The 59,697-nt window shown below is 40.4% G+C and overlaps 7 protein-coding genes across 14 annotated transcripts; 6 read left to right on the top strand and 1 right to left on the bottom strand.

Moving 5' to 3' along the window:
• Window positions 1–942: 942 nt before the first annotated feature.
• On the top strand, window positions 943–16,240 carry bdnf (brain-derived neurotrophic factor). 8 transcript variants are annotated; one of them, XM_084352719.1, is made up of 2 exons: window positions 943–1,193; window positions 15,189–16,240. In XM_084352719.1, exon 2 carries the CDS (start codon window positions 15,210–15,212, stop codon window positions 16,017–16,019), a length of 810 nt encoding a protein of 269 aa, XP_084208845.1. In that variant the 5' UTR covers window positions 943–1,193; window positions 15,189–15,209; the 3' UTR covers window positions 16,020–16,240. The 8 variants fall into 8 exon arrangements, with proteins under 8 accessions (XP_084208845.1, XP_084208841.1, XP_084208839.1 ...); XM_084352715.1 differs by lacking the exon at window positions 943–1,193 and adding an exon at window positions 1,566–1,931; XM_084352713.1 differs by lacking the exon at window positions 943–1,193 and adding an exon at window positions 2,020–2,186.
• Window positions 16,241–19,205: 2,965 nt separating this feature from the next.
• On the top strand, window positions 19,206–26,946 carry lin7c (lin-7 homolog C (C. elegans)). The gene is made up of 5 exons (XM_084365844.1): window positions 19,206–19,388; window positions 20,696–20,814; window positions 20,930–21,001; window positions 21,165–21,374; window positions 22,399–26,946. Exons 1-5 carry the CDS (start codon window positions 19,352–19,354, stop codon window positions 22,564–22,566), a joined length of 606 nt encoding a protein of 201 aa, XP_084221970.1. The 5' UTR covers window positions 19,206–19,351; the 3' UTR covers window positions 22,567–26,946.
• A 2,443-nt stretch (window positions 26,947–29,389) lies between these two features.
• On the top strand, window positions 29,390–32,286 carry LOC311255454 (uncharacterized protein). Its single transcript, XM_084349940.1, has 5 exons — window positions 29,390–29,499; window positions 30,551–30,674; window positions 30,761–30,809; window positions 31,671–31,760; window positions 32,173–32,286. Exons 2-5 carry the CDS (start codon window positions 30,552–30,554, stop codon window positions 32,247–32,249), a joined length of 339 nt encoding a protein of 112 aa, XP_084206066.1. The 5' UTR covers window positions 29,390–29,499; window position 30,551; the 3' UTR covers window positions 32,250–32,286.
• Window positions 32,287–35,764: 3,478 nt separating this feature from the next.
• On the top strand, window positions 35,765–40,121 carry fth1a (ferritin, heavy polypeptide 1a). The gene is made up of 5 exons (XM_084362709.1): window positions 35,765–36,075; window positions 37,259–37,364; window positions 38,333–38,479; window positions 38,801–38,926; window positions 39,646–40,121. The coding sequence occupies exons 2-5, from the start codon at window positions 37,263–37,265 to the stop codon at window positions 39,802–39,804; spliced, it is 534 nt and encodes a 177-aa protein (XP_084218835.1). The 5' UTR covers window positions 35,765–36,075; window positions 37,259–37,262; the 3' UTR covers window positions 39,805–40,121.
• Window positions 40,122–42,064: 1,943 nt separating this feature from the next.
• Window positions 42,065–44,445, bottom strand: mcee (methylmalonyl CoA epimerase). The gene is made up of 3 exons (XM_084362838.1): window positions 44,359–44,445; window positions 43,356–43,696; window positions 42,065–42,444 (listed from the first exon to the last, which is right to left on the bottom strand). The coding sequence occupies exons 1-3, from the start codon at window positions 44,384–44,386 to the stop codon at window positions 42,292–42,294; spliced, it is 522 nt and encodes a 173-aa protein (XP_084218964.1). The 5' UTR covers window positions 44,387–44,445; the 3' UTR covers window positions 42,065–42,291.
• On the top strand, window positions 44,434–50,109 carry mphosph10 (M-phase phosphoprotein 10 (U3 small nucleolar ribonucleoprotein)). Its single transcript, XM_084362593.1, has 11 exons — window positions 44,434–44,565; window positions 45,956–46,604; window positions 46,693–46,862; window positions 46,966–47,131; window positions 47,559–47,700; window positions 47,800–47,867; window positions 47,968–48,105; window positions 48,190–48,300; window positions 48,658–48,765; window positions 48,857–49,087; window positions 49,828–50,109. The coding sequence occupies exons 1-11, from the start codon at window positions 44,480–44,482 to the stop codon at window positions 49,972–49,974; spliced, it is 2,016 nt and encodes a 671-aa protein (XP_084218719.1). The 5' UTR covers window positions 44,434–44,479; the 3' UTR covers window positions 49,975–50,109.
• Window positions 50,110–51,487: 1,378 nt separating this feature from the next.
• Window positions 51,488–57,327, top strand: ist1 (IST1 factor associated with ESCRT-III). Its single transcript, XM_084361432.1, has 10 exons — window positions 51,488–51,598; window positions 52,208–52,308; window positions 52,433–52,613; window positions 52,752–52,839; window positions 52,930–53,013; window positions 53,122–53,232; window positions 53,357–53,536; window positions 53,927–54,028; window positions 54,556–54,601; window positions 55,344–57,327. The coding sequence occupies exons 2-10, from the start codon at window positions 52,221–52,223 to the stop codon at window positions 55,505–55,507; spliced, it is 1,044 nt and encodes a 347-aa protein (XP_084217558.1). The 5' UTR covers window positions 51,488–51,598; window positions 52,208–52,220; the 3' UTR covers window positions 55,508–57,327.
• The last annotated feature ends 2,370 nt before the right edge of the window (window positions 57,328–59,697 follow it).

The raw sequence follows: 59,697 nt of genomic DNA, 5'->3' as shown, positions 1-59,697 counted from the left end.
TGTTCATCCGCAGCATGCTGTCCACGTCGTGCCGATATGTGTTACCTCTCTCTGTACGTCACTCCCTTTTATTAGTAGCCTGTAATGAGTAGCCACCGTGTGAAAAGCCTACATTTAGAGAGAGGAGTGAGTTCAAAGATAATAAGTTCTGTCTGTGAGTCCGGCACTTGTTGCCTGTCTGTGTGGTACATGGCACATACTACTCGTGATTTTATAGGGGGGAAAGAAAACGATTCTAATTTTATCTGATTATGCCATCTTGTGTCTTCGAGACAGAAATGTATTGACACAGGCTGCAAAGAAATGAAGTTTGTTTTCTCTCTGTGCCACTGCCTCTGAAAGCAGGATGACAGAGTACATGCGTAGTCAGACCAAATTAGAATCAACTATGTTTGCCAAGAAAAGACTTTTTGAATGTGTCAGAAGTTTCTGGTGGTACAATATTGACAAGTGGCACTGAAAACACAGAAACTTGCATCTTTATCCCCCTTTAAAGCTGCAGATTTGGCCATTTTCAGTAGATTAACGCTGAGGAAGGTGTTGCCCCCCATCCTCCCAGCATCCTCCCTTTCTCTTGATTCACGTTTTGAGTTACCCCAAACACTCTGACGAGCAGCTTCTCTTTTGTTGTTGTTGTTGTTATTGTTGTTTAGTGAGAGAAGTCCATGGATGTGTCAGATGAGTTGGTGCTATTGTCTCCTCGCAGACGCACGCCTACAGGTTCCAATAACGCGCCACCCATGCGGCGTGATTTCCATAAAACGGTGACAAAAAGAAGTAATTTATACCACGAGAATGACACTTTTCTGACAAACACTCTCGAAAGTTTTTGGGCTCGCTGGCAAGGAGTCAGACAAACATCACCTATTACTCATGTTACTTCGTACATTTGGGGCTTCACTTGCAAACACAGCGCTTCGTCACTGCATAACAATCGATGGCTGAGTGTTGGCAGTGCAACTGATGGAATTTTACTGAAAACAGATTTCGCCTTTGAACTTCCAGATATTCCTGATATCGAAAAGTATCATACCTGGCTTTTTTATTTTCCCTCGCTCCTGGTCGCTGTCCCTCTCTGTGCCATTACGCCTCTGGAGGACGTGGATTTAAACTTTTTGGTTTCTGATTTCTCTCATACACCTGCCCGGGGGGGAAAACAGAAATAACGCAGCACTTTGACAGGATTTGACGATGTAAGTATTATCTGAGAGTGTTTGGTCCAGATGAGAAAACAAAAAAACAAAGCAGATGGAGGGGAGGGGGGGGGATCTTTTTGAGCAGCAACAAGTTCCTCAAGAACTTGACAGGCGGACGCAGGGGCGCTGTTAATGTGCTATTTGTTTAGTAAAAAAGCATCGTCCGCGTTACATGGATCTTTAAATGACCAGCTGTGCGTGCGCGTAATAGGCCTATGGCCCCTCGCCAAAGAGGGAGTCAGTGACAGTCTATAACACAAACACGTGAATGTGGATGTTTTATTTTTTTCATATAAGTTTGATGTCTCAGTCATTGTTGCCCGGTGCGGATTTAAAAGATGTGAGGCGGTGAGCGAGCGATCAGTCAGGAGGAACTAGTAGCCTATCCCCATAAACTTGGATTTGCCGTCGCTTATTTCAATCACGTAAGACCCCTAATGGCGTTGTCCGGGCGAGGGTGTTACGTATATCTGTACAAGCTTTTCTGACAAACCCACGGCTTGTTGATATTTGTCTTTACTGTAGAGCCACCAAGGTGTTGCCTAAGAGAGTTTAAGCACGCCGACATTGCAAAGGGTTATTAGATTCATAAGTCAGCGAAGTGGTGGGCGATCTACTGAGCACAGCAGAAGTTCTCATATGATGACTTCAAACAAGACACATTACCTACCAGCATCTGTTGGAGTGAGTGGATATTAAGACACTTCTATCTCCAGGACGGCGTAGGGGAAAATGGTAAGTAGGAATGGAAACACACAGCACATAAAGGATGATTACCAGTAAATAGTCGTGCTTGCTGTTTAGTGTGGCAGGCAGGCAGGCAGGCAGGCAGGCAGGCAACGCATTGCTGGAAGGGTTGGACTCAGTGGCTACTTGAGAAACTCTGTATCGAGACCCATGTCTGATGAGGCTGATGTTGACAAAAGGCTGTGTGAGAAAAGATTGTGTGGCATTTCTCGGCTCGGGATATGCCGGTACAGTGAGAGAGAGGTAAGGAAATATTACATTGTGTCTGCGCGCAATGATGTCGGCTGAGGACTGTCTTGTGTGCTGCCAGTGAGGGCTTAATATTTTATGCATGTATGTTCTTTTAGTGCGGGTGTCCGTGTTTCTTAACAAGAAGGGGGGCAGGAAAAAAAGCAACATGTGCCACTTTACCTGTGACACTTGCCTTAAAGCATGACATTAAGAACAATGGGGCTCAGTATCAGCGGTGCCAGTTGTAATTTGGCGTCAGTGTGGAGCCTCTCTCTTCTTTTTCTTTTTTTCTTCTTCTTTTTTCTGCTTCTTCTTCTTTGAGGCGACTGTAACACTGAATTTGAACCGGCGTTTGTGATATAGGTGCTGTTATCTGGAAGGAAATGTCCGACCAACATGTGATCAAATATTAACAGGACTGGTTTGGCAAGGGGGGAGGAAATACACGTGACAAGACGCGGGGAAGCAGCGGAGTAAAAAAAAGAAAAAAAAAAAAAAGAAGCAGCAGTTTAAAGTGGGCACTCAAACAAAAGTATATAGATATTTTCTTGGCCCCTCATAGTTCCCCCGGCTGTGTTATGCTTTCAGCACGTTGGACAGAGGCACCGGAGTCGTGCATGGACTAAAAAACGCCGAGTGGACGCCAACTCTCTTTCTCTCTTTCCCCAGCCCCCCCTTTGCCAAACCTGGGATTGTTTTTTCAACTTTTGGTAAGCTTATTCTGAGGGGAGCCTGTGGTCTGTACACGGAAAAATAAACGGGATTCTTTAAAAAAAAAAAAAAAAAAAAAAAAAAAAAAATCATCATCATCATCATAATAATACTGATAACAGGGGAAAAGACAGAGGAGAACAGAAAGAAAAGCGCCTGCCGTTACAAAAAAATAAGAGCCGGTGCTTTGGGATGCATTTGTGAAAGTTGAAATGTTAGGTCGTCTGCTCCTTTCGCACACCACCACATCATTCTCGGTACCTATAAGCCCCCCCACACTGCGTTAAACTTTGGGACATGCAAGTCTTGGTCGCGGAGATCTAACCACGCACATAGTGGTTGTCAGCCCTCGTAAAGGTAAGACCACAATCCATTGTTTTCATGTCACTCTTTTGTTCCTGTCGGCTTAATTCTGGCTTTTCTCAAATGAACTTCGGCTTTTTTTTATTTATTTATTTATTTATTTATTTTAAAACTACAGCATGCAGCCTTCGCCTTGGCAGTGTGTGGCTCATTGTGGGCATCAGTGACCGAAATAACTCCCGATATGAAATCCGATCCAGGTGAACCAACATCTCGTCTTTTTCTTTCTTCTTCTTCTTCTTCTTCTTCTACATGTGAACTTATATTCCTTAAAACACTGCTGCGTGCACCCTCGCATATGGACGCTTTGAGGCATGTGAGGCGTTTAAACATTGGGACTCGGTTTTTCTTTTCGTGCTTGGGGGATTTTATTTTGTGAATACAGAGCTGCTTTTTTTTTTTTTTTGCTTTTTTTTTTTGAAGCGTTTCTGGAGTTTCCGTACACCGCCTGCTGCAACACAATTTGCGTAATCGTTGCGTTGTGCCTAATCATGCTCCCAATATGGGACTTAAAGACGCTGCAGTGATCCTTCCAGCCTGCACGAACTGGAGTACTGATGCTGGTGCATGTCATAAAATTGTCTGGAAATGCATCTATCTATCTATCTGTCTATCTATCTATCTATCTGTCTATCTGTGCTTATTTCCCTTGTTTGGTCTGCTGCATTCATGTTTTGTCTTGATGTCAAACCCTCTGGATTTTGTTATCGACCAAAAATAGCCCTACTCTTTACCCCTCCACCCCCCTCCCTCCCTCCCTCCCTCCCTCCCTCCCTCCCCCCTCCGTCGCCCCCCCCTCCCGTCATCGCCATCAAATCACTTGTGTTTTTACTACGACCGCTCCACGGTTTCATTCATAAGGTGCTTTTCACTTCACCTGCTACCCTACCCCCCTCTTTTGTCCATACGCGGCTCTGTGTCGACCTGTCAAACGCCGGCAGCAGGCTGAATGATGTAAGAAAAAAAAAAAATCTTAAAAGGCAAAAAAGCAAAACAACAAAAAAAAAAAAAGAGGGAATGACAGATGAATTAATGTTTAATCGCTCCGGCTCGTGTGCCTCCCTTTACAGTACACACACATTGTTCTGTTATTCCTGTGTGAAATTACAATAAAGATGGGCGTGGTCAGAGCATCCACTGACAGATGTTATGGCTGAATGTGATGGAGAGATAAGATGCAATTGTTCGGGAGGCATCGATTTATTTCTTTCCCTTTCTTTCTCTTTCATTTTTTGTTGTTTCAGAATTAAGGCACGCGTAAAAAAAACAAACAAAAGCCGTCACGTGGGGGCTGTTAAGATTTAAGATTGAAAGATGATCGTCACACAACAAAACCGCCCTGGGATTTTATTTCTCTGCTCTCCTGAAGGACTTGTAGCCCTAAAAAAGAAAATTCGTTTCGCACCGATGCAGAAGCGGTGGATATCGTCTATTTCCTCTCTCCCTCTCTCCCTCTCTGTCTCTCTCTCTCTACAGCTCTCACTCCCTCTCTTTCCTCCTCTGGTCAAAGATTTAAGATTTCTGATCCAAGACGAAGCAATCGCATGGCACACACACACAAAAAATAAAAAAATAAAAACTGCAAGAGGAGAGAAAAGCCCCAACGCCCACTTGGCAGTGCTTGTTTTTTTGTTTTTTTCTTGATCAAGACTCCTCTTTGCAGGCACCGTTTGCAGATTAATACTCCAAAACGAAATGTATCCTGTCAATTCCCGATTGCATTTGAATTATCTGACTTCTCCGCTCGCGTTTTCGCTCATTTTTGCTCAGAAATGCGACGCGCGCCGGTCGGTTTCTGCACATCATCGCCTGTCAGCGCTCGTTTTCTGTGACAGTGAAACCCAAACAGGTCTTATTATTATTATCAGGCTGTCCGACATTCACACACACACAAAAAAAACAAAATAAACAAAACGCTCCTTTAATAAAGAGCTGCGTCGCAACGATTATAGCCACGTTTCGGGCTCATCGGCGCCACAGAACGGTTTAATGCACAATTTGTGATCATTTCATAATTAATCCAACGAAACGACACGCGCTTTAGTTGATGTAACATCGGGGAAATTGTGATACTTTAAGGAAACACTTGGCATTTTATTCCCAGATGCCTCCAGAGAGTTGGGACTCTTTTATTGCAGCATCCTTTCCGGTTGCACGCTGCTTGTAAATATAATCTTTTCCTTTTGCAGAATGCCTATTTTCTGGCCATGTAGCAGTATTTTTTTTATTATTATTATTATTATCATCATTATTATTATTTTCTACTGAGACGTGGGATTATGGTGTGGGCGTGGGCGTGTTGGGTGGAGGAGGAGGGATGAGCGGAGGCGGGTTAGGAGGGGTCTGTGGGGTGGCACGACACACTTTGTATGTATGAAGGTTTTTTTATAGCACTTTTCTGCAATGTACGTCAGCGGATCAGTCCATAAATGGGGCTGCGTGTGTTTGTGTGCGGGCGTGCGCCTGCGTGCGCTCGCAGCCGTGTGCGTGCGTCTCCGCGTGTGTTATCTTTACCGAGAATCTCCCCTCTCTCTCTCTCTCTCTCTCTCTCTCTCTCTCTCTCTGCACTCTCAGCTCTGCAGAGTTGGGGTGGGCGTCAATAACAAACCTGATGGTAGGTTTCATTGCAAAAAAAAAATATATCAGATGAAATTCTCTCTGTAGGCCTGTTTATTTAACGAATACATGAACAAACGCGCTGTGCAGAAATAAGGATTAATATCACGTTGCGTGTGTGTGTGTGTGTGTGTGTGTGTGTGCGGCTGTGAATGTTGGCCTTTGTGTGTCGCTTCTTTTTTTTCTTTCCCCCCGATCAATTCCTGCACTTTGAGGGCTAAACGGATTTGGGCGAAATCTGGTTTCCAATTAAGGACGCTCAATTTTTTTCTCTTTAATATAAATAAGCGCCGTGTCTCTCCCTGAATAAAGCCCGATGTCGGACTTTCCGCCACGTTTCTCATTCATGAAATGTCCCAACTTTCCTGCTCGTCCACGCTGACGCTGTGGTATAGATTATAAATAGGCTGTTGATTATTTTTGGGCGAACGGTGGCAGGAATCCGGACTCGGTGCTGGGCGGGCGTCACGATATATTTAGAGCGAAAATTAATCATCTTAATCATTATGGAAATGTAGGCTACATCGCCCGCCGCCACCGTCTCTGCTTGCTGCTGATGCTGCCGCTGCTTTAGTCACCACCACCACCACCACCATCATCTTCATCATCAACACCTTCATCCAATTAACAGGCTTGCTGAAACAAGTTCTGGCAGGAGGCAAAGCCATGCACCTTATTCGGAACCTTTAATTATCAGCTATTCGTCACAGTGGCACGATTTTTAACAGCGACGGAGCCCACGATCAGATATCATCAACGCACAGAGGATGCTCTGGCTGTAAAGACATCTTATATGTCGGACCACTGCGGGACTACAAGGATTCATGCGTGTGTGTGTGTGGAAATGTTCGATCCTTTTAAGTGTGTCTCTCAGCGTGTGAACATGCAGCACATCAGTGGATCCATGAAGCAACTTCCCGAAATAATATAAACACATTTTGTAGACTGAGACAAACTGAGCTGGGGGGGGGGAATGTAATTTCTGTCCCTGATTTGTTAAAAAAAGATGCATCTGCAGCTGGTGGCAGCGTCAGGATGTGTCATATCAAACCGAGCAGGAGGCAAATTCAAGCCACTGATTCAGTTACCTCGTTTGTGAAGCGTATGAAAAATGTTGGACCAAGTATTTCAGCATTTCCGAGTAATTTAGTGGCATGATTAGTGTGTTTTCCTTCAGCAGTGAACCATGCAAAGGTTATTGATGCTGTGGTGATATTGGATTGGGGTGGGGGGGAGGAAGAGGGAGAGGGAGGAGGGGGAGGAGGAGGAGGAGGAGGGGGGAGGCATAAGCCAAGAGAAGAGACAGACAGACAGAGACAGAGAGAGGCTTAATAGGCTATAGAGTGATTTGCAGCCACTATAGAAATAATGTATCAGCCTGTGTGAGGGTGTGGAGGGAGAGGAGTGGTATGTGCAGCTTAAAGGACTGCTCCTCTGTGTCTGCCTGATGATTACAATAAAGGTTATTGTCATCACAGGAGGGATGACATTAACTCCTCGCTCCAGCATGCGATTATAAAAAGGGCCCTCCGCACTCAGTTTACCTGTTTACCAGTCTGGAGTTTTCTCCAGCGCGCCCCTCGTCTCGTTTGACGTCATCTCAAACCTCATACGAAAGCGTTTTCTCAGCTGACGTGTTTCCTTCTCCTCCAAGGAGGAGGAGGAATGCAATTTCGCTTTGATCAGAATACCCTCGTCGCCTTCCTTTATCCCCGGCGAAAATGACATTTCACAAAATGTCATTTGGTCCGCGTTACGCGGGTTCCTCTCCCCGCACAAGGAGGCATAATTCGACTTGTTAAGTGAAGCTTTCAGGCGGTGCGGACCTGCCAGCAATCGTGCTGCATTTGGCGAGAGAAGCCTTGAAAGGTTACACAAGTGTGTCGTGTTGTCAGCTCCTGGCCGTTGTTTCTTCTGGTTTTGTGCTGCGCAAACGGGCGAAAAAGGTTGTGATCGGAGGACCGACCGTTCGGCCGTGACGTGGTGATTTAAACCTGTCGAAGTTTGCTAAAAGGTCTCGCCCCGACACCTCGGATAGTTTAAAGTCATTGTTGCTGGAAATGTTAAACGTGAAGACATCTTACACCTGATGAAAGGGCGCTTTAGCAGTTTTCAGAAAGACAGGCTGCCGCTGTCATGCCTCTGCTTGACCCTCAGTCGGATGAGTCAAACACTGCTCATGACTCCTTTTTGCTCCCAGTCATCAGACATTTTGTTCAGTTCATTCAGAAATCCAGCCCTTAAAGCTCCTGATACGCCACCCTCAGTTGTGTTGCGCTTGCAGAAACGAGAGAGAGAGAGACCATGTTGTTGTTTTTGCTCCTCTAATGAGATGCCAAGTGATTTATATATGAATTACTTGTTTGGAACAGCCCCCTTGTGCAGTGTGCATTTTTTCTATCCTCTTTGGAGTCATGTCGCTCAGTGATTGCTGATGCAACTCTTTGTCATCCAGAGTTTGCCCTCACCTCCTGTGAGCCTTTGGGGAGGGCTATATCTATCTTGGCATGTCCCTGGGTGTGTTGGAGGTGGGAGTGACTCATTAAGCAGGTGTGAGCATCCACTCCCATACTGCTGCATGCCAAACAAGAGCTTTCCAGCTCATAAGCTCGTGCAGGGAAGAATCATGATAGCAATAGAGCAAACACATCACAATAAATCTTTGCACTGGACCGGGGCCAAGTCGCAAGGATAATGAGCTGCTATTTCCCCATTATGCTCACTCTTGTATTCATCAGAGGTGGAGTTCTCCAAACGTTCATCACCCATTGAAAGGTCTCGGCTCCACTGACATTTTTATTTGAATCCCGCTTTATAAAAGGGAGTGAATCGCTCCCAGTTTGGTTCCACGATGAGGGGAAACGGAGCATCGGGACGCAGGGCGGCTCGGTTCTCCCGGTGAGCTCTGTGTGTGCAATTTAAACGCGTTTGTTTAGCTGACATTTGGTAATAATAACCTGTGAAAGCTGGTTACTACACTGCGGAGCACTTGCAGGGGAGTCATCCATCTGTTGTGGAGATGGCTCACTTTAAAAAAAGCAAGGAGAAGCAGAATTGTTTCCAATAAGTTCACATGTTTGTTAGCCTCCAGTGGCCACCCCAACACTCAGGGAAATGATACCCATCCTCTGAGCTGATGTATAAAAGAAATGACTCAAAAAAAAAGAGAAAAAAAGAAAAATCACACATTTCACAAAGCAGAGGACTGTGAGAGTCTTCTCGGGCTATATTGAGGATGTAGAAAATAGATTTAGGAGGACTCATGCTGCCTAAAAATGGATTCAGTGGTGAAAAAATACACACTTTTGACACAAATCCCCCCCTAGCCTCCTCGCTATCTGCAGACCAGAACAGGAAATGCTTATTTTTAATACTCTGAATATCTAATTTTACACAAATAGGCCATCTCTAAATGGCACGCGGTGGATCACGACTTGGTGGAGACGCGCTGTTACGCAAAACCTTCAAAAAACAAAAAAGAAAGAAAGAAAGAAAGAAAGAGGAAAAATACGCCACCTCTTTTGGTCTCTGAGCAAGATACGGAAGAGGAGAGGCTTGTGCTTTATATATATATATAAATATTAATATACACACACACACACACACACACACACAGCCAGACATTATGGTGTGTGGATGCGAGCTGCACGGTATGCGGACAAACAACAGCAGATAATGCACACTGAAAGCGCATTAATAGTTCCGCCTCGGGGCTGCTTAAACAGGAGTTTGGTGGCGAGCAGCCAGCCAGCGGCAGGTCACATGTTGCAGCGTCATTGTGTAGTAAAGTTACTGTAGTTGCAAAGAGGCTCCTCATTTCGGCTCCAGAGGTCTCTCATCCCGTGCTGCTGCTGCTGCTGCTGCTGCTGCCGCTGCCGCTGCGGCGTTTCCAGCATGCGACAACTTCACTTTCAGACGATCTCCACAGGAGCCGTGCAGCCATGGGAGTGCATTACCTCATCCATGCAATTTCCACCATCAATAATTTAATCTATTTGCTCCAAAGCTGAAGAGATATCCCCGAGAAGCTGTTTTTTTTTTTTTTGGCCGGGAGAGTGTACAGAGAGGGAAAATATCGCTTAAGTAGAATTACTCAGGGAAGTTGTCCCAAACATCCCAGATGACACTGCTGTCCTGTTGAATGGTCTGTTTTACGACTGGGCAGTAAAAGGTATGTCACGTTTTGTTTTTGTTTTATGTTTGTTTGTTTCTTATAAGTTGTTTTAAAGCACTTTAGCAGTTTGTGCTTTAAAACAACTTGGGGAGAGGGAGAGGGGGGGGGTCAGATGTGTGTGTGGTGTTTGGGGGGTGGAGGTGGAGGTGGAGGGGAGGGGGGGGTGTCTAAAAGTAGTCCGGTTATCCTGCGAACAGACAGCGCCGCGGCCCGAGAGAGGGGATATGTGTAACCTTATCCTCCCGTTCATTAATAAAAAACGGAGTTATTATGTTGATTGGGTTTCCAGTGGAGAGCACGAGCTCGGCAGATGTAATCTCGCGAAGAAGAAGAAGAAGAAGAAGAAGAAGCAGAAGAAGAAGAAGCTGTTGTTTGGTTATCAGTGCATCCTGAGAGCGATGTGGCTCCTTATTAGTGTTTTTCAAAGTGGAAACACTTCCAGAGGAACCAGCCACGTCTGAGCTCCGTGTTCACGAATAGCTCAATAAACCGCCTGTTCGGGGCTGTGTGTGGTCTGCATTTGCGCATATGAGCTTCTCAACTGTGATCAGAAACAAAAAAAACACCTCCAGACAGTTTTTGTTTTGTTGCTACGAAAGAGGGGGGGAAAAAAACTTTGATGAACTCATTAAGACTTTATAGGAAACCCGAGACCTAAACGCCCAGCCACGCCGGCCAACACACACTGTTGGGTCTACTTCTTCTTCTTCTTCTTCTTCTTCTTCTTCTTGGTGTGCTCGCACTGAATAACTTCACATTACCGCGCAGAATGAACGCGGATTAAAATAAAGTCCCATTTATGGCGCGGTGGAAAAGCTCGGCTCGCTTGTGACAGCTTCCCTGTGAAATACTGTCCAAGAAGTGATCCGCGGATCACAGCAGCAGCTCACAGGGGCTCGTTAGATGACGGTTTCATGATGAGTTAGAGGGGCACTTTCCAAAAAATGCAAATTAGGGCCACATTTCTGGTCAGAGCTGTGACTAAATACCATCTCAGTGAACTTTTATGGCCTGTTTGCAAACAATTACGCACAACCATAACAGCTTGTGCGTCCTGGAAAAAAACATGTTTTTTTTCTATCTATCTATCTATCTATCTGTCTATCTATCTATCTATCTATCTGAGAGATGGCAGGAAGGTGGAGGGAGGGAGAAAAGAGAAGGAGCTCTCTTTATTTCACGGTCTCACCCGCCATCTAGTGTTCACTGCGGAGAACTGCAGCGCTGTTAATGTGGTGCTATAATGTCTGTTGGTGTTATTTTACTGGTGAGGTTTTAGAGATGCTGATTCATGGGTTAACATGGATCATGGGATTTAATAACTGGAAACCAAAGTTCTGAGCACCTTAAACTAGACTCCTGCGCGTTTAAGGAGCTCTAAATCTGCCATTTCTGTTTTTTTCCACACTGTGTATGTTGTATTCTTTCAATTGTCCATTGATGCACGCAGCGTGGGAGGGAGGCGACGTCTCGTTTGGATAGCACAGATCACTCAGCAGCTATTTGAATGCCGGGCTTTCTGTGGCAGCGGCCGGGGTTGGCCTGGAGGCCAGGTATAATCCCTCAGTGATGCTCATCTATTACTAAACGTGCCCTGAAACTGTGTCAGATTGAAAACAGATCTCAAGGAAGCGAGCTTCCACATGTGTCAGCCATTACTGCAGACAAGTCTAATTGGCGTTTTTTTTAAGTGCTGCATTGTGGCACACAAGAGGGGGTCCTCCTCAGGTTGGAAATTTTGATATCACGCGCTGCAGGTTTTTCTCCTCCTTTCTCCGTGTGCTTCTTGTCGAACGTGACAAAACATGTTGCTAGGTAAATAAGCTCAGACCCACACGGTTCTTGAGGAATTGAACAAAGATGGATGCCCACAAGGGAGCAGTGGTGGCGGCAGAGAATAGGTTTTTTTTTTTTTTTTTACATTTCTATTCAAATGTGGCGGGCACGTTTCCCTCTTTCATCTCTCCTGTTTGATGTTTATTTTCTCCTGTAACGGTTCCTAAGATATCACGGTGGAGATGAAGCCATAAAGTGTGCTGACATGTAATAACAGTAGCCGTGCTAGTCCTTTCATGCTTTAGAGGAAACTTTTCAGCATCTGTCAAAGGAGGCATTTATCACTTTAATCCCCACCTGGCACGCAGAATAAATGCGAGGGTAAGTTACATATCCCTGCCCATACAGGCGTGCTCTCAAAGCAGATGAACAGGTGGTCATCTGGAGACAGAGACCACACACTCACCTGCTCCCATTGTTCTGGCCGTTTCACGCTCGGGGGTTGTGTTGTCGTGAATAAAGGCGTGTTTGAGCGACGGTTATTGCAGGTTTTCATCTCCCTCCACTCCAGTCAGAAAGAGCTGTCATACTCGGACGGCCGTGACACAGCTGGATTGGTGGGATGTACCTGGGTTTTGTGTGTTCGACCACTTCTGTGTGTGACATGTTCACCCTCAGCTCTCACGAAGCTGGTCCACGGGCTCCCAAAAAAAGAGTACATCTTATTCCAAACATTCCTCCATATAGCACTTCCTCCCTTGCTTTATTATTCATGCTTGTGGTGTTAACTCGCGAGCCGCCTTTTTCATTAACTGCGAAACCCAGCAGTGCACATAAAATGTTCCTTCCCTGGATGTATAAAACAAGAGCAAACCAATCAGTTGTCACATTTAGCCTCTAGTAGATATAAGCCAGAGATCCTCCGCCAGTCCCAGAGCAATTAAATGATTCATTGGCTTTATCGCATTTTAACAGGATGTTGATTGAGAGCATAAGCCATATTGATTGTCCTGATGGAAACAGGAAATCACAGAGATAGAAATAAAATCATTTGTTGTTCCCGGTGTGAGGATACCCGGGGGAACGGCATGCAATTGCACACCGTTGAGTGGCATTACCCCCAGCAACCTCCTCCCCTCCATTCTCTCCCCTATGGAGACCTGGAAGAGACGTCATCTGTGGTTGTTATGCTGCGAAATGACGCTGGCACTCTCTCCACCCCCTGCTACTGCAATATTACCCCTGTGGTCTGTTACGGAAGATGCAGCACTCTTCGTCTGCACCATTTCCAGCATGAAGTTTGACGCCTAACAGTAATCAGCCCTCTGCCTTCATTTCCTTCATGTGGAAGTGGAACCACTTGAGCGCGCTGCTGATAATAATATCAGCCTAAATGCATCCTACACATAAAGCTCGTGACTGGCCTCAATCCCGTAAAAACCTACATGATTTTCTGTGCTGGGAAGCCTCACGGAGAACTGGAAGCAAAACCTTAACGATACTGAGGGGTTATTAAGCTCCATTCTGCATGTTAAAACAGGCTGTTATTAGCAATATTTAATGGAAAATGGCTAATTAGCTCCTTATTCCTGGCTTTGTCCTCATTGTTGTTTTAATTGGTGAGAGGAAAAATCCCCCCCCCCCCCCCCCCTCCATATCCCCCTGCAAACACATACAAGCCAGCCCCTCCCCATGCCCTCCCTCTAACACACACACTCGCACACTCTGGAGGAGCAACGTCACTGAGCTCGGGGAATGAGTGGCTCATTAAGAAGAAGGATGTGATATTCTGAATAGAGACTGTGAGACTCCCAGCACGTCTATTTTTAGATGAGATATCTCCATGGCAGTCACCGCGGTGTTGGTTAATTGCAGCCGCGGCCCCAGATACCAATTAAGAATGAAACAAATGCTTTTAAGGTGGGGTCTCGCTCCTCCCCACTGCAAGGATCCTCGTGTCCGTCCTGAGTGGAGGCAGCGGCGTGTTTGCGCGCCGTGTTTTCCCTTATCAAGCCGGGACATGCAGAGTGCAGGCAAAGCCTCGGTCAGGCTATTTTTAAATGAGCCCCTGTGGAAGGCTAGATCTAGATTTTCTTTTCATTATGGTTGCTTTCATATGTCGGGATGTTGGATGTCAACCAATGCATTGATTTGCTTGTGAGCTCCTCAAAGGTAAGGGATGCATACGCGCTCACGGATGTATATGTGTACACCTGACTCGTTTCTTTCCCCCCACCCTGCCCGTGCTTTGCTTATCCTGTGACTTGCTCTCCAGATTGGTGCTGTGCAGTGCAGGGAGGATGACACATCTTTCTGTCATTCGGCTTCCTCATGACATCCTGTTAGTTCATCCCGCAAGCGCTGTCGCCGTCCACCTGCCGAAAACAAACAGGGTCCCTCAACCAGCTCCCGATTCCAGTTCATGAATGCGAGGCTTAGCATCAGACCGGTCTTACGGCACGGACCAGTTTTTGAAATAACAATAATAATACTGCAGCCGCAGTGTTTGTCAGAGCTGACACAACATTTCCCACACAGTCAGTCATCAGCGGTGGCTTTGTTCTGAGGTAATGTCGTAGGAAAAAGATAATACATGAGCTCTTCAAACACACAAAACAAACAAAACCATGTCCTTATGTAAACAGACACACAGCCTTTCTAAATTATGCCACTTCTCAGTTGACCCTCACATGGCTGGATCCCCAAATGCATCCACAAAATCTAACAACTACCTGCCCTGATAAACATGAAATTGAAGAGTATGACAAACCGGTTCGTCCTTTATAAAGTTTAAAAAATCGGGGAGGGTATGAGCTCTCAACAGTGACGACAGCGCAATGACTCAGTCGGCGAGGGATGATAACGGCTTTGATCGTTATAAAACTACACACATCCTCGCACGCTCTAGAAATAAACCGAACAGTTAACACGCCGGGACAAAAAAAAAAAAAAGCTCATTAATAATAGCAAGCCTGTAAGGATGTAGTGACATCTATTTGTGTAATCTTATCTTTTGTAATAAGCGATCCCTCTGATGCTCGGCACAGCTCTTGTGCGTCGCTGCCAACGAACAAAAACCGAAGCCAGACCTCACATAGGAGCAGAATGATTAGAGTTTGCAAACAATTTGAAAACACTGATGACACGGCGCCAAATATCAAAAACATTTTTGTGATTATTCCAAAGCTACTGGCTCCCTTTTTGGCTCGCAAAGAAAGAGCGGAGGGTGTGAATAAGAGGGAAGGCTTACATGGTGCATTATGGATCAAGAATAAGCTAACTTCATTGAAAATGCTCTTTGACTAACCGGCTTGTTCTCTCTCTCTCTCTCCCCCCTCCTCCCCTCTTGTTTTCTGTCTCTCTCCCCCCTTCAGTTCCACCAGGTTAGAAGAGTGATGACCATCCTGTTCCTTACTATGGTTATTTCATACTTCAGTTGCATGAGAGCTGCGCCCCTGAGAGACGCCCCGGGCATGCGGGGCCATCGGACGGAAGGCTACTTGGGCGCCGCTGCGACGGCCGCACGAGGCCATGGGACTCCACAGAGTGGTGGTGGGCCAGGCCAGCGCGGGGAACTGCCCTCACTCACAGACACGTTTGAGCAGGTGATAGAGGAGCTGCTGGAGGTGGAGGGAGAGGCGGCACAGCTGGGACAGGGGGCTGATAAGAGCCAGGGAGGTGGGGGCCCATCCTCTGTGGTCACCACAGAGACCAAGGATGTCGACCTGTACGACTCGCGGGTGATGATCAGCAACCAAGTGCCTTTGGAGCCGCCGTTGCTCTTTCTTCTGGAGGAATACAAAAACTATCTGGATGCCGCTAATATGTCCATGAGGGTGCGGCGACACTCCGATCCCTCGCGGCGCGGAGAGCTCAGTGTGTGTGACAGTATTAGCCAGTGGGTGACAGCTGTGGATAAAAAGACGGCAATAGACATGTCTGGGCAGACAGTTACCGTCATGGAAAAGGTCCCTGTCCCCAATGGCCAACTGAAGCAATACTTTTATGAGACCAAATGCAACCCCATGGGGTACACAAAGGAGGGCTGCAGAGGAATAGACAAGCGGCATTATAATTCCCAATGCAGGACAACCCAGTCCTACGTGCGAGCGCTTACCATGGATAGCAAAAAGAAGATCGGCTGGCGGTTTATAAGGATAGACACTTCATGTGTATGCACATTGACCATTAAAAGAGGGAGATAGTGTATAAAATGTATAGATTTTATTGAAGAGTTTAAAAAAGAGAATAAAGAGAAAATATCTATTTGTATATATACATAACAGGGTAAATTATTCCGTCAAATGAAAATTTTATGGACTGCATGTAAAAAAAGATGAAGTTTATACAGTAAAAGTGATACTACAGTCTATTTATTGAACATATTCATGACCTTGTAAACAATTAAAAAAAATCTGATCAGTCATTTGCGCCCAGTTTAAATTACTATATCACATTCCTCAAGACATTGTGATTTGTTTACGTTGCCAAGAATTAGAAAATGAAGGAAAAAAAAAAAAAAGAAAACAGGCAAGGAACGAGAGAGGACAGATCCATCTTCAAAAGCTTGCATGCTGCTTCAATTGTGAATCGAGAAATTCTCCACTTACAAAAAAGGATATGATGCTGACCAAAAAAACATCCCGTTTACATATTCAGCAGAAAACAACTTTCCTCTCAAGTAATTTATCTGTTTACTGTTCTAAACTTCTCAAGGTAATGTTGGAAATACATACTATGTCAAGGTGCTGTTGTCAAAGCTTTGCTGTTTATTTTTTTATCCCCACCAGAGGACAAGATATATATATTAAAAAAAAAAATCTATATATATATATATATATATAAAATTTATTCATTGACATGTTTCTGGGTTAATATTATTCATTTTGTATGTTGTGAAGTTGTTTGCAATATTAAACTGAAATATTTGAAGAAATAAAAATGACTATAGGCAACTGAAAAACCAAAATCAATGTCGATAAAGTTTTAACAGTGCATTTCCAGGCAGGATAAACTTTATTATACAGGCAGGCAGGGAGGAAGGCGGGTACACACACACACACACACACACACACACACACACACACACACACACACACACACACACATGCATATGCACAAACATTGCCAAAAAATCAAATAATGAACAACCAGGATCGACAGCAGTGAATGCAGTTAGTTAAACTTGTCAGGCTGCAAGAAGATGATCCATTTTCAGTTGCAGCAGATGGGTGATACATGGTGACAGTGTTACGGGTGGAGAGGAGGCATATTCGTCAGATTTTGGTGTGATCTAAACCACTTCCTTGCATTACTGGAACACAAACCTGCTGTCCGTCCTTCGATACTTTGGCATTTCTACACAGATCTTCACAGATTCACTCCAGCGTCACGCGTGATATTTCACAATAAAAGCGCCTACACATACAAAAGTAGACTAGCACAAGTAGGCTGTGGTCGTACATGAAGCATGCCTGAGTTTGACAGTGATGGATTCACCCACCCACACGTTTGTGTACATTAAAAATATACACACAACTTTTTCTTTTTAGTACACTGTAATCCCACCTTTAAATCTTTCACTTCTTCAAGCAGTCGCACATTCACTGTCATCAGAAGGAAGTTTTGGTGTCAACATTCCCTCCAGCAGACTTTAACTCAGTGCATTACACAGTGACAACACCTTGCTTGCCAAGTTTAGATGCCACAGTTTAAGGTCGTAGTAGGATCACAATAAAACATGTTCACGTTTTCATCTTAACATCATGGAACATTTGCAAATTTACCCATAATATAACATCTTTGAGAAAGAGAAGACACTTGCAGATATAAACCTTCATCGGAAGCGTCACTGATATCTCATATTTGTTCTACGCGTGATCCCAACCACCTCATTTTACTTCCTCGTCATCAACCTGAAGGTAAGTGTGACTTCAGAAGACAACCGGATGTGCCATTTTGAGATCTGGGGGGGACAAAACCAACAAATTGCTGAAAAGAGAAATCACATGAACAGAGGAAAGATGTTCCACTTTCTTCTCTACTCTTCAGAGGAGGCTGATGAAGATGCTGTAAGTTATTTTTCTTATACGGAAGAACAAATAGAGAGTCTTTAAGCCGCCGTCTGAGAGAGATGACAAGCAAACAAGAGGCAGCAAGGTTTCTTTTAAGAATTCAAGTTATTTCAGAATTCAGTCGTCCTATTATCCTATATGGGAAGAGAAGCAGTTGCTCTTTAAAGAAAATCCACCTTAAGAAAGAAGTGGTATGATACAGTAAAGTGTGTTCAACGTGTCTGAGCACTAACACATCCTCAGCACTTAGGACAATGAATCAAACCCTCTCTGATGGATTTGAGAGAAGGTATTCTGTGCTGCTCTATTTATCATGAGTGGAAGCTTCAGGCTATTTTTGTTTAACAAAGCACAAGTAATAGAAATCCACCAATCATTCAGTAATGCACAAAGTGGCTATGAAATCACCAGTTGTCTTCGAGCCAGGTTGATGTTTGCAGTAAAGGCCAGCCTACATTATCTTTTGTGATCATAAATCATGCATGCAAGCAGGTCTTACAGTACTGTAGGATTTCTATGAGTAAGATCTGTGGCTGAAGCTCGAAGACAAAAAGAAGAGGGGGGGGGATCAACAATTTTACACAATGAATCGTAGGAAAAAAGGACAAAATATGCTGCTTTGGGTCTTAAATTCAAGCCTGTTTTGCCTCTGGTCACGCCTCATTTTCGTGACGTCACAGCAGGTGTATTACATCAGCTGTCAGAGGCAGACGCTTTGTGTTTCATCACCAACTGGGGTGTGGTCAGAAATGAATCATGCTTGAAAGTTTCAGCCCGCAGAGAGCAGTGCAGCAGCAGTTTTCTGCAGACTTGTCTACTGGAGCCTCAACACGTGCTGCAGTTCACCAGTAGAGGGCAGCAGAGAGAGAGATCCTCCCCGAGTGTCAGCGAAGAAGTCAAAGAAGCTTCTGGCTGGTCCCTGGCTAGTTAAAGGTCCATGGTCCCTGGTCAGCAGCACACACGACGTTATTTGTATATGTGTAACAATCCCTTGAGCTATGAGCATCCATGAATGCGATCAGTGCAGCTGTTTAATGAATGAGACAGTAACTCACAGATGTGTGCTGATTCTGCTCGTTAAGTTATAATATGAGAATGGGAACATACATTACAGCGGGCACGTTTCAACAAAATACCTGATAACTTATGGGTTACTTGGAAATGTAGGATATATTAAGATTTAAAACACTGAATAGTTAGAGAAGAGGCCTTCACTGTTGCCCCACGATCATCCATTAACAACGGATTACAACACGCTCGGTGGTCGGTGGTTCTCCGCTTTACGAGGATCACGTGAACGCACTATGACACTGGCAGCTAGCCTAGCCGGCTAACTTGGCTAATCTGATTTATCGTCTCGGTTAAGCGCACGTAACGCTAGCCCCGGATTATCAAATTTAGTTTTCCATATCTAGCGTTTAACGCAGTTTCTATCTGACATTTAATAGCCGCTCATTTCAGGAATGGCATCGCTTGGGGAGCCTGTTCGGCTGGAAAGAGGTAAAGTTTATTGGCTAGCTAGGGTTAGCTTAGAAATATTTGTTGTGATACCAGGGAGACATTAACCTAGCTCAGCTAGCGTGAGCCAAACAGAGCTGCTGGTTATTTTTGACAGCATACTTTCTTGTCTAGCGGGCTAATATTGCATAAATGATATTTTGCGGATACCTAATGTTTACGGCTTTGACCCTTTGTCTTTATCCGTGGCACAGAGCTGAATTAACGATAGTTTTTACGTCTACATTGTTTTACTTTGGGCACAAGCTAACTAGCTAATATTACTAACAACACCCAGTGATGGGTAAATCCAGCTTGTTTGTCAAATGTTCACCGTATGTTTGCATCAAAAATGGAGGCTTCATTCACTTTGTAATACCGGCTTCATCACCCTTAGCACCAATGATGATACAGAGGAGATATTTGTTGACTACTTTAATTCGGGCTTTGCTTTCCTTTTAACAAGATGCTTAGCTCCTGCTGTGACTGCTAATACACAGTGGATATTACATAAGACCCATCTATGTAATGTTAATATGGGCAAGTAAATATAAACGAAACATTCTCTTCGCTATTGAGTTTACAGAAATGTTGAATGCCATTTAAAATCAGCTATAAGCAGCAATTAGCACAGATTAGCAGGACAGTGAGCCCTCCATGTAAGACTGGAATCAACTCAAAATGCAAAAACTGGAGGAAAATGGCTCACAATAGTTTTTACCATTTCCCACCAATTTCACTTGGTTATGTATTTTTGACATAACAGATAATGGTGGTGACAAAGGCAATTACACATAAAACATGAAGCTAATGATATGTTAACATTGAAATGTACTTTGTGAAGGTGAAGTATACGATTCAACACTATATCTTGCTCTGAAGTGTGCGATGGTGAAAGTTACCCCACTGATTTAGGTAGCTTCATATTTCTTTATGTTATGGGAGATAAACAGTGCAGTGAGCCAAGACAAGCATACCCACAGGGACAAAGTATTTATAATCAGAACAAGTCGAGGTAAATTAAATCTCAGACTAATAAATGTTAAATGGCAGAAATTCGATTACAATTTTAACAATTAGTTTGTCACTTAGACCTGTATTTAGTGGTAACACTAAGCATTTGTTAAGCTTATTCATAGATTCTTGATATCTAGTTCCAGATCGGCACCGATCGAGTACCGTCTTTCAAACAGAGAACAGTCATTGCTTATGTGAATGCTTCCAGTTGCAGCCATCAATAAAAATCTTGGTGATGTGTTTGTTCTGGTCGACAGATATTAATCTTGGTGATGTTTTGTTCTGGTTGACAGATATTAATCGTGCTGTTGAACTGCTTGATAAACTCCAGAGGACGGGGGAGGTGCCTCCGCAGAAGCTGCAGGCGCTGCAGAGGGTCTTACAGAGCGAGTTCTGTAACGCCGTCAGAGAAGTGAGACACTGTTCTTCTTAAAACACTTAAATGTGATATGGTGTTCGTACACTTTTCTGTTGTGTTTGATTATTTTGTAGTCATGACCAACTATTGTCTAACGATGTCTCTTCAGGTTTATGAACATGTCTATGAAACAGTGGACATCAACAGCAGTCCTGAGGTCAGGGCCAACGCCACAGCTAAGGTAGACCTCAAAGACCATCTAATACACAAGTATTTGACTTGTGCACATTTTTTTCTTTTCTCCGTTTTGGACCATTTGTTTTCTTGAAGTTGCTCTAGTTAAACACTTCACATTGCCTGTTAAATGCAGTAAATTCAATGTATTTGCACCACTTTATTTATAGGCTACTGTAGCAGCTTTTGCAGCGAGTGAGGGACACTCACATCCCCGCGTCGTGGAACTGCCCAAGACGGAAGAAGGTCTGGGTTTCAATATAATGGGTGGAAAGGAGCAAAACTCGCCGATATACATCTCACGGATCATCCCAGGAGGCATTGCTGATCGACACGGAGGCCTGAAGAGAGGCGACCAGCTCCTCTCTGTTAATGGAGTGGTACGTTCAATTTGCAGAATCTGTAAAACACTCTCCAGTCTGGTGGCGTGTATATATTTTGCTGTAAATGTATGCATTTCCATACAAAGCATAAAACCAGAGCTGGTCTTTATGTAAACTTAGCTTCATTAACCACCAGGTGATAAAATAAGTGCTTAAGGAAATAGGCCAGATAAACAATTTAAAACATCTCACGTTCACTTCTCATCAAGTCAGTTTTATTTATATAGCGAAATATTACAAATTTGAATCCTGTCATTCTGTTGTGTAGACAACACTCCAGATTTTCAAACAGTTCAAACTGAACAAATCAGGATTCAGAAGAACGACATCTTAAACGTACCTTGTGTTGTTTTTGTCCTCGATTTGTCAGAGAGAACACTCAAGCATGTAGAGAGCACATTCTTTGGTTTTAAGCTATTCCTTTAATAGTTGGTTGTTTTAGGATTGTCAACAAATAAATAAAGCAAAGCTAAGATAGAAGACGACTGCTGCCATGCAAATATGGATCTAAATAATAGAAAGGAATATCCGAAATCTGAATCTGAAAATGTTTAACAAGGAAAGAAGTGCGTTCAACACATTTATTAGACCTCAGGGATACATTATGTACAATATGTTTTGGTCAGAGTGGGGAGAGAGTGTAAACATACATTGTCTACTCCACAGGGTACCTTTTAAAGCCTCGTCACCATAGCTACAACATTCAGCAGTTGCTTGTTGTGCTTGACTTGAAATTCCAGGATCAGCCAAAGACAATCATCCAATTGACTTTCTCATTAAGATTTCCAAATTACAATCTTTTTTTATGGTAATTTGAACCACACTGCCAAAGCTTATGTTATGTTTATTGAAATCTCTTTAAAATACAGAGCTCATTGTTCCTCTCAGAGTTACTACATACCTTGTGCTTAACAGTATATTTCTTTTTTGGTTTATAAACCTATAAAAACGGTAGATTTAACAACAGTTGTAATTCCTTTTCGTGATAAAATCTTACAGTACGTTTCTTTGTTTTCCCCAGAGCGTGGAAGGTGAGCACCATGAGAAGGCTGTGGAACTCCTCAAAGCAGCTCAGGGCACCGTGAAGCTGGTGGTGAGGTACACCCCCAAAGTCCTAGAGGAAATGGAGTCACGCTTTGAGAAAATGAGGTCGGCGAAGCGCCGGCAACAGAACAACTATCCCCAGTAGGATTTTTCCATGTTGATGCCCAGCTCCCATATCTCTCCTCCCCGAGCCTTCTGGCCATTTATTCTGGTCTCTTTCTTATCTCCCTGCCCCCCCCTTCCCAGAAAAAGCATAACAAACACACTACAAGTTTAGCTTTAGTTCCTGCTCACACGTACTGTATATTGTGCTTCTTCCCTTTTCTGTAGCATTTTTATTATCTGCCATTGTTAGACTGGAGACAACAACTCTAGATGAACACTAGAATGATCATGATTGTCAGTGTAGGTGGTCACTCACACGTGTGCATTATTTTTGAATTGACAATTTGAATGCAAAGCTATTGAGACCAACTACACAATCCCTTAGACTGGAAAGGTAGTGTTTTTAATTGTTTTATCACAGCCCACTACCAAGTGCCTCAGGGCAACATGTTTATCTTATGTACTGTGTTCACCGTTCTTCTTCTCTCTTTTTTTAATAGTTTAAAGTCACGTCCTGGTAATTAAATGCTTGTGGCAGGAATTGCATCATGTTTTGCATCTATTGTTTTCATTTGATTTGATATAAATACATGCAAAACATATGTGAAACCCTTTAATTGTGCAAGCGTAAAGAAGACGCAGTTTTTATTTATATGTCAGAGTAATGAAGCTTTGGACGAGTTAATGACATTTTGAATCTATCAAAAAGAAAGCTGTATGTTTGATTATAAGGGAAACCACTGAACGGATACTTCAAAACAAAAGTGATGGATTATCTTAAAGGTTTTTCTGGGCTTACCCTTTGAGTTTTTTAACTCCATACCACACTATTAAAAGCTCAGCAGGTACAGTGAGTGATGTAATGGGGTCTCAGTAACTCTGATCTGAACTCAATTCCTGCCACCACAGAGACTCACATTTTTACTTTTATCCAAGTAATAAATCAGAAGCGTATCCCTACATGACGCGAGATGAAATCTGTTCAACCTCTGATTAATTTTGTCTTGTTAAATAGAAACTTTCTTCATGTCATGTTTTTCCTTTGCTAGATAAAATACTGATAAATAATGATGAAAAGTCAGTTACTTAACATTTGTCTTTGATCTTTGCATAAAACTGCCTGTTAGCATTGTTTGCATCATTCAGTGAAAATTCAAAATGAAGAAAAATAAGATATTCGCAATATGAAGCAATCTGATGAAAGTAAACAATCTCTTTAAGTCACAATAAGGCCTGATGTGAGCTGTCATCATTGATTTGATGAATGAACGGGCAGATGTTGATATCACACTTGCTGTTTATGGCTTCTACATATTCATCATTTAGAGGATTGTGCTTTAAATCTGTTGTATTGGCATATTGTTTTTATTTTACAGTGAATGAAACATTTCCTGATTTAAACTTTCTATTTATCCTGGTAATCACTGATAGGACTAAAGATAAAAGTTGACACTGGCTCGCTTGGATAAAATAACTATTTACTTTTATGATCGGTGTACTTCAAACACAAGAGTACACCCATATGTTCAATAATTTATCAGAGCGATTACTTTACACTTTCAGGCCTCTGTTCATACCGATTTCTTTGCGTACCTCAACATGTTTCTTTTATCATCACCAACACTTGTCTTTGTACATCATATACTGTAATATACAAACTGCACATCATGTTAAAATAATAATGATAATGGCACACATTTTATTACTCAATACTGCCAAACAGTCTTTGTTTGTTCTGATACGGGAGGTCAACAGGCTGATGTCAAAACAGTGTCAATAACCTCCAATATAATGTATATCTAGGCTCTCTTGCTGCGTTTACATATACAACACATATAAACACAGTTTTTATAGTTTTAAAATGTTTGCAGAATGCATGTTTAGCTATCACACTGATATTCCTCGTATCATGAGAAAACTTCTTACTTAAAAATCTGACAAGCCCAAATCCTGCCCTTATGCCTAGATGCAACATGTCAATCAAACTTATCTTTAGATCACTCTACTATTATATACATAAAAAAACAAAAGTGAGCATTCGGAGACTTTTCTTGCTTTCCCTGCAAAGGCAAACCCTCATCATCCAGTCGTTCAGGGTGTGCAACAGCAAAATATCCCCAGACCAAATTTCATTTCAGAGACTTATTCACAAAACTCTTACGTTTCCAATGTATATAAAGCATCATGTTAACACACCTTCATCCAGTCTCAGGATCAACACCTCACATAATTGAGACAGGAAGGTAGTAACGGTGATTTTAGATTTAGATGTAGAAATGAGATTGTGGATAAAGTAACAGACATACGGCAGTGTGTAAAAGCAGGAAAACCATCAGTGTAGCCTCAGTCTCTTTCTTGATGATGTCATACTAGTCCTCAACTGTTTGAACCGCTCCCCACGAATGAACTCCTTGAATGCAGTGTAGTTTAATCCAGTGGAGTGCCACTGTGCAGGTGTTTGCAGTCATAGCTGTACAGTATTTGCGACATCTGAAATCGGCTCACTGATGGCATCTATTTTCTTTTGTAGCAGCTTTTGTGATGTAGTTACTGCAGTGCTTTTCTTTTTTGCTGTTTTATCCATCATCTCTTAACACACAATTAGGTTAATTAATGACAACTGCCTATGACGTCAATTGCTCCACTCAATTGTAGATAGCTTTGAATTCTTTGAGTTGTTTTAGGCTTTCAAAAATATGTATTGTTTTCTCCAAAATATGCTTGGGCTTAAACATTTGTCCTTTAAAAAACACAACTTAGCATTTCTAATTGCACTGAAAATCATCACCGAGTGCTAAACATGCAACTATCACTGCAAGGTTGGGGAGAGATTGGATCAGCTGGTGATGATTTTTTTTTTAATATACACCTATGGAGCTAAAATTGCAGTTTGCTAAAGTAACATTAAGAGCTAAAACAGAAAATTCCCTTTGGTATCTTAGTGTTTTTTACTGTCACAGTCTCTGAGTGTGTCCATTATTACCCTCCACATCATTTCAAAGTCTGCTGTTCCTTTAAATTTGAACTTTACTTGTGGCTTCACGCAAGTCACCAGAAGGTGTCACTAACTTTTATTGAATTGTGTTACTTTAATATTCCTTGAAATAGTGCAAGATAAATTGTGATACATGAAGAGCACATTGCCCAGTTGTGTGGCTGTGCTTACTGTAACCCTTCACTCCGAATGAAAAATGCTGAATTTTGGGACAACGTAATACAATGAAACACACATTACTGCAAAAACTGAATGCAAATCAATAATCTATGCAAGGTTATTTAAAAAACTTTGGAAATATCTTGTAATGGTGCAAAAAACAAAAAAGGCTGTAATTTTACTGCAGAATGTTATTGAAAATTACTTCTTAAAAATTGTACGGAGACTTGTCTAATGTAACATGACATGCTCAACAATTTAAGAAGCGCTGCACTCAGACACATTGGAGTTTCTGATCTTATGACACATTTACAATGTTATTATCTCATAAAAGTAGCTGCAGTGAAAACCTCCATGTGATATTAGCCTTGCTATTTAATTAATGATTGTCAGGATGCGTACAGAAGAATAGGCGTATGTGAAAGCGCGGTTAGCAATAGCTCACTCCTGAGGCTACTTTGAACATACTGTACTTTTGTTCGAGGCAGAGAATTTAGCAGAAGAGTCGGGGTGTATATAGAAGTTGAAAGGTTTTAATATAATGTATAGTTTGTCACTTAATTGTGTTTTAGCCAACACTAGCTCGCTAGATTCACAGCGTTCACACATGTATAGTAAATCAGGAAAAAATGTAATGAGACTTGGTATTGATATTGCACAGTCACACACTCTCCACTGAATGTCACTGACCATCGTCGAACTTAGTTGCACCATTTTGTGAAATACCCTTCAACTTTCTACCTGTTTTCCTTGTCTATATAATGGAATGGTCAATAGAGTATTTTTTATAATACTTTTCTTTTGATATTTTTCTCAATTTTTATAAGTGATTTTTCCTAAAAACAAATACCGGGAATGATTGGTACTTCCATTTTGACTGTGTACCAGGGCCATATCAGCGAAGCCTCTCCGAGAAGCAGCACTGATGTCGGACGGTTGCGGAGATCTCTCGTCTGTATGAACTTACAGACTTCAGAGATGAACTGTCCGATATCTTCCCTGCTTTTCTGAGATCTCAGCTGATTTTCTTTTCTTTCTAGTACCAAGACCAAACTTGCAACATTTGTGAAAACTTTGATAATGTTTTAAAATGTTTTAGTCAGTGCTTGTTTAGGATTATTACCTGTAGATTGTGTTGTGTTATTTTTGTGTTCCCTGGTTTCTTACCTAATTTACTGTGTTACATTGATGTGGAATGTAAAATGTTGTGATGTAGAACATAATGATAATTGGACTGGAGCTAAATAAACTAAATATAAATAATCACTTTTGAAGGTCTTCTTGAACATCTTTTACACTCAGCATCTATTTTAGTTTTAGGCAACACACGTAACATCAGGAACAACCACCAAAGAGACGTCCTGATCAAAGCGATTAGATGCCTCTTATCATTTAGTTCAGGTTTTGTTTCGAACTGTGAGACTTCTTTTAGTAGTCTTTTCTCATTACAATAAGTGTGCCTGACACAGACATGTGTGATCGATGTTTCATGTAAAGTAAGAGCACTTTTTGATGTTGAGAAACGTAAATTATTTGCTGTCGTACAGTGTTGGGGGAAAGAACTTAAAAAGGAACTTGAATTCTCATTTAAGGTGAGTTTGTTTTCTGACAAGCCTGACGTTCCTATAGACGCGCACAGCAGCAGCAGCAGCTGCGTCAATAGATGCTCTCCCTCCCTCTTCAAAAGCTCCTCTTTCACCATCTTGCCTTAATTGTATGTAAAGCAGGAAACTACTTCAGAGATGGAAATAGACAACTAGTGACTGAGAGATCCTAAGCAGCAGAAATTACATACTGTCCGTTTAAAATAGAGCACTCTCGAACTCACTATTTCATAGCCATAAACCATGCGTCATAAGTAAGTGGAAACATTCAGGAACAGCTACAGGGATGCATTGAGTGGTTTCCCCCCTTTGGAAGCCAAGGACAAGCATTTCTCCCATTAGATGCAAGTTTAAAAAAAGTTTTTCTTTTATATTGACCACGAACTGGAGAGAAAGATAGGATATAACTGAATTGTGGTAACCTTGCCGGCATCAAAGCACTCATATATTTATATATTGTTTTCAAATGGATCCCATCCACAGACCTTTTTTCACAATAGATATTTTGACTTGTCATCGCAGGAAAAGCACAGGTGTTACTACTAACATTAGTGACGGAGCGGTGCTTTTGCAGTGCAGAAGTGATTAATGTGATCAGTTACAGAAAATAAATATTACAGTTATGAAACAACCACTCACCTACAAATAAGAAAAATTACTATATTATCTAATTAACTTTTCTTAACATGCATTTAAATCCTGCCTGCTGTATATAGACAGGACGCACACCCACACTGGATATAGTCTGTTTCAAAGGTGTTCACTCCATACGTTCTCTGAGAGGAGCTCTATACGAGGAGCTCTATACGAGGAGCTCAGTGGTAGATCAGTGGCTGGTTGCCTGGAACCAAACAGTGCATGTGACAGCGATTCATTAAAGCTGGTTGTTCACACTACAGCTTGAGACCAGAGCACAGCTGCTGGTTTCTCATGGTGTGGATCCAATCCATTGCAGAGTGTCATGTCACTTCGTCTTTTCTGGCAGTGGAAATCAATCACACCCAGGAGCAGGTCCAGCAGCAGCAGCAGGGGCTGAGGGCGAAGCAGGAGGCCCAACTGGACCAGGAGCCAAATCAGCATTATGAACAGACAGGAAGAAGAGATTGATGCATATTAATATACTGTACAGTAAAACACACATACACTTACACACAGAGATTGTTATGAGGAAACAGTTTGAAGATGGTACAGTGGTGAAAGCTGAGAAATGAGACAAAAGCACCAACCTTACAACAAAGTAGACAATTCCAAATAATGTAATGGCTCCTAATGTAAATAAACAAAAATATATTCTCTGATGTGAAGATTTAAAGATCCCTGTCCCACACATATATTGCTGCAGTAGAGGCTGCAAAGACCCAAATGACAGAGCTGCAGTCTAAAGAGAGATTAAACATGTCAAAGAAAACACAAAACCAGAATTCTGCAGCAGCCTGAATATCCGTGTTATAAAAGATATTGGTTTATATACAGTAAGTCTACTTTTGAATATTGTCTATTCCAAAATGAATAATAAGCATTTCTTTATTCTTTGTCTTTATTGTATCAAGCTCACTTTAATAGAACATGTGAATGGACACATCAAGACAACCATTTAATATTGTTGCATAGTTATAAACAAAAAAATTACATACATAATTTAAATCAATAGACCTGAATGCAATTTTTAAAAGATAAATACACTTAAGAGATATAACCTACATTTTCAGGAGGTAAACATCCTACATTTAAATAAATATCTCTTGCACATTCACTGCCTTTTGTATTTAGGTGAAATAAAATAAACTGTTGTTTTTTTTAGGTTTGACATATTATGTATTAATTCATTAATTAAATGTTTAGGCTGCAGTGTTATGACTGCACAGTGGCACATCCTGTGTGAATATATTCAGTTTTTCGCAGGTAAACATTCACAAAAAACACATTTATTAGGTTGAAATGGAGGCAGATTCTTTTAAAGCAGGTGGGTGAACCTATAAAGTATCCATAACTGTTGTTAAACTAAATTAATTCTACATAATAACTACATTTATGTTACTTGTGCAGTTTAGCGTTTACACTACTAACTCCGGTACAGCAGGGGGCGATTTACTTCCTCTCCGCCTTTTAATAGAGACGAAGAAGAAGAGAGGTTTCTTCCGCCTTCTTCCTGTGACGTAACTTCCTTTCTGTCCGTGCTAATCTCGAAGTGAACACGCGTTCGCCTGTCTAGCAAGTGAGTGTCTTTTTAAACTATCATAAATATGTTAAACACAGGCGTGAGCGAGCACATTATGCCAAGAAATAACTAAACTTCAAACCCCGCCAGCTGGGAAACCTTAAAAAGCGGCATTTTAGCGATATTAATGCATTTTTGTTCCACAGTGTCGGCGGTGGCTAAGTTAGCTAGCTAATGTTAGCGGTGCCGAAGAACGCGCCACCACATGGGTGTAAAAAATGTAGCTGTAGTTGATGTGTTGTCAGATGTTAAATGAATTTTCCGACTAAATCTAACTGGTATTAACTAAAGGGACTTGATGCCAAATATTTGTTAACATGGAGTCATCTGTTGGCTCACTGCAAGTCAATAGATGCTCAGATTTGGTGCCAGTCATGTCAACCACACAACTCTTAAAAAAAAAAAGAAGAAAGTGTTAACATTAAATTTTTTGCAAATGTATAGTTACTGTGATGCGCTAAAGCTTTATTATAAGTTGCAGCTTTGAGGTAAAGGAATAAAAGTTAACACCAACCTGAAAGTTAAAGGTGTTTGACAGCATCACTACACTTGTGACTGTTGGTGAAATTGTAAAGTCAAAGGCCACAGATACTTTAACTAACATTAGTAATGTAAGGTTAGTTCATCTAAATGACTGCTCATGTCATTTTTTTATGCATGTATATGCAATGTTAATTAAAACTGACACATGAAAGACTAGAGAAAAACTCAAAAGTAGAATTTTTAAGATAAGAAATGTCGGCAGCTGGGACCAGTTTATGCTTTTCGCCAAGAGTTGAGGGGAAGCAGTCTAAGGGCTGTTTAAGCCAAGTATGCCAAATAGATTGTTTTAATAAATGTCTGTGAATTTTAAATGGTGTTTTTAGAATTTAAGAAATGTGTTGTGTGTCATGTATGTTTTGTTTGACCTTATTCATTAAATGTGTTAAATGCTGGCCAAGCATGTGTATTAGCAAATAAGAGACATGTACAGGACATGTCTCTTATTTGCTAATACACATGCTCACAGTTTGAACCTTCCTGATAATTATACTTTTTTTATATTCAGGATGCGTTACGTTGCTGCTTACCTGCTCGCTGCCCTCAGTGGCACTGAGAGCCCTGAGGCCAAGGACATCAAGAAGATCCTGGAAAGTGTTGGTATCGAGGCCGACGACACACGTCTGGGAAAGGTACAGAGCAGTCTGCTCCTTTGTTGTGATGCTGTTATGGCAGTAGTTGTTGTCTTTGGGATCTTAACAAATTTATCTCTCAACAGGTCATTTCTGAGCTTGGTGGCAAGAACGTGAATGAAGTGATTGCTGCAGGTGAGTTTACCACCTATGTGCCACTTGTATTTTGATAAAATTTGGATTTTGCTGACATTGGTATGTCTGAAAGTCTGTTAATTGAAGCAGCAACATGTAGAATTTTAAGAATGACATTCCTGAGTTCGTCAAAAGACTCTTAATCGAGACTAACACAGGAAAGTGATATAGTTGGCTTGAATTTGTTTCAGGAGTTGGGTTATTGTGACGAGCAGTGAATTCCCGGAAAATCAAAATATTTGGAGAACCTGCAAAAATAAGAAACTGGACTCCATGTTAATAGTTTGACTGCCTGCCTTTAAAAACTACAGGTGCACAACATTTTGAGATTGGTTACATTTAAAAAATCCTAAAATGCAGTAAGCACAATTATTTTGGGCCATAAACATATTAAGCCATCGAGTGTTATATTAAAAACATGATCCTGTTACTCCACAAATACAAAATGACACATTCGCGGTCTGAAGCCTTTTTTTTTTTAAAATATCCTGTCTGTGGTGGTAGTTTCCACCTCGTTCAAGGTGGACAGAATCATATCACAACCTTTGACTCTTATTATTGGTACTTTTGTGCTTTTTTGCATTAACCATAAACTTTGACTACACTAACAGTCTTGGAGGCAAAATTCTTATTGCAGTTGGAGGTAATCAGTGTTTATCTCACTTAGCTAAAACTTCAAAATTGATTAAAAAGGCCTAGAAAAGACTGCATTAAAGCTACGTCAGACTGCACTTTACAACTTAATTGCCAGATTATATGTAACGATAACAAGATGGTGTTTCTGACCTCTATCTTGTTTCTGGCTGCTCAGTGTCGATGTTATCACTTGTGCTTTATGTGTGCCAACTCGTGTCTCCTCAGGTTACGGTAAGCTGGCCAGCATGCCAGCAGGCGGTGCTGTAGCAGCTGCCAGCTCTGCACCTGCTGGCGGAGCCGCAGCCCCTGCTGCAGGTGAGCATTACAGCTTAGCACCTTGTTTGTCAGCATCAATGACACTTGGCACATGGTGCCTGTGCCTTCACTTTGTATGTTAATATGATTACATGTGGCCAAATCAGTTTAGTCATCAGCAGTTACTTTTTCATGGAATTAAACATTGCAAATCTACATAATTTGAACCTGCCAGACTGCACCTGGTGGGTACAAGTTGTGTAATCTGTTTAAGTTTGGTCATTTTGGAGAATTGTCACAATTTGCATATTTATTTGTATTTACATATTTATAGGTAGTGACCTTACAGGAGACATAATAGTAGTTGACATGAATGTGAATGATTGCATGATGTTGACTTTGTAAGCATAGATTTTAAATATGTTGTAGTGATTATTGCATGAATCAATATCAAGTGATTCTTGTTTTACAGCTGAGGAGAAGAAGGAAGAGAAGAAGGAAGAGTCTGAGGAGTCCGAGGACGACATGGGATTCGGCCTGTTCGACTAAACTTCAAACAATGAATAAAGTTTTTATAAAACTCAAAGCTATTTACATGTCTTTTTCACTGAAGAACACATTTTTTTATTCAATTTAGCATGATAAGATGCAATGGGTGAAGACATATTAAAGCAGCCACTTGTATCCCAGGGTTTTTAGAAGTGTAAAAGAAAATACATGAGGTTACACGTTGCACAAAAATTTGTTAGGGGGCATTTGAGCAACATTTTATGAATTCTCAAACAAAACTGCCCATTTTAAAGGAAGCTCAGTGTCTGTGCCCAAACTGGTCTGTTCCTTGTGTTATAACAACTTTCAGCAGTAATAATGGTGTAGTATAACACCAGAGCAGCTACCTGACTGTTGCAGGTAGTCGACTTATGAATGATGTAATTGAGTCCAGTGACCTGCAGATAGCGCTGTTGAATTCTGCACCATAAATGGGAGTGAACGAGACAGTTTTTAAAACACTCTGAATTATACATGAGGATAAGTGATCCCTGCACCAGACTTTGGCCATGCTAGTACCTGCATTATTTACTGCTACGGTAGCAAAAAAGGTGCAGGTGACCCGCTGGCATGATAAGAGTTCATCATGTGAGAACTGACATCAGGTTAGCAATATGCAAACTGTAAACTCAACATAGAATAGTTTGTGAAAGAAAATTAAGTGTGTTTCACTATTAAAACCAAGGAGTAAAATAATTTTACAAGTTATAAAGTCATAGATAGTTACAAAGGTAGTCTTAAGCCCTTCCAGTCCCTGGGGAAAAAGATAGCTTTATATGCACTATTTCAATTTTGTCCAGTTGTGGAAGGAGTACTTTTATCTTTTAGTTATGTAGCAACACCACAGTGAAAAAAAATGTTTACTTAAGTAAAAGTACTAATGGCTACTGGCTAGTGGCATTAAAATTTACTTAAATTACCAAAAGTAAAAGTAATAATTATGCTGAATGGCCCATTTCAGAATATTTTTTATGACTCGACTATTGTGTTAAGCAACACAATTGTTAAAGCTGGTAGAGATGTGGCTAATGTTGAATTGCCCTGATGTTTGTAGTGTTTACATCAGTGAAAAATAGTGGGTGAAATTGATGAAGAGCAGACAAACCTTCACTCAGAGTAAGTTTTACTCAGGTCATCCGGTGTCACTAAATGTTTGTACTTCAAATTCCTGAATGTTAACAGGTCACAACAGCATCAACACTGATAAACAACACAGGCATGTAGTTACTTTATAACCTCTTCTGACTCAAATTTGTTTCTTCAAATCGAATCATTTTTATATATATATATAGCCCAAAATCACAATCACGTTGCCTCAGTGGGCTTTACAGTCTGCACAGTGAACCACATCCTCTGTCCTTAGACCCTCGATCTGAGTGAGGAAAAACTTGACTGTCATGTCAACAGTCAGTTTGTCAGCACCAGACCTCTGACCAAATAAACAGCTTTATTTTCTTTCTTTATTCCTCTTCACTGTAACAGATGATTATAATTTATGACACTGTTACAAAACGATTTCAACACCAAAAGAGGGTGACTGAAGTGTATAAACAGCTGTGTGTACGTACAGCTGCCATTACCCTGTGAGGAGATGCTCTAATCCAAAAATCCAAGATAAGCTTTTTTTGTTTTGTTTTGTTTTGTTTTGAGAACAGCACTTCTGCCTCTCATGAGGTGCTTTCCAATAGATATACTTTCATACTTTCTAGCTAACTTTGTCTCCCACCATTGACACTAAACCCACACTCATGTTCAGGTCCTTTAGAGCTGTTTGGTCGATAGTGACCTCTGAGTATTGGTAGAACAAGCTCAAACTATGAACTTTTATCATGGTAACTAATGCAGTACGTCTGAGTAAGCCAATTAGTCATGTCCTGGGGTGTGACAATAAGACTAACGCAATACCCAACTTTTTAAGTTTTGTAATGCCACTGAATGGAGCTGAGTCACATCACATGTTCAAAGCTGAGTCTTAAGATTATACATCTATGTGAGTGTCTTGTTTTTTGAGTTGAATGTCTTAGGAGAGACTGTTCGGTTCTGTACAGATTGTTGTCTTCTGTCCTGGTACTTGGTCCTTTTCTCACGCTCTAACGCTCCTAATCCTAAATATCCTGCCAAAAAAAGAGAGCCAGTTAACTCATTCACAGTTGTGGGACAGATATTACAGCTACATACAGGGTTGGAAGGGTTACTTTAAAAATATATTAAGACACAGTTACTTATTACCTACTAAAAAATGTAGTCAGAAACGTAATCCCAGTATCACAATATTAAAGTAATGTAACTTGATTACTTTCTGTTACTTCTGGATTACCTCAATAGCAAACAATATGCAAATAAAGAGAACATAAATATCAATAAGATTAATTTTATGTAATCTTAATAACATGTGTGTCACACTTGTGTATTCGGTTTCACTCAAGACCAGAGTGATGTTGTGTGAAGTGTATACATGTGTGTGCTTGGTTACAGACTAGTATATCAGTCTTTATTTCAAAATTATAATCCTGTTAGTATTCCCCTTTTTTGTTTAATGTATCTGTAATCTAATGATGAGAATAAAGTTAAATTTTTTGGTATCCTGCATCCTATCACATGTATTCTGTTACACCCCAAGCCTGGCTACAAAGCTGTATTTTGTTTGTAAAACCACAAACTTTTAATTTATTAAACTTCAATCTATTACTCATCACTTCTTAGACCCATTAGAAAATTAAATGCATCCTAAATTATTAAATTTATGGCAACCAATATTTTTTGTGCTTGCCAGTGCTGTTGATGAAGCCTTCGAACCATCAGCCTTCCTTGTCCTATTTGGTGTCGTAACACAAAATTTGTGTTTTTTATTTTACTAAATTAGTATTTTACATTATATGTTTGTGTGTTTATCTGTCTATTTACTTTCCTTGTGCAATCTAAGCTGTATATCATCTGAATGTTATCATGGGTGGGTGGGTTAGTTCAGACATGTTCATGCCATCATTCTTCAAAACTGTACTAACAAATTCAGAAATAAACTCTTTTTAAAAAAGACAATTCAATGCTAAATCCCTCTTTTACACATCAAGGTGTATTACCAGCAAAACATACTCAGAAGTAAAAACAGTCATTGTGCTCAAAAGCCTTCTTTCAGTGTTGTGTTATATATATAGGATTCTTCAGCAGGACAAGGTGGGCCTTATTTAACTGCTTTATGAAGCCTACTGATAGTGAAATCTATCATTTAGTAGTATATGTCATTCACTAATGTTTTCATTAAAAAATGTTAATGTCAGCAAGTAGCTTTGAGACAAATCGAGTTGAGTCAAAAGTTCACTATTTTCCTCTGAAATGAAGAGGAATGTAAGTGTGGTTATTTATATGTATAAAGTGCCATAAAGACGAAAGTATGACTATTGAGTTTTTTCCATCGCAGAGGGGAAAAAACCCTGTGAGCATGAAAACATGATGGTGCAGCCTCTATGCCCCGCCCTCTTACTGGCAGTGACGTCACGGCCCGTACCACTTCTTATTAGCGGGGGTTCAGGCCGAGACAGCTCACAGTCGATCCTCTCGTTAGCGGACAGTGAAGGTTACCTGCTTCAACAGTGCTTGAACGGCAACCTCTCAACTGTCTTCCAACAACCCCGGACGGGAATAATCACTTTGATCACTCATCCTATCATCGATAACAGCAAATCAAACTTTAATCACCTCGAAACTTCTGCTTGCCAGTTTATCATAAACACGTTTAGCTTTGCTAGCTAGCTATACCTGTTTTGCTAACGGTGACAGCCACTCCGACAGCTTTCCGACCTCCTGACGAGAAGACCAACCACATCTGGTAAGAATATTTATCTAAGCTTTCCTTTCATCGTATATATGCGCTACGTAAATGTTTTAAGATGTTCAGCAGGGTAAATGTGTGCTAACGTTGGCACTGGCGCGGTTGTTTATCTGGTTGCCGCCGCCGTAAGTGTGGCCTTGACGCAGTTAGCTTTGCAGCCTTGAGCTGTCTTCAGTGCCAGGTGTGTGCCACAACAACAATGGAGCTGGTAAACTGAACAATCCTGTGTTTTGGTAACTAATCTGCTGTATGTTCGCGCAAATTTAAAGGTGCACTGTGTAGTTTTGGGGAAGAAATTTTAATCAGAAGTGAAAGATCTGCATTGCCTATTTTTTTCTATGCCTAAATAAACAAACTCTTTGTTGTCATGATTGAATAAACTGAATAAACAAACTGACCTTAAAGAACAACATAATTTAATACTGTTTTACTGTTTACATGTGGCGGACCCTGCCACCTTTCTAGCTTCAAACAGTGTTTGGGGACCTTATTTTCCTCGAAGAACAGCTTGTTTATTCAGTTGTGAAAAAATAAATATTTCTGATTTTGTATTATTACCTCATTATTATTATAAATATTAAAATTCTGAGTGTGAAGTTTTTCTCTTAAGTTACATAGTGCCCCTTTAAGATCACTCTAATTCGTACTTCCATGCAATGTTTGACGTAACTGTTACATCATGAAAAGTTAATATGACCCCTGAACTATGACTTGCCTGATATGATTTGGCTGTACTTCACAAAATATAGTCCTGCCAAACTGCTGGTATTGAAATAATAATCAGGTCTGGTGCAATATACTGTGCCATGTGTTGAAATGAGGGCTCATCGATGTGATAAGATCATTTCAGTAAATATTTTGTTGAGGTCTGAGTATTGCCTCACAGCCACAGAGGCTTGCCATTGTAGACGGTAAAAATGGCATATTTCATCAATCACTTTAGTCCAATGTTGGATTAAAAAAAACATGTCAGTCGACATTTAATTTCTAATTAAATTTTGTGAAGCGTCTTTGAGTATCATGAAAATTTCTATACAAATAAAATGTATTGTCATTAAAATGCTGCTTCTTTATCTATTGGACTTGTGATACATACTGTAAATTTATGCCACACATGTAAGATGTACAATCTTGAGTCATGTATGTGTGTTTAGTAAGACGTTTGTTTACGGTGTTTCAGAACCATGAGTTCCCAAGTGAGACAGAACTTCCACCAGGACTGCGAGGCTGCAATCAACAGGCAGATCAACCTGGAGCTGTACGCCTCCTACGTCTACCTGTCTATGGTGAGAGTTCAATAGGTGTACAGAGAAAAGTAGCTGAGTGAGTAGAAATGAGTGTATAACCCAGGGTTGAACTGCGGATGATAATACAGGTAGTACGCGTCAGCATAAGGGGAACAGTTACGCTGATGCCTGTTATTATCGAGAAGTGATTCTTATTCCTTAACTAGACTGTTGTGGTTGTGCAACAGCTGTGCTGAGTGGGCTCGTGTCACGTACCCGCCAAGTGTGGCCAGTGTGCCGACAGCCTTCTAGATAGATGGGAAAAGACAGGTGGGATGTTTGGATAATGAAAGTCAGGCAGGCGCAGCCTTGATCATTAAAAGTCACCATCAGCAGCGTTTTCATTTAAAAAATAACTTGTGAAACACGTGAGTGAGTATTTCGGTGTACATTTGATATCTCATGTTTGAACTGAGGGAAAATAAGTCCTAAGTCAAAGGTTGAAGTTCCCTTTGAGATTATGTACAAAGAACAGGGCAGAGAGTGCATCGGCTGCCCGTTAAAAAAAAAAAAAAATTTCCCTCTAAGCGCTGTTTTCAGTCCCACGCACAGCTGTGTGTTTAAAGCGGTTTATATATCTTATGTGTGTCAAATTTTAATTGTAAAACATACTTTCTGCTTTGTTTTAGAACTGATTTACCAGGTTTATGTTAAATAAATATAAAAGTCATGTTTAATTAGGATGTTTTAGAAAATTCTGTTTATGATTTTCTTGCCTCTTATGGGCTCAAATGTTGTTAACCACCAGCAATGTGTAACAAATAAAACCTTATCAATGGAAGCACATAGTTCTTAACAGTTCAGTTTTTCTTTTATCACTGAATTTGTCTAGTTTTAGCTTTATGTAATAATCTTGGCAGCTAGGTAGTTATGTGGTATGTTTGGACACATTTGAGAACTTTTTTGCTTCACCTGAAGGAAATGGCTGTTTGTAAGAACACCTACATTACCCTCTTTTCTCCACACAGGCATACTACTTCGACCGGGATGACCAGGCATTGAACAACTTTGCCAAGTTCTTCCGTAATCAGTCACATGAGGAGCGGGAGCATGCCGAGAAGCTAATGAAAATGCAGAACCAGAGGGGGGGAAGGATTTTCCTACAAGATGTCAGGGTATGAGCTCATATTTGATCTGATACATTCTTCAGTTGTATGTGTGTTTTAACATAAGCACTGGGTGTGAGATTTCTTGTTCTGGGCTATCATACGGCCCATGACGGGAGGGTAACTTAAGACCAAAAAGATAGTGAGGGCGTGAGTGTACTATGCTGCTTATCTTTTACTGACACACAAACACAACCCTTTTAACGTCTGAGTTAAACGTTAAACGGCAAACCCACTCTCAAATACACAGAAAGCCTTCTGTCCGGGGTTGGGTCATTGGCCTCATTTAATGAGTGTCTCACTCTTTTTCTGCCATGCTTTGTGTTGCAGAAGCCAGAGAGGGATGAGTGGGGCAGTGGTGTTGAGGCCCTGGAATGTGCCCTGCAGCTTGAGAAAAGCGTGAATCAGTCCCTGCTGGACTTGCACAAGCTCTGCTCTGATCACACCGACCCACATGTGAGTATAAAATCAGGGCTTGACAGTTCTGCAGCAAAGCAAACTATTTTTTTCTTCTTCTCTATCACATTTCAGTTTTTGGAGAAAGATCAATCCCATATTCTCAAAATACATATAAAGATATTTAAGAAGCATACTAGATAAACCAGATACTTTGATCTGAGCATGAGCATGTAACACTGTACAACACACTGGTTGTACACCTGCACCTCAGAAATAGATTTGCTCCGGCCGCAGGTTAACAGTTTCGTTTTGTGCAAGATGTGAAAATATCTGTTCAACTTTGATCCGGCATTCACACAGTACAGCTGAGGTATTCCAAGCAAATACTATTTTTAGTGCTATGCAGCGGATTGCTGACTTTATTTTTAGTTTTTTACCAATAATCTGTTCGAGTTTATTTGTTAAACCCCGTGGATTAGGCAGAGCTGTAACTCACTGAACAATACTAGCATAAGAATAGACTTCTCAAAAAATGTTGCGTGACGTTATAGAGAACTGAAACTGCCAGAAATATCTGAATGAATAAATGGCTCAATAAATAAAGATCATTTTATATTCCTCTTTTAAATTGCTTTTATTCAGTATTTATTTGTGTAGTTATTTATGTATTTTCTTGCAAAACGTAATAGTCAACAGCAAACAGCCATTCTAGTCATTATTTCTGTTAAATTTAGTGTGTGTTTCCTCTAATGTGATTGAACTCTCTCTTCGTTCAGATGTGCGATTTCATCGAGACACACTTCCTGGACGAGCAGGTCAAATCCATCAAAGAACTGGCAGACTGGGTGACCAACCTGCGCCGCATGGGTGCTCCTCAGAATGGCATGGCAGAGTACCTGTTTGACAAACACACCCTGGGCAAAGACAGCAGCTAAATTCCCTCCAGATCACATTCACAAAAGCTTTCTATATATGTATATTTGTATCTTGCTTTTCAAAATATGAAACCATCTGCATGATACCGGCTAATCATTTAAACGTCTTATATTATTCATGTCGTTATTGCCATTCCTCCTAATTACACTTACTTCTATAACCCCCCTGTTCCGAGAGCTGTGGGCAACTACATTCAAAGCCCACTGTTGTATCTTGCACTTCCCTCTGCTGTCGATGCCTGCGTCATTACTATGTATTTGCTGTGTTTTATGCGAAGACCTGTCTAAACAAATAAAACGAACCCTCTGGATTCTGATTAGTCTCATTTTTAATGTGGTTTTAAAAAGGGGGGTAGGGCAGCGGGCAGCAAAACTCCCCAGTTGACAAAAACAGGAAGTTATGGTACTGGTGATCTGTTTCACTTCCAGTGCTAGACAAAAACAGAACTAGGCTGCCAGCATTTAGTAAAATATCACCCATGAGTCGTGCCTCAGTAATCTCTAATAACTTTTACAAAGGCTCCATTGTCGGGTCTGTTTTTATATCTACGCAAATTAAATGTTTTAAAAGATCTGGCTCTTGTACTTTAAACAAATTTTTGGTAGTTGAAGGAGACTCCAAACACACGTAATCAGGACAATAATCACTATGTTTATCTGAATGTGAACAACTTAACTACTGTTTTCCTCAGAGCCCGTGGTTTCCAGAAAATATACACCAAAAATCCAAAATGAGCAGCTTGATGTGAAACTAATTATGATCATCTGTGTCTCAAGGCATTAGCAAATTGCCACTGGTCTCTCGAGTGTCTGAGTAGTCCTGGTTAGATCTCCTGAAATGTATTTGTACCGTTTAAAGCAGGGAGGGCCAAACCTGAAACTTAATGGCAGACCAAAGGCCAAAAGCAAACAACTATTGTGTTAAGATGCAAAATGACACTATACTGAGAGGCAACTGAGAACAAATAATTCTGGTGATCTATTTTCTAGGTTTGATCTGAATTGTTTTCTCCCCTGTGTCTATGATTGAAGAAATACATGATAAGATGTTTTATGAGGATAGTCCTTCAAAGTTTCTTGTGTTTTTTTCACTTGGCTCTCAGGGACTCAGTTGTATTACGATCCCTGAATTGACAAACGTCCTACACAAAGTCTCTCCCGTCATGCTCAGATTATAAAAAATAATTAACAGTTAAGGGGCCTACATATGTAAAGAGCATTTTTACCTCACAAAAAATAAAACGGCATAAACTGATTCAGATTAGAATTTGTTGTGTTATGGGTTTTATTTTTTTTCACTTGAAACATCTTGTGGGCCAAATCAAACCTTACGGTAGCGGGTTGGACCCACTTTGGGCAGCCCTGGTTTAGAGGTCTAATAAAAAAGTGAAGTAGTCAGGGGATTTCCTACCAAAAAAACCTCTGAGTTTTCACAGGAAGCCTAAATGAAATGTTGGAGGGTAGACCTGCGTCATCATGAGTTCCTCTCCTTTTGTAATCACAGACATTTCTGTCTGGGATTACTGTTGGCACTATGGTTGATACTAGTGTCACGCCCTCTAGTGGTGACCTAATAATCACCATTAGTAATTACAAATATCTGTGTTTTGACGTGGCTTTAAATGATCGAATACATAATTATCAACTTCAATAAAGGAAAAGTTTTTATTTGTACAGTGTGCAGTGCATGCCAAAGAAATGTGTCTCAACATTAAATGAATGTCATCTGTGAATGATTTTGATTTCTAGCCAAGTAAAACTAAAGAATATTTCTTGTTTGGATTTTGCATAAAAACATTGAAGTGATTAATATTTCATATCTGCACTTTGAGTCCAAAAGCGTGACATCCTGTATTGAAACATGACCTTTATGTTAAAAATTCATTATTGAAAACGTAGATTTAAATTTCAATTCATACCTTTTAATTTTAGAATCGTCGTCAGCAGAGTGAAATTAAAACTGCAGTTTTCGATCATGTAAAAGTTCAATTTATCAGTTATATTATGGTTAAAAAAAAAATCCCCAAAATACAAATTCTATAATAAAATGACATCCAACACAATAGTACCATTTTATATATGACATGAACTCATCAGCTTGAATTGCATTCTGAACGCTCAAAATGTTTTTAAAAAAAAGCTTAAATCAGTTCCTCTGTGCAGCTTGTACTGGATCCTGCATGCAGTCATCCTACTACAGGAAAGTGAAGTGAACTGTGGACTCATGCAGATGGAGATTCATTGATCATTACATGTTAAGTCAAAGCACACACCACTTTTTAATTTCTCCCAACAAAACAGTGAAGTCAAAAACAGCACTGAAACCAAACTTTGAGGCACCTCACTGAAATGAGAAGATCAAAACCTAAGTGCAAAAAAAAACCCACGGTACAAAATGTTATAGAGATTTGCCAAACTGAAGGTGGGATATACTCCATAGATGTGAATTAACGGCTCCCACAATCCATGTTAGTCAGACTGAGACGTTCATGCTTCCTCCAGCTCCACCAGCACACCGTCACAGTCTTTAGGATGGAGAAACATCACCGGTTTCCCATGAGCACCTATTCGGGGCTCTGCTGACAGAGTTCTGATGTTCTTCGCTTTCAGGTCAACTATTGCAGCGTTAATGTCGTCCACCTGCAACCAAGAAGAAAACTGTTAATCATTAATCTGATAAACGCTCTATCATCCTGATAACCTTTCAATGCTCAGTCAAGGAACAGACTTTGAATGTCAACACACGTCACACTGAGCTGTGACTTTCAATAACAAAGTCAAGGACATTCTCAAATAGCAGAAGCAGAAGAAATCTTTGAATCTTCTACTAAAAAGGTAAATGCTGGTCTCCAGACTCCAGACCCAAAACTAAAACAATTTATTTATTATTTATTTTTTTTTATTTATTTTTGTGTAACTGTAAAATAGGACCATTCTTACGGCGGAAATTGTTTGACTCATCAAACACAGGTGTAACTAATGAATGAATAATGAAATCGTTACACTGAGGTGTGTCGGTGCCATCAGGGCTTCAGTGTTGGCCTCATTTACAGGAGACTTTTTGTCATATGGTAATTTTAAAAAAAAACACCTTACACACACCGTAGTGACAAGTGCTTTGTGTTCAAAAACTTGAAAAGATGCCGAACCATCACTTGAACTCACTTTATTAACCTCAGACCATCATCAGACAAAGTTCACACAGATCTGTCTCAGTAGGAAAAGCACAGGTTTATGTAATAAAATTAATCATGGCTGATTTTATTTAGATATTTCGGTTTCAGGGTTCTAGTGTCACTGTCACAGCTCACTGGACAGAGCCATCAATAATGTAACACCTGTGCTTTTCCAAGCAAATGAGAAAAAGCCTGTCGTGCATGCTTTATATGGAACTGCCCACATTCAGGGGACACAGCCTACATTGTTATTAGTCACACCTGTGCTTATTCTGTTATTAGATATAACAATCTTTGCAGTGTTAAAGTTTTATTCATATCTGAGAGTTGAAGTAGATATATACTGTCTGCATGTGCATGAAATCACTGTCTCACCTCAATACAAATGTGGTGCATCCCTCCAGACTTGTTCTTCTGTAAGAAGCCAGAGATCGGGCTTTTCTCGCCCAGAGGATGGAGCAGCTCCAGCTTGGTGTTGCCGAGCTCCACAAACACAGTGTAGACGCCGTGCTCGGGCAGGGGCACCTTGTCGCTCACCGTGGCCCCCAGCACGTCCCGATACAGAGCCGTGGCCTTCTCCATGTCAGGGACGGCAATGGCAATGTGGTTCAGCCTCCCCAGCTTCCACACCGATCCAGGGACGCCCTGGTGGAGGGGTGCTGTGGTTGAATGTGCTCTCATGAGTGTGAGACGGGAACATCTGGAAAGACCTGCCACTGGATAATAAGATTTAAACACAGTTGGAGCGTAAACTGTAGTTTTTACATGCAATTTTCTGCTCTTTTTCCTTCCAGAACCTTCAAGGTTGGAAAAATCATCTTGTTCCTCACTGTCTGACATCACATGTGGTATATAACACTTCAGCTTTATGATGTTTACACAGTGAAATGAAGCCATGTTCATTAAATGGCAACATTCTAGATGTGTTGTGCATTATTTTACACACATTGCCCCATAGTCAGCCCAACGATTGGTACCTTTGAAACTACCACTAGATTTCAAAATAAAGGTCTGTGAGTTTGAACCACGTTTGGCAGCACAGCATGAGTTTCATCGCTGATACACATACAGTGTGTTAAAACACTGATACAAGTCACAAATGTCTTCAACATTTCTGTTTTACGGTCTGTGAGAAGAAAACATCTGCTCATTGGTAAATATAAGAATGGATTGGTAGCATGCGAAGTAGCATGTACCCGCTGCAAGTACACAAACCGGTTTTGTAACGTTAACATGGGTTTAACTTCGACAGTAACTTAGTGTAACGAAGCTTGTTCGACGGTAAAGCAGAGGTCGAACATCCTGATATTTGCTAATGCAGAAGACAGCAGAGAAAAGCATGTGTCTGGTAGTTTGATAATTATTGACACAAACCAACCTGCAACCTTCAGCACGGCGGACGCCATGTTTGTATCTCGGAACTAAATAACAGCAGCGGAAGAGTTTCTCGGAGAGCCTGTTTACCTGCAACACACACGGTCACACATGTGGGGGGAACGATGGCAAGCGGCGATGTGTTGAGCGTGCTGGAGGAGTGTGTAAAGAAAATAAATGCCAACACAGCACAGCCAGAAAACTATCTGAGGCAAGTGTTTGCTGTCTGTTTGTAAGCTTTTGTTGTGAAGAAGCTGTTAAACGTCGTCGTGGACGCATGTTTGAAGAGAAGTGGCTCCGCTAGCTAACCGCTAGCTAAAGCTAATTGCATGAACTTCTAGCGTTAGCACCGTTAACTGTTGGCTAGCTGTCACAGTCAACCTCGTAAAAACTTAATAAGGGTTTGGCAGTATTTGTTAGCTATTTGTGGAGTCGCTCTGTTATTTTAGCCATTTAATGTTATGCTAACGAGGCTAGCTACATGTCCTTAATCGGATGACTTGTGAAGTAATGACAGTCGTCCCAGTCATCAAACAACCATAGAAAACTGAACTAGCATCTACACGTTGGCTTTCTGTTAGTTTACCATACTGTATTAATAAAGTTGTTTATTGATTAGTGGAAGAAACTAAGTAATCAGTACAGTACCATGCTGCACGTGATAAGGATGATGTGGCTAATAGCTAAAATGTATAGTTAATAATCTTAAATTAATATTTATTTCACTGTTAAAAAATAGTTAAATGCTTTATAAACTTTTCAAGGAATTGGGAATGTTTATAAACATCAGTTGCAACGTTCAAATCATGTTTATAGGTGAAGTACACAGCATTTATTAACATTTACAAAATATTAGAAACATCAGTAGCAATTTGACAATAAACTACCATCGGTTTTAAAATGGTTTATCAAGCATTTAATGTTTTTAACAGTGAAATAACTATTAACTAAAGTTTAATCAACTATATATTCACCATTTATTAATGATTGTTATTATAGAGTGTTTCCATGATGTGACTGTGATACATAATGTATTGCAGGAAGCCAGCTGTGGTGCATTCAAATATTACAGTATCTAAAGAGGAACTAACTTAAATGGCAAATTGCAAATAAGATGCAGCACCTAAGTCATATTCTTTATTTATTCATTCATTCACTACAAACCATTTATATAACACAGATTTAAGGGTGTAATGTTGGACAAGGCTGTTTAATACACCTGACAAAACACAGAACTGTCAGGAAACTGAATAGTTTTTGACACCATACACCGTAATAACTAACTCCATAATTCCAATGCCAAATGGTTGCAGTAATTCAGTGTAATAGTAGTTCTATCACAGATGAATGCATTACATTATGTTGTTGTGTTGAGACAATATTATGTTTAACCTGAGAGTATGCTATTGATTAAATGACCAAATCACAGCCAATTTGCCATGCCAATATCTAACATGTCCTCATACGTAAATGATTGAATAACTGTACCAACCCTTGCATTGAAGACCCAATTTCATACATGTCTTTTGTACAAATACAAATAATTCTTTTTTGTAATGCACCACAGTTGCCATGCTAATTGTGTGTTTCCCCCTTTTCAGCCTTCAGGATGGAGTGGCAGCAGACTTCACTTCCCTCACAAAGACCCTGTATGACCTCCAAAAAGCTCAGGAGCCTGCAGATTATAAAGGCAGCCCGTTGGCTTTGCTGGTGGTGGAAAACTTTGATGAAGAGCAGATCTGGCAGGAACTGGAGCTGCAGAACAATTCTCTACTGAAACACTTTGAAAATGCCACTGACGAGGCTTTGTCAGATGGGACATTAACGTTGCTGGCAGAGCAGGAGGAAGAGAACAGTGATGAGGATGATGAAAATATTGATGATGATGAAGAAGAGGAGGAGGAGGAGGAAACACCCAGACAGTCCAGGAAAATGGCTGCTGAGGCTGATGATTTCACAGATGAGGACTCTGATTTAGATTTTGACGTGGATGCTCTGGAGAAGCGAGAGAAAGAGAAGAAGCACATTGGAAGAAAAGGCTCCAAAACAAAAGTGGTCCCCTCTGAGGTTGACGATAAGTTCTTCAAACTGTCAGAGATGGAGTCATTTCTTGATGATATGGACAAACGAGAGGGAAAAGAGGATGGGGATGAAAATGACTTAGACTATTTCCAGGACCTGCCCTCTGATGATGATGACGATCTCGACCTAGAGGAAATACTTTCTTCCAAAAAGCAAAAGAAAAACACGGTATGTATTTTATCACTTATTCTCACTCTTAATGTGTGCTGATGGTTCAGAATACAGGAAATACATGAATTATTGTTTATATTTACAGGCAAAGAGCTCAAGGAATCTCAAGTACAAGGACTTCTTTGATGCTGTGGATGGTAAACCTGCTAAAGCAGATGACGAGTCAGATGGCGAGGATGAAAGCCAGGGTGAAGGTGAAGAAGAATTTGATGACGAGGAAGATGATTATGATGGTGAAGAGGAGGGTGATGATGAGTAAGTGTGATTAAAATTACGTGTGTGTATAATTATGTGTGGGAGAAGCACATTTGGTTGAGTATGAATCCATTCCAGCATGTTTTTGTCTACCTTTTGCCAGGGATGAAGATGGAAGTCAGTCCAAATCATCACATAAGAAAGTCACCTTTAACCTCTCTGGGGACGAGGACAGCGAGGGAGAGGACATGGCGGACATTTTTGGAGGGAAAAGTATGAGCACAGCGAAGTCTGAGGCAAAGTCATCATTTGAGAAACGGCAAGAAAAGGTAACCAGGTTTAAAATGTAGTTTGATCTGTCAGTCTGTGTGGCCTAAATGTCGTGCAGCAGTCATAATTAGTGTGTGTCACACACATTTCACTCTCTCTTCCTACGTGTTTAAACCTCTTGCTCGTGCAGCCTTTACGTGATGGCATTTAATCCAGACTTGTAGCGTGTGAAAATTTTACTAGATCTGAACTAGTAAGATTGCTGTCATTACTTTATTCTAAAAGGGACCAAAGAGCTTATTCAGATGGGAGACCGACATATTAGATAATGTTGCCATCAGATTGAAATAATTAGGGGCATGCCTGAAATTGTGTTATATTTCTCACTAGTACCTGAAGCAACACACCGACACCTCCCCTTGTGTTGTTTTAGTGCAATGCTGATTTCTGCCCGCTAATGGTGATTATGGTCGTTCTAACCTGCAGATGTCACAGAAGATTGAGGAGCTGGAGAAAACAGCTCTGGGAGAGAAGCCCTGGCAGTTGGCCGGAGAGGTGACTGCACAGACTCGTCCTGAGAACAGCATGCTGGAGGAAGATGTGGAGTTTGAACAGACATCTAGGATGGGTGAGTGACTCTGGTGTTGTGTTTATGTTGTTTGATGATTATAATGGCAAGAATTTCTTTCTGTGTGCTGTTTCAAAGACATTATCTTTGCTCTTTTAGCCCCTGTTGTCACCGAGGAAACCACACTACAGCTTGAAGACATTATAAAACAGAGAATCAAAGACCAGGTATGTCACAATAGCTTGTTTTATGGTATCTGAAGAAATAAGTTGTTGCTTTTGTGTTTCCTGATTATAACCCAGTGTCTTTGACTTGTGTTGCTGTAAGGCGTTTGATGATGTGGTCCGCAAGGAGAAACCCAAAGAGGAGGTGTTTGAGTATAAGAAGAGGCTAACGTTGGACCATGAGAAGAGTAAACAGAGTCTTGCAGAAATCTATGAGCAAGAATACCTCAAACAAAATCAGGTTAGACTTATTTTTTGTTCTCATCGCTACTCTGTCACACATAAACCTGTGCTGCATCCGATTATTGTATTTTTCTTATTTCAGACAAAGACAGAGGAGAAGGAGAACCCATCCCATGTAGAGATTCAAAAACTTATGGACACACTCTTCCTGAAGCTGGATGCTCTCTCCAACTTCCACTTCACACCTAAACCCGTAAGTTTTGCCTGCGATCACTGACTTTACTTGACCAAATATGCAAAAAATATTCAGATTTAATCGTTTTGCAAGACTCTGAAAGATGTAGAAGTGTGTGTGTCAGAAATCACTGGCTTATTTGGCAAAAACATATTTTCGTCTGCATTTCTTATGCATTTAAAGGTTTTTAGGCATAATAAATAAATAAATAAATAAATAAATATAAAACATGTCATCTTTAAAAGGGCAATTGCATAAAAATGGAAGTTTTAAAAAAGTTGTAGATTTAAAGTGATAATTTGAACAAAGCCTGATAAAATGATGTACTGCTAGGGGGTAGTAGGCCATTGTGTTGATGTTGCCTTTTGTCCACAGCCTGTTCCTGAGGTCAAAGTGGTTTCTAACCTGCCATCTATTGCCATGGAGGAAGTAGCTCCAGTCAGCGTTAGTGATGCTACGCTGCTCGCACCAGAAGAAGTCAAGGTTTGTTGTCAATCCATTTTTTAAACATTCATTTAGATCTTGTTATATTTAGTACCAAAGTGTGTCTAATAATACTCTCCTCTAACAAAAGGAAAAGAACAAAGCAGGAGATATTCTGGGTGATACTGAGAAGACATCAACAGACAAGAAGCGTGACAGACGTCACAAGAAGACGGTGAAGCGTCTGAAGATCAAGGAGAAAGAAAAGAGACAGAAACTTAAAGAGGCCAGTTCAACTGGGGAGAACAAGAAACTATCAAAGGCTGAAGTCACTGAAAACCTAAAGAAACTCACAAAAGGAGGCAAAGCCACGATGCTCAAGGTGAGTGGTTTCTGTCATGTTCTTTCTTACATTGCACAGATCAGTATGCCATTCAGTGCCTGTATTTGTCATAGAGTAGGAAATCTGTATTAGTCTGTCAAAAGATTTGGAGTAAGTCATGCCACTTAATGTTTCTACTTCTTAAATTTCAGAGGAAATATTGTACCTTATACTCTGTTGCATTAATTACACTTACTGTTAAGTTTTCACACACACAACTTCTGAGGACTTTAAAATAAGATACATTGTTACAGATGAAACTACCAACATTTATCTAAAATGGTTCACATTAGCAGCCTTTCAACCAGCCGCAACAGTAAAATGTTGTTTACATGTTCATGCACCAGTAATAGTAATCAAATCGTATTAAATGTCGTAATACTGTATAACACTGACGAGCCATTCTGAATAATAAATACTTTAACTTTTGAATACAGGACTAGTACTTTTGCATTGATGTATTATTGGTACTTTTAAAGTAAAGGATTAGAGTCCTTCTTCATCCCCTGACTGAATCAACAAAATGGTTAGATGAATAGTTGGAGCAGTCAATTGAACCAGTATTGTGTCCAGTATCAGCTCATGTGTTAGGTAGATATTGCAATCACAAACTGTTGTCGAACTGATGCTCAGTCTATAATCTACCTTTTTAATGCCAACACAGACTTAACATTAATTCTTAGATAATATTGTGTATGTTCCTGAGGAGACTCGACTAACATGGCGTTCCTCTTTTTCAGGACGAAGGAAAAGACAAGGCTCTGAAGTCCTCTCAAGCCTTCTTCTCTCAGCTGCAGGACCAGGTCAAAAGCCAGATCAAAGGTGCAAAGGATCAGTCTTCAAAGAAGAAACACAAAGAGGTTTCTGTCGGCAAACTCAAGTTATAATAACTGTGATGGTTTTTTGTGGAAGATCAACTTTTTATTGTACAGATTTTTTTTATGAGAAAGCTCCAATATATGAAAATCTGAAAGTCCTTGTTAAATGTTTCCATTTTCGTTAAAATAAAAATCAAGTGCCGAGATGCGTTTGTGTTTTCAACTTTATAATAAATGTTCATTCACATGAAAATATCAGAGCACTTTTTTGTGTGTAAAGATGGAACGCATCGTGCCTGTCAGAAGACCCCAAAGTTCAAAACCCAGGTGACATCTTTTTTTTTCCCATAAGTAAATCATGAAGAAAATACCTCCGCTAATGGGCTAGATTGGTGTGTACTAGGCTGCTCAAGAAAAGCCCTTTTAAGTGGCTCTAAATTTAAGCTAAGAGACTAAGAGACACCTTAATCTGGTGAAGTCGTGATTTCACACCCTCAGAGATTAAATCATTTGCCACATCCCAAATAGTAAAGGTATGAAACCAACACAATGCAATAATACTCCAGCAACATTTAAACATTTATGAAGTATAAGGTGCAGTAAAATATACTAAATGTGAAAATGAAAAGCACACATTGTAAAGAACTAACATTGTTATTAATGTTTTTGTTATACCACCGTTTATAAAAATCCACTACATGTCATACATTCAAAAAATACTCAAGTATAAGTAAATATGTATTGGTATATTGCTTATAATATTGGATTATTATTACAGATGAATTAACATGTAAGCAGCCTTTAATGTTGTAGCTGGAGGAGGTGAAGCTAATCTTGTGTTTGGTAGTTTAAAGGTGCAGTATGTAGTTTTGGGGAAGAAATTTTAATCAGAAGAGATTCATTGACTGATTTCTTTATGCCTAAGCAAACCCTCTTCATTTTAATGACTGAATAAACTGAGGAAAATCATCATACTGTTTAACTTTGTTTATATTTGGTGGACACTGCCACCTTTCTAGCTTCAAACAGTTTTCTGGGGACCTTATTTTCCTCTAAGAACAACTTGTTTATTCAGTTATGGAAAAATAAATATTTCTGTGTTTGTAATATTACCTCATTAATATTGTAAATTTTTAAATTCTGAGTTTGAATTTCTTCTCCAAACACTACATAGAGCCCTTTTAATCCATAACATCTTTGAGGCTGATGTGTTTTCATCTGAAACTGTGGCTGTCTGAGAAGGGAATATTTTCCTCTTGAATACAGTGAGGTACACTACTCCAGTGAGTGAAAGTTACTTTCTATCCCCGCTCACTAATTTAAATGTTTCTAGCCAATCAAACTCTAAAATGAATTTAATTTCATTAGCTTGTGCAATGTTTTGCATGTGGTCTAACCAGTACATGGAGGTAAAGAAATTGCTTTGTACGTCAGGAAGTGCCATATGTCTCTTTGAAACATAAAGCTGAAAAGGTAAAACATTTGAATACAATCAGTCATAATGGTGTGACAGTGTATGAGCAGGGTCACACCTGTGCTTGAGTCCTGTTTGACAGAAAGTATGCAGACCCCGCCCCCCGAGGTAAAATTCCCATGACGTCACTAAAGAGCATTACGGAAGTGAACCAGGCGACGAAACACAACAGACAGAAACTCAAATAAGTTGGGGTGTTCGCTTGACTACAACTGACAGGTAAGTTGCTGTAGCTTCATCGACTGTTAATCAATTGAAAATTATCCCGTTTTCCAAACTACCTAAGTGGGTTTGATTAGTTGGTTTTGATTTTGATAGCGTTTAGCGAGAGCTAGGGAAGTTAGCTAACTGTTAGCGCAAACGATGACAGAACAGAAGACGGCTAACAAAGCAAAGGCTTGGTAATAGCCAGGTTTGGCAGCACGTACAAATGTTTGGGTTTCTCAACCTGTATTTAATGGTATGGTTAAGTTATTATAATATAAGCTAGCTAGAGACAAGATGGCAACGTTTAAAGTAGCATACCGGTAGCCGCATTAGCTGTCCGTCGCGTCAGGCTAAAGCTAACGTCAACTGTTTTGAGCTGTTAAACGCTTATCGTGACGTAGTTTGGGTCAGCAAGCTCACCTAATGTTTACACGTGTGTTGTATTTGTTTGGAGTCAATCTGCGGAGTCATTCTGCTGTCATGGTTAGGTCATGCTCACATGATTCAGTGAGTCACTGGGTCAGAGGTGGGGGCGAGGTTAGGTGGACACTGTAGGTTGGTTTCGGTTGTATGTTATGCTTCCGTGTGGATTCTGCTCTTCTCATGCTCTCCTGTTCACAGATAGTCCATCATCATGCTGGGAGGAGGTTTCAAAGCAGAGAGGCTAAGAGTCAACCTCCGGCTGGTCATCAATCGACTCAAACTCCTTGAGAAAAAGAAAAGTAAGTCCTAGGAAATAATAAGATACTGGCCCTACTCTCCTGTCATTCATGTGGATTCAGTGGCTTCTTGTTTCACTCAGTATTAACATTTTTCCCCGCTCCTGTTTATCAATTTAAAATGAAGCTGAGCTGGCTCAAAAGGCAAGGAAGGAAATCGCAGATTACCTATCATCGGGAAAAGATGAGCGCGCACGGATCCGTGTGGAGCACATCATCAGAGAAGACTACCTGGTGGAAGCAATGGAGATCCTAGAGCTTTACTGTGACCTGCTGCTGGCTCGCTTTGGCCTCATTCAGTCCATGAAGTAAGTAACTTGGCCATCTAGGTGCACCAAGACCACTTTGGATGATCAGGGGAATGTGGGGGTTTCACTTCATAAACTTGCTCTCTGGTTGTCACTTGTAGTCTTTCTTGTTAAACCCTTTGGTGTTTCTCCAATTAGGGAGCTGGACCCAGGCCTGCAGGAGGCAGTGTCCACCCTCATCTGGGCAGCGCCTCGTCTCCAGTCAGAGGTGTCTGAACTAAAAATTGTAAGTGCTGGCAGAAGTGCTAACAATATTAAACAAGCTTTGTCCATTTATTGCTGTTAGGAGAGTCTTATCTCTAAATTCTTCTTTCAGGTATCAGACCAGCTATGTGCAAAATATAGTAAGGAGTATGGCAAGCTGTGCAGGACAAACCAGATCGGCACAGTCAACGATAGGGTAGGCTATTTTTTCCATTGACTGCTCATGAGTCTGTTCAAGAATGCATGAACCTTTTGTCTCGTATCTTTTTAGCAACAACTAATCATACATCTGTTATGTTCATAGCTGATGCACAAACTGAGTGTGGAGGCTCCTCCCAAGATCTTGGTGGAACGCTACCTGATAGAGATCGCCAAGAACTACAATGTGCCGTATGAACCTGACGCCATGGTCCGGGTGAGAGTTAAAGAATCAGTGATTATCATTCACAATGAAAGATGACGGCATGCGTAGTCGAGAGTAAACATATTCTGAAATCTGTGATGTGTTTATTTATTCATACCTCTTTGTCTCTCGACAGCCCGAGGTCAGTCCTGGAGAGGAGGCAGACCTGATTGATGTGGACATTGACAAGAAGCCTGGAGGAGGAGGTGGTGGTGGTGGCGGAGGTTTCACCGCTCCTGTTATGCCTATGGCCATGCCTATGCCCATGCCCATGCCTATGCCAACAGCTTTCAACTATCCACCTCCAAACGGAGCTGTAAGAGATTCCTTTTTAAAGACCCCATTCTTTATGGTTTTGTTGTGCGTTTCGGATTTGATGAATGGAAACTTTAGACTGCAATAGGCGTGAGTGACATGGATTAAATCTTTATTCACAGTGTTTTTGGTGCTCAAATCGTCCGAAAATTAACTTTCAACAACTCAACATGTGTTTTTTATAAACTTAGTCCTTAAAGTAGTGAACAGACATCACTGGGTTCAGTTCTTGGTATTTTTTTCTGAAACTGTTCCCATCCAACGCTGCCTGCAGAGAGTTCTGTGGACTATCTCCTACGATTTAATGTTCTTACTTTGGATGATTTTTAAATGATGAGAATAGAAAATGTACAGACTTACAGACTTGTACCTGACTGTTGTTTTCTTCCAGGAGCAGTTTAATGTTCCCGTTGGAACCTACAACAACTTCCAGCACCCCATGGGAGGAGGGCAGCCCCCTCAGCTGCCCACTTCTCCCCCCACATATGAGTCTGTAAGTGACCGCACCCCTCCCATCCATGCCCCCTTCCTGTTCCCACAGATGGACAGACGGACAGGGCAGGGCAGGGCAGGGCACCTCTCAGGGAAGAGCAGTTCATTTAGCTTGCTTACAGTTTTGCCTCTCCTCTACTTTTTTTTTTTTACATTATTTATCAGAGTAGGCCCAAATTCTGCTTTGTCCACATGGATATAGGTAGCGGCAAGTACTAACACTGGAGTTACTAACTTTGACAACTAACTTTCAGCGTTGGTTGCTCTGAGTGGGATTGAGATGAACCCATGAGAGCGTCGAGTGTACTTGACACAGCTTCGGCCAGCTAAGTCCTAAAGTCTGGTTTTGTGTAACAGTAAAGGTGATGGTTTCTTAGTCCCCTGCAGTTTTCTTACTTTTTTTTTTTTTTTACTACCGCATCATTGAATGCACTTATTAATTCTTTCTCAATACTAACACATATAAAAATATAATTTATTTCAATATGAAGATGACATGATCCCTTACACATTTCCTCTGGGTTTCAGATTGATGACCTAACTGACAAACCGTCTGTTCCTTCGCAGGCAACAGGTGAGTTCTACCAACAACCACCAGCTGAAGTTATTCTGTATTGTTCTTATTATAATATTTTATTAATTTTGTAAGAACCGACTACAATACATGTATATATAATACACATGACAGCAGAGATAGATATGAGAAAGTCACGGACCCTAAAAGATGTATGGAAAAAACATTACCAGGGAAGATATTATACAGAGATCTCAAAGCTATTATTACACCAATCAGGGAGTACAGTAATGCAAAACAGGAAACAATAGCAAAATACCCATGAGAGAGCATTAGACATCCACACAGGCAATGGAAGGATGCCAGTCCACAATACATGCATAATAAGTCTGCTAATCTATGTATTTGCTATTGTCAAAAACAGTGCATTAGTCTCTCTCTGAACGCTTTCTGAATTCCCTACCCTCTCTGTGGCACCCAAGCCCGTGCCAGTTATTTCCTACTGAAGATGTATGTCTTGAAAAACAGTCAGAGACATATAGTTTTATTTTTATAAGCTAAATAATTTCCTAGACCAGCTGGGCACTGTAGTATTTGGCAAATGTTACCAAAATTTGTGTTCATGCCTTTTAATTACATTTTCTTTTTGAGTTTTCCTGCTTTCTGACTTCCCATTATAGGCCCTTTTAAATTTTGTAGCCTTTATTTCCTCCTGCCCATTGAAAACTAACCACTGTTTTTGAGCTGTTGTATAGATACACTGTGACTTAAATTAAGATTAATGCCATATATTACTCTCCAGGTCCGGGCCCGTCTAAGATATATGACAACAACGCTCTTCCAGAACTCCCCTCTGTTCCCGACACACTCCCCACATCCTCCTTTGGCGGAAACACCACCACCTCGGATGACATCGACTTTGACGATTTGACGCGGCGGTTTGAGGAGCTGAAGAAGAAGACCTAAACGCTATACCCCCGGTCTACACATGCACACATACATACACACACAGGCCTGTGTCGTCACCTACGCAGCTCAGAACAGGAAATGGAAAATTTTCGAGGCTCTCAATCAGATTTGGATAGTTCTCCTCTTCCTTCAGCGATAAAGTAATCTTACATTGATATTAGACATACTTGTATCTTACCTCATTCATATAAATATGACCAGCTTACTGAGGGTGTGGTTGCTCACTTGACCTCTAAATTCTGTTTGCAGGACTAGTGAGTACCTCATGTTTTAATTTCTTTCTATACAGAACATTATATATATCCACACATAAATCATACGAGTGTTGACCCGTGTTCACTCCTCATTTATGGCGTCGACTTTTAACTTTTCCCATTTGTCTGAGTGTTTTGCTTTATAATCAAACATAGTTTTTAACTGTTCCTTTTCTGGGGGTTTTGGGTCGGACAATATTTACAGTACATGCCTTGATTCTACTTCCTACATGCTGTGTCACTGTAATCTTTGCCACTGTGTCACTCAGTTTTGTGGCAGACCAGTCAAACGAGTCCAACTGGCTGCCGGAGTTCAATACCTGGCATCCAAACAAACAAAGACTCCAGATTGTTTCAGAGACGAGGCTCCCATTAACTTTTTCCATGAAGTTATCAGAACAGATTGAAGCCATATTTTCAGTGTCTTGGGCAGCCATGCAGTTATGTCACTGTTGAAAACACTCCTTCAAAATGTATTTATACCATAATTAAGGGTGAAAGAGCCCTCCAGGAAAAGCTCATGGTGACACATTTAACAGGGGTCGTGTGGCACAGATGTATGTGACGTAAAGCGATAAAACACTGTATGGAAATCTGTAATATAATACATTTACAATCGTATACATAGACCTATTTACATGAATGATTGAACTGTACAGCAAATAACGTTCAGTAGTAGGGAGTTGTTCAATATTTGACAAATCTGTTTTATATACAGTATCTCCAAATAAAGTTTTTTTTCTGCCCTTTTGAATGTCAGTTTTACCAAATAGCTGCACTTTCTCATCAATGAAGTACTTAATTTACAAGCAAAATGTGTGCCGACAAAAGAAGTCGTACAACAAGCTAATTGTTTCTGATTTGATGTAAATACTGACCCCAGAGGTAAAAGGTTTGTGTTTGTCCTCTGTGATCGTGTGTGCATGTGTCTTATATTGTGTGTGCACCACTGCATTTGCCTTAGTTACCATCTCTCATCAGAGGCCTTGCCAGTCTTACCCATTCGTTATCCACTTAGACTGGGTACATGCTACCTGCATTGAGTCTCAGTTGACTAGATTACACTTTGCTTTATTTGTTTTACCCATAAACAATTCTTTAAAAACGTTTGCGTTGAAATTGGCTGATTGGGTGAAAAACAGTCTGTATTGACAATAGAGGTAGATGTTTTTATTTCCTGTGGAGAAAGAGTCGGAGGGTTTCTGTTGTTGTTCAGACGTGACACGTTGCTGCAACCTAACCGCACCCAGCTCTGCTTGCATGGCAAATGGATGGTGGCCTTGAATAAAATGTCGATTGACTGATTTCTGGAAGGCACATTGAAAAGCTTAACAGCTGGGTGGTAGACACAGTTAGCGGAGCTAGTTTTACATGTGTTTGAGAAAGTAGAGAGAGAGAAAGATTAACACTACAGAACTGTGATCTGCTCACTGTCTTTTCTATGTTGGACTGTTCTTTCATGCTAAACCTTGAGACACATAACTGTGTCTTGTTGCAAAAAGAAGGTTTTTTTCACTGTATACTACAATAACAGTTTAATAAAAGATTATTTGGAACTGGAAACTGGTATTGTTTACACTATTTGCATTTGTTTGCAACACGGTGATGTAATGTCAAATGGTACACAGCAGGGGTCCTCGGTGTAAAAGTAAAGAACTGTTCTCGACGCAATGGCTTAAAACAAACCTATATTCACAGATAAAGTATATTTATAGTATAGTATATATATCACTGAGGTTTAATTTCACTTATTTCAGATCTGAGTGATCTGTTCACCTTCTGTGGAAGTCTAAAACGGCCAAAATCGAATATAAATCCTACGACACATTTTCGATGACAGCTCTGTTACGTGCATAATGAAGCAGAAATGCATAAAGAAATAAAACAAGAAAAGGAAAAATAACATGAATAAATTCTTAAATTAATTAATAAATCAAAGTAAATAAAATATGGTAAACAAAACAAAGATTCATAGCCAAAATAAGGAAGTTTATTGAAACAAGTATCAATTTGTCACATTTAATAAATTAAAAAATTGAAAATTAAAAAAAAAAGAGTTTACTTTTTTCATTTAAATTTTGACAACTTCAGTCCTCTATACCCTTCTTTATGAATCCTAACATTTATGTTTTGACAACCCTGCCCCATATTGAGAAACATTTTTTATGCTCTAAATGTTTCAAGATGAATTCAGACTTGACCCTTCTGAATTCATCTTGAAACATTTAGAGTTCGAAGATGTTGAAGAACGGCAACGGTTTGTATTCAGGCCATTGACTTGCATGACTTTTAAGAGACAATCAAAAATTACTCAAACTGTGAGATAGAAAGATGAGCTTGTTGCGTAATGCAAAATGTGGCAGACTAGGCGTTCAAAAATGAGAATCTTTAGATGTCCATCGGCGTATCAAGCTGAAGAGTGAGATGTTAAAAGCCCTTGTGCATATAATCCACCCTAGAAGTTTGTCTAACTCAAGTCTCATATTTGCTGAAGAGTGTGCTTTCTGTGTGACTGAGCAGGACGTTGTAAGCTATAAAAGTCCACCATTCCTCAAACCTTTGTTGAATAAACAAATAATGTTTGTTGACATGATATGCATTTGACAGCCACTTTTGTTCAAAGTGGGTTACAAAAAGTGCATTCAACCTACATACAGTAGGTTGAATGCAAGAACTAGAGCTGCTAACCCTAACACTGTGTTATCAAAGATGTTGGGTATAAAGTATTCAGGTTGCCTTTTAACAATAGATTAAGCCTGCGTTACATCACAATGATTCTCATGACGAGCATGTTTCAAGGCCATGTTATATGTTTTCTCCAGGCCTTCTATACAGTAGATATCACACAGCTAACTCAACCTCACAAGTAGATCATTATTAGCTCACAATACACAGCGGTATTGACAACATCACTCCGCCCTTTTACATACTGAAGGAGCAAATCGTCCAATTATTGTGGCGTGAATGTGGGTCAAGCTGTTTTGCGAAAGTGCTGTAAAGATTATAATTGCTTCTGATAGCTGTTTTTTCTTTCATGCACTTTCACAAGTTATTCCACTGAAAGGACACATTCTGCAAAAGACATAATCACATGCTTTGTTGTGGTCTTCAGGGTTGTTTGTGAGGTCAGTGACAGACTGTTTAGTGAAGGTGATGTAAGCCTCGCTTAGACTGGCCTGACAGTGTGTTAAGTAGGTCAAGTACTACCTTTTCAGTAGTGATTGTAATTCTTTGCCATTGTATAGTAATTTACAAAGACAAACTTGACAGTGACTGGATGGGATTAAATACCAAACGATAACAAAAAACCCTTTTAAATTATACCAGAAATATAAGCACGAACACGTCAATTTGGCACTCAAAAGGTACTAAGCAGTGTAGTAAAAGTGAGAGAGTATCCCACTTCAAAAGTGAAGATATCATGTTAAGATATCACTTAAGTGAAAGTCACCTAAAGAATAACATTTGAATAAATGTCTTAAAGTATCTGATAATAAATGTACTTCAGTGTCAAAAGACATTTTCTGGCAGTAAATGAATCAGATAAGATAAATTAATTTAAAGGTGTGCTACTTTGGCTCTGATTCAGCATGTGATCCGCAAAGTATCTACAGTAGTAACCAGGGTTGTCAGATTGTAGTGGAGTAAAAAGTACAACATTTGCCTCCAAAATGTAGTGGAGTGGAAGTATAAAGTAGCAGAAACTTATCAGACTTATCAGCTACTGTACTGTATGTCTGCAGCTCTTTGAAATTAAAAAGATTAAAATTCACCAAAAGATTAAATACATGACCAGATTTGAATAGACATCAATTTATTCAAGCTTACACATGCGTACAGTATCAATAGATGAAAACAATAAATAAATAGGTCATTGTTGATTAAATAAAAGCACAGAATGTCTAAGACGGGACTTTCTGCAGACGTGCTCGT

Source organism: Pagrus pagrus, assembly GCF_965226575.1.
Source record: "Pagrus pagrus genome assembly, chromosome: 1".
Lineage (NCBI taxonomy): Eukaryota > Metazoa > Chordata > Actinopteri > Spariformes > Sparidae > Pagrus > Pagrus pagrus.
This window is presented reverse-complemented; position numbering and strand designations above follow the sequence as displayed.

Bases quoted from the DNA above. Each gene is read 5' to 3' on its own strand.
- LOC311255454 (XM_084349940.1), top strand. From the start codon at position 30,552: ATGCGTTACGTTGCTGCTTACCTGCTCGCTGCCCTCAGTGGCACTGAG. The intron at 30,675-30,760 runs GTACAGAGCAGT...ATCTCTCAACAG, and splicing joins ACGACACACGTCTGGGAAAG to GTCATTTCTGAGCTTGGTGG. The intron at 30,810-31,670 runs GTGAGTTTACCA...GTGTCTCCTCAG, and splicing joins GAATGAAGTGATTGCTGCAG to GTTACGGTAAGCTGGCCAGC.
- lin7c (XM_084365844.1), top strand. From the start codon at position 19,352: ATGGCATCGCTTGGGGAGCCTGTTCGGCTGGAAAGAG. The intron at 21,002-21,164 runs GTAGACCTCAAA...CTTTATTTATAG, and splicing joins GGGCCAACGCCACAGCTAAG to GCTACTGTAGCAGCTTTTGC. The intron at 21,375-22,398 runs GTACGTTCAATT...TGTTTTCCCCAG, and splicing joins TCCTCTCTGTTAATGGAGTG to AGCGTGGAAGGTGAGCACCA.
- bdnf (XM_084352713.1), top strand. From the start codon at position 2,094: ATGTCTGATGAGGCTGATGTTGACAAAAGGCTGTGTGAGAAAAGATTG. The intron at 2,187-15,188 runs GTAAGGAAATAT...TCCCCCCTTCAG, and splicing joins GCCGGTACAGTGAGAGAGAG to TTCCACCAGGTTAGAAGAGT.
- ist1 (XM_084361432.1), top strand. From the start codon at position 52,221: ATGCTGGGAGGAGGTTTCAAAGCAGAGAGGCTAAGAGTCAACCTCCGG. The intron at 52,840-52,929 runs GTAAGTGCTGGC...TTCTTCTTTCAG, and splicing joins AGGTGTCTGAACTAAAAATT to GTATCAGACCAGCTATGTGC. The intron at 53,537-53,926 runs GTAAGAGATTCC...GTTTTCTTCCAG, and splicing joins ATCCACCTCCAAACGGAGCT to GAGCAGTTTAATGTTCCCGT.
- mcee (XM_084362838.1), bottom strand. From the start codon at position 44,386: ATGGCGTCCGCCGTGCTGAAGGTTGCAG. The intron at 43,697-44,358 runs GTTGGTTTGTGT...CTTATTATCCAG, and splicing joins CGCCGTGCTGAAGGTTGCAG to TGGCAGGTCTTTCCAGATGT. The intron at 42,445-43,355 runs GTGAGACAGTGA...TCTTGGTTGCAG, and splicing joins TGCACCACATTTGTATTGAG to GTGGACGACATTAACGCTGC.
- fth1a (XM_084362709.1), top strand. From the start codon at position 37,263: ATGAGTTCCCAAGTGAGACAGAACTTCCACCAGGACTGCGAGGCTGCA. The intron at 37,365-38,332 runs GTGAGAGTTCAA...TTCTCCACACAG, and splicing joins CCTACGTCTACCTGTCTATG to GCATACTACTTCGACCGGGA. The intron at 38,927-39,645 runs GTGAGTATAAAA...CTCTTCGTTCAG, and splicing joins CTGATCACACCGACCCACAT to ATGTGCGATTTCATCGAGAC.
- mphosph10 (XM_084362593.1), top strand. From the start codon at position 44,480: ATGGCAAGCGGCGATGTGTTGAGCGTGCTGGAGGAGTGTGTAAAGAAA. The intron at 47,132-47,558 runs GTAACCAGGTTT...TCTAACCTGCAG, and splicing joins TTGAGAAACGGCAAGAAAAG to ATGTCACAGAAGATTGAGGA. The intron at 48,106-48,189 runs GTTAGACTTATT...TTCTTATTTCAG, and splicing joins AATACCTCAAACAAAATCAG to ACAAAGACAGAGGAGAAGGA.